This window comes from Euphorbia lathyris, chromosome 8, assembly GCF_963576675.1.
Source record: "Euphorbia lathyris chromosome 8, ddEupLath1.1, whole genome shotgun sequence".
NCBI classification, from domain to species: domain Eukaryota; kingdom Viridiplantae; phylum Streptophyta; class Magnoliopsida; order Malpighiales; family Euphorbiaceae; genus Euphorbia; species Euphorbia lathyris.
In genome coordinates, this window is record NC_088917.1 from 51,362,470 (window position 1) to 51,434,558 (window position 72,089).

Here is a 72,089-nt window from a genome sequence, read left to right on the forward strand (position 1 = left end):
TGATGCGGGTGGCGCCTGGCTGTCTGGGTTTACCCAGAACCTGGGGATGGGTTCTTCTTTTTCGATGGAACTTTGGGGTATTCTCTCGGGTATCAAGCTTGCCATTAGCCTGGGTGTTAAGAGGTTATCTGTGGAGTCTGATAACATGGAGGCAATCAACCGGATTTCTGATAACCAGGCTATTTGTCTTAATAGCCAAAATCTTATCAAAGCTATTTTAAGGCTTCGTCCTTCCTTTGAATTTTTAAAGTTCAGCCACATTTACAGGGAACAGAACCGGGTTGCGGATCGCTTGACGGCAGCTGGGTATGAAGGGATGTTAGGTGTTTCTACCCTTTCTGATCCTCCCATCTTTCTTTCGTTTCTTCTTTTAGAGGATAGGATTGGGGTTAGCCTTCCTAGACTGATCACGAGTTAGTTTTCTTTGTTTGTTTTATTTTCCTTTGCTGTTCCTAAAAAAATACACTTATTTAAAGTGAATCACATTTTAATTTAAGCGAGCAAACTTGTTATCAAGACCTAAGTTAGAGAAGATTCTAGAACGAAGAAAAATAAAGTACTAGAAAATAATGCCGTTGTAAACGTGTCGTCTCATGAGTTATGTTATCAGAAATAAGTAGGTCCCAAAAGTGCATAAATCATCTTTCTTCTGTCTTTCTTATTGGAATTCCGTAATTTATTGCGTTCAACATTCTCCCATTTCAACCCTACACGCGTTTCTTCCACGCTCCATTTTCTTTGGCTTCATAGATAAGCAGTTGTTCTCAAGCTTGCAATGATTTTCATTTTTGCTTTACAATTTGGTTGGTCAGTTCAAAAAATATATATTTTGCCGGCTTAACTTCAAAATATCTTACGGACTGTTTGTTAGAAGGGATATAGAAGGTGAGATAGGAATAAAAAAACACGAAATAAGTTATCACGTGTTTGTTAGGGAGATAGAAGAGTGAAACAGATGAGGGATAATCCTCTTATCCCTCAAATCCTATACCCAGGAGGGGTGCGATATAAGGAGGTGGAATAAGCTCATGCGATTTTAATAGGATGAAAAAATCCATCTTATCGCTCAAATTAATGTTATGTAATTTAAATAAGGTTAAAATAGTAAAATGTATTATTTTATCTTTATCCATATCCCACATACCAAACATTGAATAATAATTATCGACTATTATAATTTTATAATTATCTCAAACATTTATCTTTGTCCTATCTCAACTTTTATCCTTATCCCTATCCCAATAGAATACCAAACGCCCCGTTAGTAGTTTTCTTTAGAGGTGTAAGTACCAAAATAGGTATAACATTCATTTTTGTTAAGTATCAATTTAGACTCTACTTTTAAAATAATACTAATATAGGTTCAATATTTACAACATAACATCAATTTAGGCTTAACGTTTACAAAATAACATCAATTTAGAAATTACTAACAAAACGTGACACATCATCCGTTAAGTCTGCCAACTCAGTGTCACGTCAAATAAGGTACCAAAATAGACCTAAGGTTTATAGAAAGTATCAATTTAGGTATCACGTACAAAATAACATCAATATAGACTTAATGTTTACAAAATCATACAAATTTAAGTTTAACGTTTACGAAATATATATAATTTAAACTAAATGTTACAATTAATCATATTATATTCTTTCGCTATTAACTTTATATGTTATTTTTTTGGTTAGTTCTGTTTTCTTATTTATTATAATTCAATTAATTAGTATTTTTGCCCATTAAAACCTTATTTTCAGGAATAATTCATGACTCCTAAATTTCATAGCTCATGTAATATATGCAAATTAAAAGTAATTGAATATCCATAATATTTTTGAACACTAGTTAAAATGATATTGATATAGGTCATTAACACAATTCATAATAATAGTGGATTGCTATTCACCGTCCCCAAATTATTTATCACCGTCCCCTCTTAGACACTTTTGCCCTTTTCATGGGACTTAAACACGGTAGAGGAAAAAGACTAATGATTCCTCATATAAGTATTTTTATTTGAAAATTGAATTTGAAAACACGAGTTCCGTCTCCGGATTCGGAGACAAAACTCATTGAATATGTGTTAAACGGGTGATTCACACCACCTGGCCTAGGCAGAAACAGGTGGATCACCCGTTTCTACCTAGACCAAGTGGTGTGAATCATCCGTTTAGTACAATTTGGATGAATTTTTTATATATATATATACTGATGGGATCAGTTAGTTTTTGGAGACGAATTTCAATTAATGTAAATAGGAACCGTAGTTATTCGATTTCCTCGACGTTCTCGGGTCCATTTTACAGAAATCCAATTTTTGGCTCGGGAGAGAGGATATTAAATTTTTGAATGGAAAAATAAAAAGGACGAAAATGTCCAAGAGGAGACGGTGATAAGTAATTTGGAGGCGATGAATAGTAAAACCCTAATAATAGTCTCAACTCTACGAGTTAACATAAACTAATCCAATTCTTAAAATCATCCAAAATATACTATATTGACACACAAAATATCAATTGCTCATCTAAAATGTATCCAAATTGGCACACAAAATATCAGTTTATTGACACAATGAATACTAATTAATTGTATTATAATAAATAAGAAAATAGAACTAAATAAGAAGATAACATATAAAGTTAATAGGGAAAGAATATAATATGATTAATTATGACGTTTAGCTTAAATTGGATATATTTCATAAACGTTAACTTAAATTCATATTATTTTATAAATGTTAATGTTATTTTGTATGTGAGACCTAAATTGATACTTTATATAAACCTTATACCTATTTTGGTGCTTATGTGACGTGCCGCTGAGTTGGTAAACTTAACGGATGATGTGTCACGTTCTGTTAGTAATTCCTAAATTGATGTTATGTTGTAAACGTTAAACCTATATTGATACTATTTTTTAATAGTTACAAAAAACCTTAGACATATTTTCATACATTATCCCGATTGGAAACTTCCACGAGACTTCCATAAATTAAAAAAAAAAAAAACACTCTTCACATAAGACGGCGGCGTATTATAAAAAGAGAGAGAATTCTTGCTCCGCTGTGTTTTCCCCCTCCGTTTCAAGCTGTCATTATACCATTCGCCAGGCTGTCAAATTGGGGCAGGTATTCTTCCTAATTTACTATTTTGCCCTAACCCTACTCTTTCTTAGTAGTATAAAAGCAACGCGCTTCCTATCACTCTTCCACTTCTAACTTAAGAGCTTCTCCGGCGCACTCTCTCTTTCAAAATTCTGAAAATCCCAAACTAAACCTTCCAAAAAAATAATAATGGCCTCTCTTACCAAGGTTTCTCTCATTGCTGTTATGGCTCTCCTATTGGCTGTTCTTTCTGCTGAAGCCGTCGCTCCTGTTTCTGCTCCGGCACCTGCTCCCGCCTCTGGAGCTGCTTCTATTTCGCCATCTTTTCTCCCGGCTTTCTTTACGGCCGTCGTCGCTCTTCTATTCGGCTATGGTTTGAAGATCTGAAGCGCCTTGCTTTGTTTCAGAAGCTCTTCTTGATTTTTATGATTTACTTATTATTTATATAAGATATGATTATTAGACTTAGGAGCTGTGGATCTAGGCTTTGATTTTTATTGTTAGTATATGGATTTCGGGATGGAGTTCTTACACATGTATTGAAATTTATGAACTATATATCTGGAGCTGCACAGAGCGTCTTGTTTATTATGTTTATTTATAAATAAAATTAGACTATTATTTTAAATTTTTGATGGTTTGCATAAATTGATTTCTACTTATTCATTTAATGTTACTTTGGATATTTTATTCGTGTTGTTTGATGAACTACGCATGGGAATTTTGATGCAAAGAAATAGCAAATGTAATTTGTCACTTTCTGTTTACAAACTCTAAAATTCTTAGGTTCTCTTGGATGGTGAAAGGGGAGAATTTCAAAGGAAGATGATGGATTTAAGGTTATTAATTAATTTGTTTGGATGAAAATTAATGGTGGATAAAAATCACATTTCATATGATCATTGAGAAAGATGGATATATAATAGTAGTAATATAATTATTGTGCACTAGTTATTTTATTTGGTTTGCTTAGGCATTAAGTTGTAGATTGATATGGTTTCCAAGTGGACCCAAAGATTGAATTCCTGTTTGTTTTAATTTATGACCAAAAAAAGAAAATTCATTAGCAAGTGGAAAAATGTGTATTTACAAGTTTTTGACGCAATAGAAACTAACCAAAGTGTATAAGAAAAGTTGTCAGTCTATTGAATTAATCAATTACTTAATGGGGCATTTTGAATATTGTTATGACTTGTGCTGGGTTTCCCTGTTTTGGTGTACAAAGTCCACTATTTTTTTAAATAAAAAACAGTAATAGCATCTCCAGGCATCATTTATAATATATAAAACCATATGAAACATATATGCACGCATTGAACAACCCATTTATATGAAACATATATAAAATAAAACGATTTTAACACGAAATTATCTTCTTTATTTTTAAAATAAGCACATTCGATTTTAAGACGAAATTATCATCTTTATTTTTAAAATAAACACATTTTAAAATTGTTAAAACTTAACACATTATCTCAAAATATATTATTTTATTACCATTTATAACATATAAAATTTGACACGAAATTGTCATCTTTATTTCTAACATAAACACATTTTAAAGTTGTTACATTATCTCAAAATATATTATTTTATTCTTTTTCATCCGATTCATCTTTGGCAATATTTTTTTAAAAACAAAATCTAATGTTTAGTAATTTAAAAGTTATCCACAAATTATTATTTTATATATAATTTATTTTAATTATAAATATTGTCATAAAATTTCACTAATAATCACTAATTAAAATTTTTATATTAAAAAGTAAAAAGTAAATGTATCAAAAATTGACAATGTTATAATAATTATTTAAGCAACATTTGTTACTTCAATAAAAAAAAAAACTTTTTCATATACCATTCACCTCATCAAACATCATTCTAAACACCCTATATTGGAAATGCTCTAAGATTCATGTTTATCGGCCTTTTGTAAAGTAAGTTATGCCAATTTGCAATATTTTTTTAAATACATACAATACCTATAATATTTAATAAATATTTAATTTTTAATTTTATCCACTTATCACAATCAAAATCATAGCAGTGGATTTTTTTTTGTGCTGTTTCTTTATAAATAAAATAAAATAAAAAGGTAAATTAAAGATTTATTTGTTTAAGGGATAAAAAAATAAAAATATTCCAGTTGGAATACAGCAGTTTATGCTGAGTTGTGAGTGATATTATTTTTGATTGTCCATTCCATCCACTCATAATAATATGTTATGTAGACTCCAATCCAATTGATTAATGTTTGTTCAGTTCCAACATTATTACTACCAAGCTTTCCTTTTCAAATAATTTGTGGGTTACTAAATCCAGCCACTAATTTATACTTCTAGTTCCGTTAATAGACCGAACTACTATTTGCATTAAATTTGAAAAAATCCAAAACCTCTCAAGAACCTTATACGATTTTTGCTCAAATCTGGACAAATTAGTGAACCGAATCATGGATGGTGACAGAAACCGTAAAGGAAAAGCTAAAGTGGTAAGATTTACCGTTTTATTTCGTTGATTTTTACATCGAACTGAAATCTGTGGGTTTTTTTTTGTTTTCGACGGAATCTCAGTCGAGCGTATGAGAATCACGTCCGACCAACGGTTCGGGCGTATGAGCATCACGCCCGAACAGTGGTGCAGGCGTGATAGCCACATGCCTGCACCACTGGCCGGGCGTGATACGCATACACCCGAACCGCACGTCGGGCGTGATTCTCATACGCCCGCACCACTGGTCGGGCGTGATGTTCATACGCTCGACCAGTGGTCTGGGCGTGATTCCCTTACGCCCACGGTTTTTTTTTTATAAAAATTTACATTATTTAAAATTTTTAGTAATTTAGTGTAATTTTATAATTTTAGTTTAATTTTAGTATAAATTTAGTATAGTATTAGCATAATTTTTACAATTTTATTAATTTAGGGTACTTTTATAAATTTAGTATAATTTAGTATAACTTTAGTATAAATTTAGTATAATTTTAGCATAATTTTATAACTTTAGTATAATTTATTATAATTTTATAATTATAGTATAATTACAATTATTTATAATTTTATTAATTTAGTAGTATTTTAGCATAATTTTATAAATTTAGTATAATTTACATTATTTACAATTTTATTAATTTAGTGTAATTTTTTTTATAGACGGAGCGGCCTACTAGGGGTGGGAAATCCATCCCGTCATCTGCTCGTCGTCTAGATATGGACGACGAGGATGATACACCACGCCATACGAGATTGCGTGGTATTGATATATCCGGTCGTAGGCGTAGAGGGGTTGAGACGGACCAGTTGAGGAGGGGACCGATTGTGGAGCAGCCCGATATTGATGGATCGGAGGGGGCAATAGATTTTGATGACAGAGAACCTGATAGCGATACTTTTGAGGACTACCTGGATGTGGCAGCCCGGACAGTGCGACAATCTGTAGTTGCACATGATCGCGAGGTTGAGGATAGCGATGAGCAGCCGACCCTGGGGAGACAGCCGACCCAGCGCGTAGGATGTCGTTTTGCGAGTACAGTTATTTTTTATAATTTTAGTATATTTTAGTATAATTTTAGTATTTTAGTATATTTTAGTATAATTTTAGTATTTTAGTATAATTTTAGTATATTTTAGTATAATTTTAGTATTTTAGTATAATTTTAGTATAATTTTAGTATATTTTAGTATAATTTTAGTATAATTTTAGTATATTTTAGTATTTTAGTATAATTTTAGTATAATTTTATAACTTTTAGGGATAAGCAAACGTCCCAAAGCTAGTGAGGATGAGAGCTGGCTAGTTACTGCACCGGTGGATGGTGGCCCCGTTGATGGTTCCGTGATTCCTAGTTTTCTAGGACATGTTGCCTCACGGATGTTGGGAGGGGAGATTCGGTCGTTTCTGACATGCTACAACAGATCATCAGCATGCCGAGATTTGTGTCAGTGGTTTTCTGGTGCGTCACCCGAGGTAAGAATAATATAGTGTGTCAACATTTATTGTAATTTGTAATTCAGTAATTGTATAATTGTATATGTGTCATTTTACAGCTGCAGGAGATGATCGAGAAGACTGGTTTGTCTCACCTTCCACATGCCATGTTTAAGAACCTCGACACTCCGCTGTTGACTGCGTTCGTGGAGCGGTGGCAGCCCGATACGAACTCCTTCCACATGCCGTTCGGGGAGATGACTATCCAGCTCCATGATGTGTGGCAGATTCTTCGGATCCCGATCGACGGTCCGATGGTGTCCGAGTCTCCCACTACTGACGGGCTTCATGCCATGTGCATGATGTTGTTTGGGGTGAATCAGGATCAGCTTCTGTTGCCGGGCCGATATTTATGGGGTGGTGGAGGTGTATTTGTTCAGGCTGTACACGGACTTGTTATCGAGGGTAGGGATGACGCGACTCGGGCCACTACGTGGATGTGGCTTATGCTTGGATCCATTCTATTTGTTGACAAGAGTGGAGATAGGATTAGGCCGGCCCATCTTGCTGAGGTTTACAGCGATGTCAACGGGGCAGCTAGACTATCATGGGGGTCTGCTACACTTGCCATGTTGTACCGGCAGCTGGGGATAGCGAGCAGAGGAGACTGTTCAGGTATATGCGGATGTTTGACCCTACTGCAGGCATGGATATACGAGTATTTTTCGGTGTTCCGACCGCATAGAGGAGATCACTTGATCCCAGCTGACCATGCCCGTGCAAGACGACCACCCGACTAGATACCATACGCGGGCAGCTGGACCGTATGACGGTGGCAGAGGTATTTTATAAAATTTTAGAATTAATTTAAGTATTATTTATAGTATATTATTATTTTTTATTGAGTATTATTTTTTTTCAGGTGACGTGGTTGCCTTATGGTTCTGTCCCCGATGATGATCGGCTTCGAGTGTTCTACGCTGGTTGGATACGGTGTAGAGACATCGTCGAGTCGTATATGCCCGATCGAGCGCTGCGACAGGTCAGATATACTCAGCCTATCCCAGCTGAGCGTATTAGACCTGATAAAGCAGTACGACCATGGAGATCTATAGTGTATAAGCTCACACATTCCTTAGTCACAGTTGAGGATACCTGGCGGAGATTTCCATCGGCTCGGGGCATTGATCGGAGGAGATGCCGACCAGTTGGATACGATCCCACAGCCTGTGATCCTGCTTATATGGACTGGTATAGGCGATATTCGCATCCTCATCTCCTTCATGCACCACAGGCTGGACCGGTACAGCATGCTCGTGCCAACAACGAATTTGTAAGTTTATTATTATTTAATATTATTATTATTTCATATTAGTTTATATGTGTTTAATTTTTAATATTTATTTATTAATTTTTTTTGCAGTGGATTAGCTGGTTGTGGCGTATCACCCAACTATCGGCTACCCACCGATCTGACGAGGATGCTCCACGTATTAAGAGGGAGATGGATGAGTTTATGGATACGTGGCGTCGGGCGAGCTGAATTATTGTTGTAGAACTTCATACATTTTAACACTTTTGATATTATATTTACTCTTTTACGTTTATAAATGTTTATGTTTATTAATGTTTATTTTAATTTTTATGTTTTTAAATTTTATTTGTTAAAGGGTAATACGAGTTAAAATGCCATAATTTTATTTGTAAACGGATAATTCGAGTTACCACAATTATGAACTATTTTTTGTGTTGCGGACGTGATACCTTCACGCCCCACCATGTGGTGAGGCGTGATTACCTCATGCCTCACCACATAGTGAGGCGTGATTACCTTATGCCCGCGTGTCGGGAGAGGTTTTTTCCCCCAATTTCCCACCTCAAAGCCTGAAAGGGTACTTTCGTCCTTTCACGGGGCTAGAGGTGGGAAATTGGGGCTGGGTTTAACAACACCCAATAATTTTCTAATGAAATATATTTATCCTACTTTCTTTCCTTTAGAGGGGAAAAAAACATTATAAAAAAATAAAAATGAGAAATAAATCGACACTAAACATATACTAATCGACTCAACTTTTATCTTTATTATTTGTTGTTGTAATTATTTACCGTTTGTTTTTCCGAAAAGTAACTTCATTAATGAATCATGGCCCAATAAAAGTTTAATACAAAAAAAGAACAAAATTCCGAATAACATCAAAAGTAGTTAGATTAGTATATTGTGAAACCACTCTTGCTAGTGCATGAGTTAAGCCATTTACTTGCCTTTTGATAAAACAAACCGAGAATCCATTGTTTCCTGCCAACAAGGATTAACACTGCTCGATGATGTGTCCAAATTTAGAGACGTTTGGGTTTACTGAGTAGATTGTCTGATAAGTCAGTTTTGAATCTGTTTCGAAGACGACATTTGACTCCCCTAAATCGATTACCCATGGCACTGCTTGCAAAAGCGCCAATGCTTCGCCTTCACGAACCTCCATCAAGCCTTTTGTTGTTGCTGTCCATGCAGCAATAAAGGATCTGTCTGAGTTTCGAAGTGCAAGGCTGCAACCGGATTTCCCGAGAAGAGTGAAAAGGCTCAGATCCGTACAACAAGAGAGAGTATTCGGCGGGGGACAGTGCCACACCTTATCACACGAAGTCGTCGTCGGTACATTCGCAGGAAAACATCATTTGCGTTGAGCTTGCTGCCATTCTGAGAGGCTTCGCAACCTGTCGGCAACTATATCAGCCGCTGAACTGATCGACTGCTGCCACAACAGCTCATTCCGAGCTTGCCACTAGCTCTAGAGCAAGATCATAAACTTCTCCATTCTCCCGTTGTCACCCGACCTGCACAAATTGAAGAATAATTCTGCAAAGTTAGCTGCATCAGCAACCAGCTGATTAATAAACCCAAACAACCCTACCTCCCGCCACACTGCTTGCGCCTTGGAACACAACCAAAACAGATGCCACACATCCTATATGTCCAATGAACACATCACACACGCATCACTAATATTCACCCACCGTCTCCTTAATCGGACCCGAGTAGGGACACAATCCTGAGCAAGTCGCCAATAGAAATAACGAACCTTATATGGGACAAAAGCTGACCAAATCGCTTGCCAAGCCCCATCAAGCCGAAGCTCATGGTCATCTACCAACACATCCATATAGCCAACCTATAGGAACTTTTAACAAAATAGATACCGTTTTTCGAGCTGTTCAAAATAATCTTATCCTTTCTACCCGGAATTCGAACAATTGACCGGTTAATATCAGTATATCTTGCTCAGAAAAGAGTTCCTCTAAAAGCTCAAAGTCCCACTCAAACGAGTTAGGGATGAAAAGATCACTAACCTTCAACTGCTCAAGACCTTCCACCATGGGTGTGGTATTATTTGAAATTATTTGTTCCTTAGCCACCAGTCGTTCCACATGTTTATCCATTGACCGTCCTTGATCTTCCATCTGATCCCCTGTTGAAGAAAAATTTGAGAACCCCAGATACTCCGCCAAATGAAGCTAGGTGAGTGCCCTAGACAGGCTTTAAAAAATCCCCATCCGGATAATACTTTGCTTTGAATACTTTACTAACAAGAGAATCTTGAGATGACTGAAGCCGCCACCCCTATTTTTCCAACAATGCTAAATTAAGGTAGTGAAGTCTTGAAACCAATCCACCCCATCTTTGGTAACACAATTTATCTCATGCCAACCAATTGATCCCACGGGCACCATCTTTCTTATTGCCCCACCAGAATGAGTTTAACGTTCGCTGAAGTTCATTAACCGTCAAAATTGGAATCAGAAAGAAGCTCACATAGTAAATATGGATCACCGGACCCACAAACCATATCAAGGTAGCCCGACCCGCCTTAGAGAGAGGTTTATCCTTCCAGGTTTGTAATTTTCTCCATAGTCTATCCTTCAATTGAGCAAAGATTACTTTCTTCTTTCGACTAACCAAAGATAGCAATCCCAAGTAACGCCCAATATCAAATGGCTGACTAACTCCCAAGATACAAGAAATACCTTCACATAGCATGGCATCAACATTACTACTACACAGAATGCCATGAACAACCTGTCAGAAAGACATCGTCACTAATCAGCAACCAGAATCTTTAGAAGAAACCCGGGCTAAACCTGTCAGGTCTTGGGGATTTGTTAGGGTGCATCTCAAACAAAGCAGTCTAGAATTCCTCAATAGAGAAATGTTGAAGAAGTTGCTCATTTTATCTACTAGAAACCTTAGAAGCAATCAAATCAATGACATGTCTAAAAACCCCGGAACTGCCAACAAATAGAGAAGAAAAATAGGACTGCGCGGCTTGACATAAAACCAACGTGTTCGACACCCACTCCTCGCCATCCCTGCATAATCCATTGATTTTGTTTCGTTTCCTTCTGTCATTAGCCACTAAATGAAAGAGTTTGGTATTAGTGTCCCCATACATTAACCACTAAACCTGCGCCCTTTATCGCCAATGATCCTCCTGAAGGAAAATAGACAAGCCTAGGCACAACGGAATAATAACATTTTATCTACTTTATCTATTTCCCTTTCCCAAGATCCATTAATCGTTATTTCATAGAAAGAGGGATCGAACGAAATACATTTTTTCACGAACTATCTATAGTTGCAAACGAAGTGCCCACAACTCTTAATCCGTGTATCACGAACAATGAACACAACAGAAAAGAAAAGAGATTAGTAATCAACCAATGAATAGCAATCTAAATTGATTGCCTCTGAAGGAATCGACACGAGATCAAAGAGAGAGTAACGAAGACAGTAATTTAGACGGGATGATTTTGGAACAATTCCTAGCCTCTTGAACTTGTGTTGGCCGAATTTCTTAGGGTGAGGGGTCTATTTATAAACATCTCAAATCCTAACCCTAGTTGTATTATTTAATTAATCAATTAGAATTCAATTCGGAATATAATTACTAATTAGATAATTAAATAAATACTTATGACTCTTGGGAAAAGGGAAAGACGATCCAGGTGAAACCCAATTTGAAAATTAGGTCTCTCCTCTGCTATCACCTCTTCGGCGACATGTGAGAGTGTGGCTTACCGTCTCTCCTTGACGATTCCATCGGTCTGTGAGAGTTCTGTCTCACTTCTCCATTGACGTGAGAGATTAGTAGCCCTGCATCATCGATTGTGTCGTTCGGTTCTGTTTGGTGGTTTCTCTGTGTTTCCCTAAGGTGGCCGATGTGAGTCGACTCTGGTGGTTGGGCGGTGCGATTAGGCTCCTATCTGGTTACCTCGGTACTGTAAGGGGTTGTATGCGATTGTGTGGCTGCTTCTATACCTATCGATTTTTTGTAATAGACAGAGGCATGCCACAAGAAATAGAAGAACTATGCTCTCCATCATCAGACAGACAAGCAGATATGAACCATAAAATAAAATATCTTTTCCGATACTAATTTGTTTGATGGATTTGGTTTTTTTGTTTAATTTTTGATTGATAGACTTGTTATTCAAACGAAAAAATTGATTTTGGAATTGAAAAACAATAGCCTATACAGAATAAAACAAGGTTTTGAAATTTATTTTTTGAATAACCTGGTGAGCGAAAATCTCATGGTTGGGACCGACGGCAGCGCCTCCTCTCCGGCGACGATGACGATCCGAGCCATGGTTATCGTTTGCTGCTAGATTCACCGGTGGTTGTCCCTGCTACGATTCTATTTGTCTCACCCAATCATCTCCACCATGGATTATCTAGATAACTTCCTCGATATCGGGGTTCTCTTTAATCAAAATGATCCTTTTCATAATTCACAATCGCGTATCCCGCAACCACAGATTGCTTCGAATTAACAGGACCCTTCGAGAAAGCCTAATTTGGAGGTGCAGGGCAGGTCATTTGCGAAGGTACTTGCTGGGAATCTGGATCCGACTCCTTGCTCGTCTACTGTGATTTGTGATATTGGCGGTCTTCGATCGGTTCGGATTTCTCAATCTGCCTATGATAGGCGTGCGACCCTTTTCTCCTCATCTTTGATTGGCAGGTTAATCTTAAACAAAGGAGATGCCCCCATAGAAGGTTCTTTCTCTTAAGGAAACTTTAACAAATATTTGGGGTTTGGGCGTCTCCTTTTCCAGCTTGTGTTCCCTGCAGCCCCTAGGCTACTCTATCTAATAAAAAAGAGTAAAGAATAATGAAATATAAAAATCCATGTACTTCCATTTAACTCTCGGAGACAATAAACAGACTAGAGTCCCACTGAATAATCTCAAATCTTTGGATTTTTTAAGTCTTGAGCCCCCTTTACGCGTGATTGACAACCACATTTTTCTCAACAACATCCACAATACTCGAGTCCATTCTACATCCTTTGTCGTGCGTTCCACTTACACTGTGCATATTTCCTCTATGAGACTCGCTGTTTTGAGCAAGTCTCTCAACTTTGGCGAGAGTTATTTCAGCAACTTTAGTGATTGAGAGTGTCTATCAAATCATACCACTGGAGTTGGTCTTAGAAGTAGAAAAGCATCCCCTTATCTAAAAAAAATCATACTAATACACCAGGTGTGCCATCTCCCACAAACTCAAATCTATTTCAAATTAATTATCGTTTTAACATAGATTTTTAGTTTTAAAATGGTTGACATTTTGTAGCATTCTAGACATATAAATATTTCAAATGAATTGTGGTTTTAACATAGATGTTTAGTTTAAAAAATGGTTGACATTTTGTCAATGTTATCAAGCCCAGATCGTACCGGTCCGATCGGGAACCGGCAGGCAGTCAACCCGGTTCACACCGAGCTGCTATTTAAAAGGAAAAAAACTGTAATAAAAAAATTTAAGAAAAATAAAAAAAGATAAAGTTTCTATATAAATTTAGCAAAAGGAGACCGGACTAAGAGAGCTCATTTCGGTGTGGTATTCGCATCGCTTACGTCGTGCGGGTGCACCCCTAACCCGATGGTGGATCGACTGCACCCCCCTTGCACGTGAGAGAGCCTTTCCCCTAGTAATTACTTAAAGGCTTGTGAAAGCAATTTACTTATAAACTAGTTAATATTCTCATTTCTTTCCTATGTGGGATAAGAATGCTTAGTTTATTTTTAGTTTCTTCTAAAGCATTTCAAGTGGTTCACTTTAAGCGTCAATTTCTCATTCATCACTTATTCGTTTTAAGTTTATAATATACCGTTAAAAAGATCTCATGTCATAGAATACGTTTACATATTTCAAGTTATTCTAAATTCTATTTATCCGTTATATATTTAAGTCTCAAGTTGACAAAAAAATAACAAACCAAAAGTTGTTTATAATTTGTTTTGGATATATATAATTTATAAAAATAATTTTAAATTAATTATATATATTTAATATATATAAATATTATTTATTTATTTATTACGTCATCTGGTTCGTCCAATCCGAGCCATCCGGTCCGATCAAGTGACCCGTGACCCAGTCACCAATCCGGTTTGATGTCCGATCCTCATAACATTGCATTTTGTAGCATTCTAGGCATATTAATTGTTTTATATGTGTAGATTATCTGTTATGCCCTTGACATTTTGTAGCATTCTAGACATATTAATTGCTTTATAGGCGGGGAATTTGATCTTCTGATGCAAGGTGGAAGGAATGTATTTTCATAACCCCTGCGGATTTTACCCTATCTACACCCGGAGCCAATCTCCTATCGGTCCTGCCATCACGCCGCAGAACGAGAACTCGTGTGGAACCTTTTTTTTAAGAAATCGACATCTTTCATTTTACCGGGATTTTTGAATGAGACAAAGTCAATAACTCGACTGTAAGGAGAGGAGCGACTCGAACGAGGAAAAGGATCCAATGACTTCGAAAGAATTGCAATCCCATCCCTCTGCTCGAGTTACATTGAGCCTCTGGTCGAGCTAGTCCTATCTCTCCCAGTTCCTCTGGTCGAGTAAATCCCTTTCCTCTCGCTTTGCTCGAGCATCTTCAACCCTCCGGTCAAGTGAAGCTTCTAGCCCTTTCATTCTTATTCACGAATGAAAGTTAGCTTTTCCGGGCAGGTAATGTCAATTGAATAGAAAGACCACCCTTAGCAGATCCTCCGGATACCTGATTGAGTGATTGATGATATGACATTGATTTTATCAAATGTTCTGTTTGGTAAATAGCTGATAGCCGATTACATTAGCTATTAACTGACTAGCTAATTTGACTAGTAAATTGTATTTGTTTGGTAAAATTTAGCTGATTGCTAATAGCTATTTGGGTAAATGACAAATAAGGACATGATAAAACATTTATTTGGGGTTAAAGGTAAGGATGCAAACGGGGTGGAGCGGGGCGAGGAATGCATTTCCCCATCCCCGTCCCCGTGGGAATCACTATTTATATTTAAAAAAATCAGTAAATGTTTCTTCTCTCTTCTCCTTTCTAATTCTAGGTTTTGTTCGAAAGAATGACACATATACTATGCTTTTATTTTAGTTTAGGTTAGAAAAGTTCAGGTTAGAAAAATATTCATTTAGTCGTTGGCTAATATTTTATTTACGCATTTAATTTTTTATTTGAAAATAACTCTATTTAATTTAAGTTAAATGTTACAAATTATAATATTTAAAGTATAATTTTAATTATAGTGGTCGACGATTTCGTATTGGAGTCCTCTTTTTCTGTGGTCCATACTAAGAAGTTCCTCAACGATCTCTTATGAGCCACAACTCGGAAGGATATGATGAATCAACAAGGAAAATATCTATTTAGTGAAAGCAGATGAGATCCTCAGGGAAATGCTCTAAGTCAAGGAAAGCTTCTATGCCTAGGAATGAATTGAAAATGGAGTCTTACGGGGCAGGATCGGGGATGCCATTCTCCATCCATTCTCGTCACGAGAGATCCATGGAGATTCTTATCGGTGATTTCCTATCCACATTGGGGCGGGTCACCGATGGGAATGGGGAATTTCCGTCCCACTTGCATCCCTAGTTAAATGTGTAATAATTAGGAATAAAAATGTCTTTCAAAAGAAACGGAGCAATAAGCTAATTGAAAAGATCTTAAAATGAATTTTTTCAAAATTAACCTTTTGAATTCAATAAACTCTTTCAAACTTCTCTTCACCAAGTGACTCAAACTTCTAATTTTATCCCAAAAAAACTATTAACCAAGGAGCCAAAAAAAAGTCTCATGAGTCTCAAAATTTTCAAGTAAAATGGTGACTTTTCAACCTTTTAACAAAGCTGCTTTAACTTTTTTCAATAGTATAAAAAATAATTTAATGGTTTACTATTAGTTTAAAACAAATTATTATTTTAAATTATATATAATATAATAGTTTATAATTAAGTAAATTACATCCATCACCACTGAACCTTACTCATTAGGTGATCATTATAGTTTTATTTGATCATTATAATAAATATCATTATGAACAACTTTAATTATTGAATATTTTAATTTTAAGATCGTTAATGATCATTTTGAGAAACAGTTAAAGTTGAACAGCCACTAGATTTATACCAGACCAGACAGTTGAATATGGGAAAAAAGCTTGTTAGAAAATTGGGAATTGAAGGTTTTAAGTTACTAGTTTTTAAGCACAGAAATAAACATGGGCGAAAATTCATCATTTGATTCATCCTTTCATTTGTTCGTTGATTCATTCAGATGGATTTAGACAATATCAACATTCGATGGCATCATCTTTCTCAAAACTAAACAATTGCCATCTCTATGCTCAAACTTTATCATCATCATCATCATTGTCTGTCTTCACTCAGAATCAGACTCCATGTTACCCATTGCTTTCAACCCTCTCGGTCTCTGCAACAAACAACTGCAATCAAATCCCTTTTACTTTTTAATTTGTTAAAAGAAAATAGACCTGAAATTACCTTCTTCGTTATCTTCTTCTCTCTCACTTCGTATCGTTCTAGTGTTAGATCGCATAACCATGCACCTGGGCTCACAAGCTGCACCAACATAACATCTCTAATTATAATCTATAAAACCCACCAATGTCCATACACGTGTATCTCTACAATTTCATCTCACAACACTTTTTTTTAATGTCATACGTCATTTTACCAGTCAAGGTGCCAGCACTACTCACCCGACCCGACCCAGCCCAACCCAACTGACTTTTTAAAACAAACCGAATCCATGCAATTTCACCCCCTCACTACACCCAATCATATTTAATTAATTTTTTTCCTGGTTTCGTGGTTCAACCAAGCCAGCCAGTTTTAAAGATAATAAACAGGTGGTTCCCATTACAATTGCTTAATAATATTCTAATAATTAATTAACCACATTTCACAGGGGTAATTACGACAATATAATACAAAACATAGGCACTTCCAACAGAAAGAGGTTGCAATATCCCCACCTTAACTGCCACCTGTACGTTTATCTCTAACTTTAGTGTTGCCAAAAACGCTTTTCCAAACCGAATAAATTAAAACCCGGATCTAAAAATACGTAGCTTACATTAGACATTTGGAATTATATTGTGAGAAAATCCACCTACAAAGAGTTCGAATGCTATTCCTGAAATCGAGTTATCTGTTATATATAATCCAATTGCTGCTACCGTAAGCAACCCAGAGCTTCTACCCCCATTTTCAATTAAATTAAATTAATAAAAACTTGAAGCAATTTTCAAAAATCATCTAACTGAATTGAAAAAATAAAATAATTGACAAGGGTAGAGAAGTGTTGCGTACATTGAGAGTTCGTTGAATGAACTTTGCTCTCTTTTTAGGTCTCTGAGGAAGCTTGGATCCCTTAAAGGCAATGAAATCTTCCTCTTTTTCTTTGTTGGTTAAAGCAATCATAAACTTAGGTGGCCACACGATTGGTGGCGTGGCCTCTCCGCTACCGCCAGAGGATGACCCTCCTTTCTTGCTATCATGCGCTGTCTCCGAAGATGCCCCTGATTTGTTGTTATTCTCGTGGTTCGTAGCTCTTTTATCGTGCGCACCCCTGTCTGGTGAGGAAAGTCCTCTTACGCCACCGTTGCTCTGCCCGCCTCCTCTCATGGCACTATAATTTTCAGAATTCCTATCCAACAAAAATGAAACCAACAATCAGCGTCTACTTAATACCAAATATACCTCTGACATGAGTAACATCATCAAGTGTTTTTTCGGAAAAATAAGATTTAAAATAGCTAATTACAAGAATAACCTTTTATCTAAGATCGCTTTGGTGGGTAGGGACTGATTGGAATTTTGGGAATCTTCGACTGATTTTATTTTCCGTAGAAAATGGGTTTTGCGGGTTTGGTTTTTCTTTTTTCTTTTTCTCGTTTAAGAAGGTGGGGAGGAGTTTATTATATCGCTTTCTTTATTATTATTATTATTATTGCTTTTTGAAAAGGTGGGATATTTTAAGAGGGGTAAATCCCAACGTCCACAGTTGTATTTTAGATGGTATTGACGCCGTTGGATTGAGTTGAAACTCCTTTTCCGGAATACGTGTTGAAATTTGGAACGATTAGCAAAGATAAAACTTTTGGATCCAACGGTGAACAATAGCGTTCTCATAGAATGCTTTTTTTGTTGGACACGTCGAATGGGACCCACCCTTACCATGTTAAAACATGTCTGTGCCCATTCCCTGCTGTTAGGAGTCATCTAGTAATAATAAAGGATCAGAACAAAGCTGAAAGGCAAAATAAAATATATACTTGATTTTTTTTTTAAATCGTAGCTGCGGTAATTTCAATTTCCATGATCAAAGAGAGTCTGTCTAGAAAGGAAGAAATGAACGATATGTAGAAATATCATACATACGTCATTGAAAATTCAACACTTCACCACAAGAAATCATTAGACCAATTGTACTTATGAGCCACATAAATTAAATTACCACAAGAAGCAAAATCTTTCAGAATTATTTTCTGATCGTTTAAAATAAATATTTGTAATCATCATCAACCCGATGATATTAGATCTGAATTTTTTTCAAACTGTCATTATCCAAGAAAATTTCATCAAAATAGACACTTTAAAGAAAAATTCCAAATCTTTCAAACATCCAACTTTTGCCTAATACCTAACGCCATCATTATATTAAGTATTCCAAGTCTGGACTTATCTTCTCCTGATCTGATCCCAAAAAAGACTCAACCATTGAATTCCCAGAATTCAAATTAATACAACATTGGATCTAAACAGTTGTTAGAAAAAGCAATCAAATCTAATGAAAAAACTAAGTACTCCAGTCTATAAACTTTAACCATAATTAGAAATTCAAAAATAATCACCAATATTAAGGATATATATAAATATAAATACCACAGACTGGATAAATAATTATATTATTGATAATAAAAAATGCAGTAGAAAAGTATTAGGAGCTAAATGAAGAAGAAAATTCAGCAAAACACTCAAATATTGATATTTGGGGGAACCAAAAATCCAGAAATGGGTTAGCTAAATAATAGATCTACAAAGTATGAAAAACCAGGAATATTCTAGTAACTAGAAAACCTAAACTGAACGCTTAAATTGATCACGCAAATACTAATAATATGAAATTCAGATTAATAAATTGAAATACGTATTTAAGGGAAAAGGATCGGAAGAAATACCTAAGAATACGGTGTGATGGCGGTGGTTGAGGAGAGGAAGGGCGGTGACGGAGATTCAGATAACCGTTGTTTTGATTAGTATTATTATTATTGGTTGTACAAGTGGATGGATGAGCATCTTTATCAGCTCTAACGACCCGGCGATCAACCCGAACCGTGGTTCTATGAACCGCAGGGCTAGACTCGTCTTTCACCTGTACCTTCATACACCTAAGCCTTTTCCGATTACCCCACTGTAATACAAAATCCGACGTCGTTTGCTTTGTACTCTCCGATAGACTTCTTAATAACCCATCGCCTCCTCCTCCTGCGGTTTTATGGTTATTATTTATGCTTGCAATATTATTATTATTGTTGGTTCTCATCACTGATTCCTTTTCCATCTTCTTTTGTGTACACCTGTCCCATTCCATTCCATTCCCACCCAACCCAAAATAAATAAATAAATTATCAATTATTAATTATAAAACGACATAACTAAAGTGCCCGTCTCTGCAACTTCCACAAAATTCAAACAAAAAGAAGAATAAATAAATAAATAAACCAAACAATAAAGAGGAAGAAGATGAAGGTTGAGGTAGATGTGAATCGGACGGCTTATCTTTTTCTATTAACAAAAATTGGGATCGCATTATGAGCATCTAATCAAGGGGAATTATGACCATAAACAAGAAACAAATCAATCTACGGCGATTCCGGTGGATTTAACCAGAGAATGCAAGAAATTCTTCTGAGAACTGCTTCAGTTTACCAGAAAGCTCAAATCTTAAATTCTTACGGATTCGTTTCCAGAAGGATTTAAAAGTTAGACTGAACCGCTCACCACTATCCAGCCTCCTTTTCAAGCTACGAAATCTGTTCTAGGCTAAATTAGTCATTTAGTTTACCGGGAAACGAACAGGTTTCATTGGCTATTGACGAAACAAATATAGAGAAAAGACGAAGCTGAGCGGTGACTAATAAAACCATTGATGGTTGAATCTTAAATCCGGAAACTAATTAATCGAAAATGCTCAACTGATTCCTGAGACTGAAATCTGTCAGTAAGAAATCAAAAACAGAAGAGGAGACGGAGACGGAGAGAAAAACAAAGAGATGAGGGGAATTTGAGCTATTAAGAAGAAAATTAAGGCATTACCTGAAACTTCAACTCGTGGAAAAATCAGCGATTATCAATTTAACGCCAATGAAAATCGATTCTCCTCTGTGCTCTGCAGATTGGTAAGGAAAAATCGCAGGAAAGTTAGAGCTTCTTTCATAGCTTGCTAAACACAGCGAAGAATCCACACAGATTTTTCGTAATCCGTGAAGGAAAAACTAATCTAGAGCCAAATTACAAAATCACAACTCGAAATTCGTTGATTTTGATGCCAAACGACGACTTACATGAGTATATTGTACAGATTTTGCAATATATACGCGATGAATCGCATCAAACTTTGGTTCTCTAAGTCCTCAGAGAACGCAATATCACGATTTTTTTTATCAAACTTTCAAAGGAATGTTGACATTTCAGAGCTCAAATACTCGACTACGGTGTCAGATTCCGATCTCTGTTTCCCCAGAAACCGATCCTTATATCCTACAATCTGCAAAGGTAGAAGCCCAAATTTCTCCAAAGTTGCTCAAATCGCTTCGAAATGCATCTGTAAAACAGGAAAACATACCAAAATAACCATTTTTTAAAAGGACAAGCAAAATCAAAATCTGCAGAAGAAAGAACTATGTTTCAAATAACAAACCTGCCTCGTTCCAATTCGATTGACCTCAAGAAAATGAAGCCAATTTTCACGAGTCTTAATCGTCTATAAAATTTCAGAACAACACCCAGTATAAAATTCCTTGCGGGACATCTTCAAAATCCCAGAAATGTACCTGTAAAACTAAAAATAACGAAGCAAATTACAATTCATGTCCCAAAAATTTCATTTAACGACATTAAGCTATCGAATTCGATTGTAAATTACACACCTAAAAGTATTTATCGGTGTACTAACAGCAGATCCTCAGCATTTATTTATCTAATTCTCGAAAAGTATGATAAAAAAAATCCCCTGTTTGGTAACCGGGAGAGTGGAAGAAGAAAGAGCAAGAAAATTCGCAGAGAAAATCAGAAAGAGAAGATGAAGAAGAAGAAGAAGAAAGAGCCACCAATACTGCAAACAGCTTCTTTTTAATATATAGAACGAAATGCCCTCCCCTTCTTCGAACCCGAACTTTATACCCCATCTAGCCCTCCGTTACATCCAACCGTTCAACATTACCCATATCTGATCATTGATCTATTAATCTGACCGTCCATATTGCTCCGTCAATTTCGTCCGTTCTGTACCGCTCCGTTACTGGGTTTTATGCATCACTTTTGTCTTTCTACAGTGTCACGCCTCACGTCTATTTAACAAGTCTAACGGAATCTTCAAGAACGTTTAGGGGAAAAAATAAAAAAAGAAAAAATAAACGTTTGATATTTTATTTAAATTTGCCTTTGTGAATTGTGAACGAGTGTGGTGGCGATCAACACATCAACGGTTAAATTGACTACGGTTAGTTAACCACTCATAGGTTTGTTTGAATGAATTTGGGTAATGGCGTGTTCTGTAAATTAATTTAAAATACATCATCAACCCCCGATTAGCATTATCACAAAATTAGTTAAAGATAATAATTTTAAGCTAATCAATTTTAGTTTATTTAATGTTTGAATTATTTTGAAACTGCTCATATTAGATTATCTGAACCTACAAAGTAAAATTTTACTTTGTTTTTGAGAAAAAAAACTAATTTTCACGTATAAAAAAATAATAATAGTTTATTAATTAAACACTCAAAACTCTCGTTTTTAATATAAAAAGAAAAATAGAATAAACATACCTGAACTGAAATTTCATGAATAGAAATAAAAGGAAAAAACAACTTTGCTATGCCGATGATGAATCAACACGGGCTTCAACATCATTAATCGTTGTTGAATATGTGAAAATGAAATTTTAACTTTTGAAATATCTTGATACAAATGCTTATATTAAGATGTCACATATTTAGATGCGCTCCAACGGATACCACACTTTTGTAGAATGATGAGAACCTACATGATGTTTGACGGGCATTACATGATGAGAACCTACATAATGTCACCGTATTTCGTGTTCTAGGAATAGGTCTTCCATTCAACTCTCGAAGCTTATAAGTATGGATGTCTACACATTACGTGATTTGGAATGGTCTTTCCTAATTTCTGCCCAGTTTGTCTCTATCTTACCTAGATTGTGAAGCTTCAGCATTTCTCAAAACCAAGTCATGAGTTTGCTTTAATTTTTTGCTTGTAAGCAGCTGTTTTAATGGCCGCTTGCTCAGAACAATATCAAAATAATCAACAGTAAGAATATATTGAATAAATAAGTATATCATTAATGAAATGTGAATTTTCACAAGTTAACAGAAAAGTAGAAACTTGGATAGCATTGTAACGAAAACTTTGAGATCCGGGTTGACAATCTTTCTCTCAAACTCCGTAGGTGCGTCAAACCTCATGCGCTTCAGCCGTCAATTCTTCTCGCTGGATCTTCGGAATAGAGACTGCTAGGTCCACTACCAGAATGAAAACTTATCTCTGATCAACCTTAGAAACTAAACTAATACTGTGTTTATAACTAATCTAATAACAACTTGTGTATAGCAAGTTTGTTTACAGAAATGTAATCTAACTTTCTGATTCTTTTCTGAATCAGAAACTCAACATAATAACTTTCTTCTCTAATTTCTCTAACTTTTTCCAACCTTTTCAATTCTGAAATGGATCACTTATTTATAGTTGTTGAATGGTTGTAAATGATGGGTCGTGTCCGCTGGTGAAGGGTCGCTTTTATCCGAACGAACAGACGCGTTTTTCCGATTTAAAACGTGTGTTTTGTGTGCAAAACAGTTCGCTGTCGTGACTAAGATTTTGAAAATCTCAGTCGCGACAGGGGATACAGGGGCGAGTTGAAGACTTCGTCTTTCTCCCAAGCTGGCTTCCGTAAGTCGCGACTGGGATTATGAAAATCTCAGTCGCGACAGAGAGAATTTTCCCTGTCTCTTGACTGCTTTTCGTCCTCCTTGAGCGTTCTTCTGACTGATATGCATTCTCGGTACATTTTTTAGGGTTTTCCTCCATTTTAGCTCCGTTTTTGCTCCGTTTTCGCTCCTATTTGGATTTAACCAAATAATTAAGTACCTTGCATCAAAGAAGTAAATAAAGACGTAAAAGTATTCTAAATGAATATAATTAGCACGATTTCAATGTAAATTTAACGTATTTATGTATGATATTTTAGGTATATTTTGGGCTTAACAAACTCCCACACTTAAGCTTTTGCTAGTCCCGAGCAAAATTTCACTGAATTTATCCTTTAATCAATCTCTTTATAAATAGAACATATATCCATATATTCCTCTTTAAATTAGTTAAACTGAAAGATAAACTCTTCATGGTAAATTTATACGCAAAGTATCAAACTAGCTAGTGTAAAAGAGATATATCATTCGTATTGTATTTCAATTTTTATATTGAAGTATTCGGGACGGTGTAAGCACGCATGTTTTTGAATCTTTCGTCTCAAGGCATTTCTAAGCACAAAATTTCCTTTCCCAAACCTAAACTATTACAAATATGGATTTATTAAGGACTTAGGTTTAATATATTTGCTTAGTTACGCCCGTGATAAGGGTGGTCTCGATCGTAACTTTATACGCATTTTATTTGTTTTCGTGTTCGTTTAAGAGGTACCAACCATGCCATGGGTGGACGCAATCGTTACTTAAAACTTTAAACACGTTTAATTTTGCTTTAATTTTTAACGTTCCTTTCATACCTCGACCGTGATAAGGGTGGTCGCAATCGTGGCCAAAAGTAAACGGTACTTAATGTTCTTCCCTTTCATACCTCGATTGTGATAAGGTTGGTCTCAATCGTGGCCAAAAGTTAAGAATACGACTACTTGATTAAATTAACATGAGTTATAAAAATGAAAATTATAAATTGGGAAAAGAAAAATAGCACATTCATCCTATATTGACTTGAAATTCAACATGTATTATGGCTAAAGTTTCCTTAAAAACTTCAATTGGTTTTTAATGTAAGACGAAAAATCATATCGAGCTAAAAAGCTAAAGTTGTTAGTTTGATTTATGCATATAAACCTAATTGAAAATTGAAAATAAGATTTATATTTATCATGAATTCATGATATAAAATAGAGATTTGAAACTAAAGAAATTTTACTTATATACATTTACTCGAGACGTTTTTTATAAAATCGTATCGGAGATTTGTAAAAATATAGCCCGTATAGAAATATTATTTCTATCAATAAAGATAACCTTAAAATATGCTTAACATTATTTTTAAAAGTTAAAGTGTTTGAAAACATATGCAAAATATATTTTGCAAAAATTTACGTTTATGAAAAATAGCTATTATTTATGAAAAGTGTTGCACTTTATAAAAAAAAAAAAATTGTTGCATTTGTTTTTGAAAAATGTTGCATATTATACTTGACTTAAACTTGAATAACAATTGAATAACAATATGCATTTATACTTTAAATAAATAGCATTCATTCTCATTCGTGGCATTCATTCGTACTTAAAATTAAAATGAATATGAAATATCTCCTCCCACACTTAACTTGGACCATGTCCTCATTGGTGCAAAAATTGATAAAACACGAAAAATAGTATGAAATAAACCATACGAATTAGAATTGAAAATAATAATACGATAACAGTCAAACATAATAATAAAGAGAATTGTACCAAACATAATTGTAAATATTGTACTAAATTTAACAAGACATAATAATAATAACGAAAATGAGTTAAAGATAGAAAGGATAAAACCTATCAAGGTGAAGGTGGTGGAGAAGGCGTAGTCTCAACTCCTTGGCGTCGGAAAAAAGATAGCAACCGGCGACGTGTAGATTTGTACTCACATCTCAATGTAGTGATATTGGCATCCACCGTGGTTATCCTTGAACTCATTTCGGAATTGGTAGCAACAACTTCATCTAACCGCAAATTCATGTGACGGTTATGCTCGTTCATTTGTGTCAAAACATGTTGCCATCCAACTTGGTCATCAACATTCGGTTCTACATTTGCTTGCTCGTTGGCATTAACATAACATGCTCCTCCTCCGCTTCCTCGTCATCAAACTCCTCTTCATCGTCCTCATCATCATCTTGGGCACCTAAATCTTGAGAACCCGAGGCTTCACTACCCATGGTAGCAAAAACACGTCTTGTGCGATCCGCATAAGAGATAAAGGCGGGTGGTCCCATTTTCTTCAATAAATTGGCCCTTTGAAGTGCCGTGAGATCCAAGAAAGGTAAACCAACATGAGGCATATTTTGATAATCCGCTAATTCATCTTGAGCGCCCAAAACAATGCCGGTAATTAAATTACCCATAGGCACTTGCTTATTGCGGGACTTGGAAGCTCGAACTAAATTAGTAAATATCATCTCAATACTATCAATGGTCAAACCCTTAAAAATAGCATCTAACACAACCAAATCACGAACTTGCACTTTGGAACTTTCAACCCGACCAAATAAGGAGAATGATAAAAACTTGTGAAAGAAGAAGATACAATCATCCTTAAGTAGCTTACTAGATGTATTCTTTGGACTAAAAACATGTAAACCGGTTAAAGATTGCCAAACCGTGTGTGAATTAAAAGGCTTTGGCTTGGAATAAAAATTCCGAGTAGGAAAACCAAACCAACGGTTCATGGCCGCATACCCAACATCATAACGAACTCCATCACTCCGAAAAGAGATAACTCATTTCTTCTTGTCATAGGTTAGAGTAACCAAAAACTCAATAATATGTGATTTAAGACTTGGAAAACGCATATTAGCAAATCGTTTCCAACCAAGAACGGAAAGAAATTCATCAATACGCTCGGTAAAAGAAAGTGTATTTACCGTGTCGGTGTCAAGAAAAAGCATGTCGACGAACTCTATTTGGCTATCGTCCTTCGGCTTCCGTCGTAATATCGAACGGTGCTCCATATTGAACCCGTAATCGATTGACTTCGGTGGCCTTAGCTTTGTTAGCAACGGTCTGTTGTCTAGGCATTTTTTGAAGTGAAAGTTGGTGAATGGGATGAAGAAAATATGAAAGGATAAAAGTAAGAGTAAAAGATAATGGTGGTGAATTGGGGAAGAATAAGATGAATAGGGTAAAGATTTATGGGGAAGATGAGTGAATCTTGGTATTGGGAAGAGAAAAGATGATTGATTGGTGTAAAAAGAGGTGATTTAAATAGGTGTAAGTAATAGGTATTGATTAGGATAGTTGAATAGGTAAGTAAATAGAGTAGGAATAGGAAAAGAACCAAAATTCACCCCCAATCCCGTCCCTGTAGGTCGCAAGTCGCGACTGAGATTTTCAAAATCTCAGTCGTGACAGCAAGTAGGTAGGGGGATGAATTTTTGCTGAATTTTGTCCTCTGCTGTCTCAACTGAGAATTCGTAATCTCAACTGAGATTTTGGAAAATCTGGGTAAAATTGGGACTGTTTTTTATGATTTTAACACTTCTAAACCAATTCCTCTTATAATTAAGTGACATTAATGTGAATATTAATCCCTGAAACTGAGATAAACAAAACTGAAACATTAAATTAAAGGAAAACCAAAGGTTGTTCCTTAAATAAAAGAAATAAACTAATGAATTGATGTACTTTTATTAATTATAAACAAAATATAAACAATACCATATTATATATTACATAAGAACATCTTACTCATAAAAACAAAACACTCATATAATAAAACAACAAACAGAAACGCATAATATATCCCTAAGTAGATGACAGACGACGTGTAGTGGCCCGGTTAATCTTCGTTTGAATGAAGACTTGCCTCTCTGGTGCAGAAAGGAATGTTGGACCAGAACGGAAAACTCATTTGACAAGCCCCTCGTTCTCCAAGAACTCGTAGTCTAGAATAGGGAATGGTTCTGTATCAGTCCAAGGGATAGAAATGGTTCCCTTGGCTCCTAAAATTATTCCACAAATGATGTTGGCGAACCCAATCTTCCGTTTCTTCGAACGAGAAGCAGCAACTAACCCCTCCATTAGAATCTTCGAGGAGTTCACTGAGTTGTCTTGGAAAATGTCGTTCAACACATAAAGATCAGTATCTTTCATAATATTGCTACTGACTCGACCAAAAAGGCTGTGACAGAGAAATTTATGCAGATACAACATGGAATTAGAATTAATGGATTTGTTGAAGGCAAGACGTGGATTGAATCGCCAAAATCCTGTTAACATCCTCCATATATCCCTAGAAGTCATATCCCTTCTAGGATGGTGCTGAGTTGTGTCTCGGGGTGGAAATCCAAACCAATTATGTAGTTTTGGATATCCAAAAGTGAATACCTCCCCCTCACAACGAAAACTGAGATGAACACGTCTCTTGTTGACGAACCTAACGGTGGAGAAAAATTCCAGAACCCAATTTCCAATAATAGGAAATTTCATAGAAACAAATTTTGTCCAACCCAAATTAGTCAGATAGCGATCAATGTCTTCGCTTATCCCGAGTTCCTCGTTCAGAAACTCGTCCAGATACATCATGCCAAAGAATTGAGCATATCTGAATTGCAGAAAGCGTTTCCCCTCGTCATGGTTATAAATGGGAAACCATGCACCATAACGATCGGAGATATCAACTTTCCCGCTTTGAGCAGAAGTGTGCTTTTGAACATTTTTCAAAGACTTAGTCATGTCTGTGAGAGAAAAGAAAATGAAGTCTGTAGGATTTGAGAATTTTAGAAAGAAAGTCAGAAAGATAAAATGAAATGATTGAAGTCTGATCCTACAGGAATATATAAGACCTATAAGTGAAAGGTTGTGTTTGTTAAAAAGAAAAAGGTGCCAAAGTGATACCTCTTTGATTCAACTGACAGAAATTGCAAGAAAGAAGACTGTAATCCCTTACAGTTATTTCAAATGCAAAAAAAAAACAGAAAATCTCAACTGAGATTTTCGGAATCTCAACTGAGATTTCCAAATCCTGAAACATTGAAAATCTCAACTGAGATTTCTGCATATTTAATTTCTCAATAACACTTAAAACTTAATGAAACTTTCAAAACATGACTAAATTAAAATTTTAATGTTAACAAAACTCATTTGTACACAAAAATAAATATAAAAATAAAAATAAAAATAAAAATTAAAATTAAAGTAAATAAATTAAAAATAAAAATAAAAAAATTAAAAAGAAAAAGAATAAGAATGATGAACATAAAACAAGAAAAAACTATAAATTAAAAACATGAAAACCAAATAAATTAATTTTCGTAGAATTTATCCACGGATTCAATTGCTTGAATTGGAGCTCCGTCGAAATAAATCTTGCAACGATTACCATTAACCTTAAATCGATCGACATTAGACTTTTCTAGCTCCAAAGTTCCGTAATCAAATGTTTTAACAACCAAAAATGGTCCAACCCATCTAGATTTTAGCTTACCTGGAAATAACTTTAATCTCGAATTAAAAAGTAAGACTTTATCCCCAACATTAAAGTTTTTAATTTTGATTTTGGCATCATGCCACTTTTTAATTTTTTCCTTATAAATTCTTGCATTTTCGTAAGACAAATAGCGTAATTCATCCAACTCGTTTAAGTCGAACAAACGCTTTTTCCCTGCGCTTTGCAAATCATAATTAAGGGTTCTTATAGCCCAATATGCTTTATGTTCTAATTCAACTGGCAAATGACAAGCTTTACCATAGACTAATCTATAAGGTGTCATTCCGATAGGTGTTTTAAATGCAGTACGATATGCCCATAATGCATCGTTAAGTTTATGTGCCCAGTCTCTTCTAGAAGACGAAACTGTTTTCTCAAGTATCCATTTGAGTTCTCTATTTGAAATTTCTGCCTGACCATTCGTTTGAGGATGGTACGGTGTAGAGATACGGTGGTGTACTCCGTATTTTTTCATAAGTGACTCAAAAGCTCTATTTACGAAATGAGTACCACCGTCACTTACCATAACTCTAGGAACTCCAAATCGACAGAATATTGAATTTAAAAACTTAACAACTACTTTAGAATCATTTGTCGGGGTTGCAATTGCTTCAACCCACTTTGAAACATAATCTACGGCTACTAATATATAATTTTTGCCAAAAGAAGGAGGAAAAGGACCCATGAAATCAATTCCCCATACGTCGAAGATTTCAACTTCCAATATGTTCATAAGAGGCATCTCATATTTCCTTCCTATATTCCCTGTTCTTTGACATTTATCACAGCGGGTAATAAATGAACGGACATCTTTAAACAGAGTAGGCCAAAAGAATCTGCATTCAAGTATTCTAGCTGCTGTTTTGCTTACGCTATTATGACCTCCGTAAGCGCTAGCATGACATTCTAACATTATAGAGTCATATTCAAACTCACTAACACATCTCCTAAGTATTCCATCGCCGCATGTTTTGAACAAGAATGGATCTTCCCAAAAATATTTCTTAGCTTCTGAAAAGAATTTCTTCTTTTGCTGAGAAGTCAATCCATCTGGCACAACATATGCAGCTAAGTAATTGGCAATGTCCGCGTACCATGGAGCTATGACACTGTGTACTTGCATGAGATGTTCATCGGGGAAATCATCTCGAATGCCTGATGTTTCACCGATGGGACCGTTTTCATCCTCAAGTCTTGATAGATGATCGGCGACCAGGTTTTCTACTCCTTTTTTATCTTTAATCTCAATGTCAAATTCTTGCAATAGTAAAACCCATCTAATAAGACGTGGTTTTGCATCTTTCTTAGCAAATAAATATCGTAAAGCTGCATGATCTGTATAAATGATGACTTTAGAACCTAACAAATAAGATCGGAACTTATCACATGCAAAAACTACTGCTAACATTTCTTTTTCAGTTGTGGTGTAATTTAACTGTGCACCGGACAATGTGTGACTCGCATAATATATAACATGAATTTTCTTATCCTTCCTTTGACCTAATACACATCCTACAGCTAAGTCACTCGCATCACACATAATTTCGAAAGGTAGATTCCAATCGGGTTTCGATATTATAGGTGTACTGACTAAAGCTGTTTTCAGAGTATTGAAAGCTTGTAAACAGTCTTTATTAAAATCAAAAGTTGAATCTTTCATAAGCAAATTACTAAGTGGTTTGGAGATTACAGAAAAGTTCTTTATAAACCTTCTGTAAAAACCTGCATGACCTAAAAATGATCTTACTCCCTTAAGAGTGGTTGGTGGGGGTAATTTTTCTATAACTGAAGTCTTTGCTCTGTCCACTTCTAAACCTTTTTCAGATATCTTATGACCTAGAACAATTCCTTCGTCTACCATGAAATGACATTTTTCCCAATTTAATACTAAATTCGTTTCCTCACATCTAGACAATACTTTATCTAAGTTCTGTAAACATGCATCGAAAGAATCTCCATAAACTGAAAAATCATCCATGAAAACTTCCGTTATGTCTTCAATGAAGTCATTAAATATTGCTGTCATACATCGTTGAAATGTTGCTGGTGCATTACATAGACCAAAAGGCATTCTCCTATATGCAAATGTTCCGTAAGGACACGTGAAGGTTGTTTTGTCTTGGTCATCCGGATAAATGTAAATTTGAAAGAATCCGGAATAACCGTCTAGGAAACAATAAAATGCATGACCGGTTATCCTTTCGATCATTTGATCAATGAAAGGTAGAGGAAAATGATCTTTCCTAGTTGCTTTGTTTAGGTTCCTATAGTCTATACAAACCCTCCAACCGGTGGTGGTTCGTGTAGGTATCAGTTCACCTTCATCATTTCTTACAACAGTTATGCCTCCTTTTTTGGGTACACAATGGATTGGACTAACCCATTCACTATCCGAGATCGGATAAATGATTCCATTGTCTAAAAGTTTAGTAATCTCATTTTTTACTACTTCTTTCATGTTCGGATTTAAGCGTCTTTGCCTATCCGCTTTAGGTGGCTTATCCTCTTCTAAGTGAATTCTATGCATTACTATACTAGGATTTATTCCTTTTAAGTCTGAAATTTGCCATCCCATACTTCCTATCCTATTTCTAACAACTTCTTTCAATTTTTCTTCTTGATCGTTTGTTAACTTGTTAGAAATAATTATAGGTAGAGAATCGGCTTCGCCTAAGAAAGCGTACCTCAAATGACTGGGTAACTCTTTAAGTTCTAATTTAGGGGGTGTTACAATTGAAGGCGGAACTGGTCCATCTTCTCGAATCAAAGGCTCTGGGTCCTTATCTTCTAATTCCTCACCTATTATAGGTTCAATTATTTCTTCACTCTGAATAACATCATTGACACATTCCTCGACTAAATCAAGTTTCATACAAGCGAATTCCTCCATAGGGTATTTCATCGCTTTGTTCATATTAAACTCGACCTTATCTTCTCCTATCCTTAAAACTACCTTCCCTTCCGACACATCTACTAGAACGCGTCCCGTGTTCATAAACGGTCTACCAAAAATTAAAGGGCAATTTATATCATATGCAAAGTCTAATATAACAAAATCGGTAGGAAAAATAAATTTATCGACTTTGACTAAAACATCTTCAATTATACCATATGGCCTCTTAGTGGTTTGATCCGCTAATTGCAAAACCATATTGGTACGTTTGATATCTTCTTCTAAACCTAACTTGTTAAAAATAGACAATGGCATTAAGTTTATACTTGCTCCTAAATCACAAAGACAACTTGGGAATTCAATATCTCCCAATTTACACGGAATAGTAAAACATCCGGGATCTTTGAGTTTAGTGGGCAAATTACTTGATACTATTGAACTACAGTCTTCAGTTAACGAAATGGATGAAATTCCTTCCCAACTGATTTTCTTCGAAATCAAATCCTTTAAAAACTTACCATAGTTAGGAATTTGTGTGATTGCATCCATAAATGTCAAATTGATGTGCAAATTTTTAAGTTTATCCAAAAACGTTAGAAGTTGTTTATCATAGTCCTTATTTCCGACTTTGTGCGGAAAAGGTGGCTTGGGTACAAAAGTTTTGGTACTTGTGTCAAATGGTGAACTATTTGTGTTTAAGATATCTTCTTTGGACTTTGGTAAATCAGTTCCTGGTAATGTTGCATCTTTGGGCATTTCAGGCCCTTGATAATTTTTTCCTGAACGAAGAGTAATAGCTTTCACCTGCTCTTTCGGATTTTCTTCCGTATGGCTGGGAAGACTTCCCTCTTTTCGGGATGGAATTGATTTAGCAAGTTGACCAATTTGAACCTCCAAATTATGGATGCTAGATGAGTGGTTTTTAATAAGCTGATCGAATTTACTTTCGATCCGTTTAAAACCATCATCGTGATTACTTATTTTTCCACTGATAGCATCTATAAACTTGTCGATTTTAGAAGATAAAGTGCTAATCATATCTCTTGACTGATTTTGATAATTAGTAGTACGATTTTGATTAGCACTTGTATTATTATTATTGTTATCTTTCCAGTTAAAGTTAGGATGATTCCTCCATCCAGCATTATAGGTATTAGAATAAGGATTATTAGTTTGGTTTTGCCCTTGGACAAAATTTACCTGTTCGATCTCACTCATATTTTCGTAATCAACATCCGTTTGGATTGGATTACCATTGGTATCACGTGGTGCCATAAATTTGTCAATTTTGTGCGATAACGCAGAAAATTGGGCTTGTAGCATCGCGACTAGATCAAGTTCAACTATACCTTTAACTGATGATGTGGTTGAGGATGATGGTTTTGCCCCCGGTATATGTCCACGTTCCGCGGGCCACATACTGCTGTTGATTGCCATTTCCTCCAAAAGTTCTCTCGCTTGGGCTGATGTTTTCTTCATAAATAGCCCTCCCGACATAGCATCTAATGAACCCCTATTTGTAGGATTTAGTCCATTGTAAAATGTTTGCATTAAAAGTTCAGTGGGTAATTGGTGGTGTGGGCATAAACGTTGAAGTTCTTTAAAACGTTCCCAAGTTTTATAAAGAGTCTCATTATCATTTTGAGAAAAAGATGTTAACTCTTTTATGACTCTTGCGGTTTTTGCTAAAGGGAAATATTTAGATAAAAACGCTTGGGCTAATTGTTCCCAAGTGGCAAAAGTTGCGGCTGGCATAGAAGTTAACCATTCTTTGGCTCGATCCTTCAAAGTGAAAGGAAAGAGGCGAAGTTTGATTGCTTCTGCAGTCACATCTGGGATTTTAAAAGTATCACAAATTTCAAGGAAATTTGTTAAGTGGGTGTTAGGATTTTCGTTAGGTAACCCGTAAAATGTTACATTATTTTGCAACATATTAAGCACAGTTGGCTTAATTTCAAATTGATTTGCGGTGATTCTGGGTCTAACGATACTATTGGTCACACCGGCCACACCTGGCCCAGCGTAATCCATAAGTGTTGGTGGGTCTGCCATTTTTTCTGGCTCGGTATATGTTTTTACTGGGGTCTTATTTTTGTTTTTCTTGTTTTTCTTGTTCTTCCTAATGGTTTTCTCAATTTCTGGGTCTATAGGGTCTGGTACAATGCCTGAACTTCGAGAACTGCGCATGAACCTGAAATCTTGCACGAACCGAAACTACCTACAAAACAGAATTTGAAAAATAGATAATTTAGTAAATGAAAATTATTAAATTATAAAAGTTAAAATAAGTATGTTTAAACCTAGATTCGAAATAAAACACGAAAAATTTAAAATTTTGTCAAAAATTTTGGCGTTCCCCGGCAACGGCGCCAAAAACTTGTTGAGCGATTTCCGCAAGTGCACGGTATACGCTTGTAGTAATAAAAGATATCGAACCCACAGGGAACGCTTTTTAACTAAAACTTTATTTAACTCGGTTTTAATCACATGTTTAGGTTTAATAAAAGAAATACGTTTAATTGATGGAATTGGTTTTGGTAAATTAGGATTAGATAGAAGTATTATATCGAGTTTAGAGAACAGTTCTGTCTTGGGATTTTGATTACAAGACAGATACTTCCGTAATTGGAATAAATAGAAGGTGTAAAACTTATTTTCATAAAGCAAAGAAAACAACTTTAACTTTGTAAAGATTATGGACATGTAACAATATAGCGATTTATTCAATTAAATGGCTTTGAACCGTAGAAATCCCCCTGATGTTGAGGTGATTCCTACCTTAATCAAACTAGTATTTTATGTCTGATAAGCCGCGATCAGCGATCATGTCATCCATAAAAACTAAATCTGTCAAGTGTTCAACAAAGTTCTTATATGAATAAGATGGAATAGAACGTTTTAATAAAAACACCAATTTATCATTTTGAAAATCATTTTGTCAGAACAATATCAAAATAATCAACAGTAAGAATATATTGAATAAATAAGTATATCATTAATGAAATGTGAATTTTCACAAGTTAACAGAGAAGTAGAAACTTGGATAGCATTGTAACGAAAACTTTGAGATCCGGGTTGACGATATTTCTCTCAAACTCCGTAGGTGCGTCAAACCTCATGCGCTTCAGCCGTCAATTCTTCTCGCTGGATCTTCGGAATAGAGACTGCTAGGTCCACTACCAGAATGAAAACTTGTCTCTGATCAACCTTAGAAACTAAACTAATACTGTGTTTATAACTAATCTAATAACAACTTGTGTATAGCAAGTTTGTTTACAGAAATGTAATCTAACTTTCTGATTCTTTTCTGAATCAGAAACTCAACATAATAACTTTCTTCTCTAATTTCTCTAACTTTTCCAACCTTTTCAATTCTGAAATGGATCACTTATTTATAGTTGTTGAATGGTTGTAAATGATGGGTCGTGTCCGCTGGTGTAGGGTCTCTTTTATCCGAACGAACAGATGCGTTTTTCCGATTTAAAACGTGTGTTTTGTGTGCAGAACAGTTCGCTGTCGCGACTGAGATTTTGAAAATCTCAGTCGTGACAGGGGATACAGGGGCGAGTTGAAGACTTCGTCTTTCTCCCGAGCTGGCTTCTGTAAGTCGCGACTGAGATTATGAAAATCTCAGTCGCGACAGAGAGAATTTTCCCTGTCTCTTGACTGCTTTTCGTCCTCCTTAAGCGTTCTTCTGACTGATATGCATTCTCGGTACATTTTTTAGGTTTTTCCTCCATTTTAGCTCCGTTTTTGCTCCGTTTTTGCTCCTATTTGGATTTAACCAAATAATTAAGTACCTTGCATCAAAGAAGTAAATAAAGACGTAAAATTATTCTAAATGAATATAATTAGCACGATTTCAATGTAAATTTAACGTATTTATGTATGATATTTTAGGTATATTTTGGGCTTAACAGCTTCCAATCTCAACCGGAACAAAAGCTTCGGCTCCATATGGAAAAGAGAAAGGAGTTTCTCCATTGAACAATGGTTCGATTCGATTCGATTCGTCAAACCCTGAATAATGGTTTGATTCGTCACTTCGATCATTCGTTACTTTGAGGATGAGCAATCGAAGTAAACCAAAGCTTGATCTGCAAAGCCTCACTATAAGTCTGAAAAGCATTACAGTCAAACTGCTTTCCATTGTATGTGATGATGGTATGAGGAACACCAAATCTATAAAGGATAATTTTCTCAATGAAGGTTATGATATGAGCTGAAGTGATAGAGGCCACTACTTCGTTTTCAACCCATTTAGTAAAATGATCCACATCTACGATTAAGAACTTCTTCTGGCCTCTAGTCGTTGGAAATGCCCCATAATATCAATACCCACTTAGCGAAGGGCCAAGTTGGTTGAATAACCCTCATGACCGTAGCTGGTGATTGTGTAATCGGTGCAAACTGTTGGCACTCCAAACACTTTCTTACTAGCTCAGCTGCATCTGTAGCCATTTTAGACCAGTAGAAACCTAGTAGTTGTGCTTTTCCTGTCAAAACGTCTCTACCTTCGTGAGCCCTACAAATTCCTTCATGGAATTCTTGTAGGATCAACTTGCATTTGCCGAAGCCAACACACTTCAACCAAGGGCGATCAAATGACCTTTTGTATAAAACATTATCAATCATCGAATATCTCTCCACCTTCCTCTGAATTTTGACTTGCTTAGCCTTGTCCTCAGGTAAGACACATGTAGTAAGAAAGGTGAAGATGGCATAAAACCATTTGTTAGAATCATCAATCGCCATGATTTCTGCCTGATTTATGCTTCAAATAGGTATTTGTTTGATTAGGCAAGTGCAACATTTAAACCCATCTGGATTCAAAACAGGATTGGCTAAATAATCAGCTTTATCATTTTCCTCCCTTGGAACTCTTTGAATTTTCAAGCTTTGACCTTCGGCCTTACTCTACTGAAACACTACTTTAACAAGAACCAAGTATTTTCTCATAGTGTCTGTGCGAGTCTCAAAATTCTCTGTAAGTTGACAGACCATTAATTGGGAATCACTCTTTAAGATTGCTCTGTCTAGTTTGATGATGTTTAAAATTCAAGCCTTTGTAATAAAGCTTCATACTTAGCCACATTATTAGAAGCTATGAAGCCTAATGCTGCAGCGTACCGAAACTTGATCCTATGGGGAGCTTACACGAAAACTCCAATCCTAGCTCCTTCTTTATTAGAACTCCCATCAACATAATTTCCCAAACATCTGAAAGATTCAGGATGAGGATCTTATCTTCCAGAATTTCAACTAAATAATCTGCCAAAGCTTGCGCTTTAAATGCTTTCCTTGGTTCGTACTTAACATCAAAATTAGTCAACTTCAAAGCCCATTCTACAATTCTGACAAAAGCTTCTGGTCTTTGCAAAACCTTTCAAAGAGATATGTCAGTGATGCTTGCAAAATATATGGTAGTTAATAGGACAAGTGTATCCTATCGCAACAAGTAGTAATGTGCTAAGCACGAGATCGAACCATAAAGACTATTTGTTATAATTAGTAAATCTACTTAGGCTGATCTAATTATTTAGAGAGTTGAATAATAGTTTGGGTTTTGAATAATTAACTAAATGAATTAAAACTATAACATAACAAAATAAAGTGAACAATTAACAGGATAGAAGATGAATTAATGAAAGACACAATCTAGGATGAGGAATCCTTTGATTAAATCCTATGTATGGGTTTAGGGAGTTCGGATTTATGTTTTATCAGTGATTGACGGTAATTACCCTAATAAGAAAGACAAATGTGATCAAGATTCATCTAACCTATTCATATGCATTCAGCTAACGGCTTGATTAGGCATATAACTTAGGGCATGCAAAGCAGTAGGTTCCTTGGTAATTAAGACTAAAGCCGTAGCCCAATCACGAAGCCGCACTCCTAGTGGTCTCTAGCGAGGTGGGATTATACAAATTCAGCATAGATAATTTCCATGGTCAGGTTCCTTATCTATCTATAATCCTATATTTGTCAGGTTATAGGCATTAGGCACAAACATATATACAAAACAGGCTAGTTGATCGTCATCGAGTCTCACTCTAGCAATAATCCTATTCCTGGTAATATCAAGGCATTAAGCATGCATAATTTGATCAATCAAAGGTAATCACATAAGCCATAGGTCCCTAATCATACATATTCATACAATCAATTTCATCCCCATCCCAGATTGAATGGGGATTAGTTCATAGACAAACCAATCATAGCAATAGGGAGTAAGGGAATAATGAGAAACATCTTCAATAAATTATAAAAGTAAAAGATAAGAGGGAGAGATAGAAATCTAAAACCCGCTTTTTCGATTCCGATTTATAAAATAGAAGATCAAGCGCTTCTCCCATTAATTATTCTTCAATAAAAGAAATAAAAACTGAAATAAATCTAATCTAGAAAGCTGAAAAATAAAGCTAAACTAAAAGCTAAATTTAATTGTCTACATTGTGAAAGAAGAAAAGAATTAACAAAAGGGAATTGGCATGAAAAGAATTAAGATTAGCTCCCTATTTATAGAGTTAGGGAGAAACCCTAATGCAACAATAGTGTTCGAGGCAATTACAAAGTGTAAAAGTGGGTCCCGAGGCATAAATTCACGGATTTCAGCAAAGGGGAAGGCGTTGGTGCGCCTTCCCTCGCCTCGTCTCGTCGAGACAGGGCATGTCTCAACGAGACGAGGGCCTGCCTCAACGAGACAACCTTTGTCTCGCCGAGACAGGTCCCATTTGGGGAATTGTGGCTCTGATTTTTATCATTTTGAGTCATTGGGCTTCCGAAAGATGCTCTAATGGTCCCTGACGAATCCCAAATGTGCTTTGATAGTCCCTGAATAGTCTGGTAATGGTCCAATGGGCTTTGGTATGGTTCGAAAATGCTCGAACAATCCCTAGAAATCCCTGAAAACACAAAAAATGCCATAAATAAAGGAAAATACTGAATTTAACTAAAAATTAACAAAATGATACTAGAATTAAGTAAAAACGAAGTAAAAACAATCTAAATTAATCCTAAAAACTCTATAAAATAGGGAGTTATCAGTTAGTTCGGACTACAATTGAGTGGCTCTAAAATTAATGCCTAAGCTTTTGAACCGTTATCACCACCTCATAAGCAAGTTTCTAAAGTTTTGGGTACTGAATCTCAGCAACCCTTAAAAATCTACTTACATAATGCACAAGAAATTGCTCTATGTCTTCTTCTTGAACCAGCACTGTATCGATAGAGTCTTCAGAAACACTAATGTATAAATACAATGTTTCCCCTAGTAAGGGTCTATTCAACAATGGTGGGGAAGCCAAAAAGGCCTTTAACTGCTCAAAAGATGACTAACATTCGGTAGTCCATGCAAAGTTCTTCACCCTCTTTAGACTTTTATAAAATGGATACATCTTTTGGGGGAACAAGAGATAAATCGACCCAAGGCATTTATCTTCCCATTCAACTTCTGGACGTCATTGATTTTCTTTGGTGGCTCCATATTAACAATGGCTTGAATTTTTTCTAGATTCACTTTGATTCCTCTCTAAGATATTATGATTCTAAGGAATTTGCCCGAAGAAACACCAAAACTACACTTCTCATGGTTTAACTTTAAATTGTGCTCATGTAAGGTAGCAAATACTGTGGCCAAATTTGCTGCATTCTCTTCCACCGATCAGCTCTTAATAATCATATCATCAATATACACCTCCACTTTATCCCCAATAACATCACCAAATATTTTATTTACCTATCTCTAGTAAGTTGCTCCGACATTCTTCAGACTGAAGGGCATTACCTTATACCCATACGTTCCTTCGTCAGTCCGAAAACAAATATTGGTAATGTCATCTGGAGTATTAGGATCTTGTGATATCCAGGTGTTGCATCTAATAATGAGTAAATGGCACATCCAGCAGTGGAATCAATCAAAATATCAATACATGTAAAAGGATAGGAATCCTTTGGACACGCCTTGTTAAGATCGATGAAGTCAGCATAACATTTGAAATCCATTTTGCATAGATTACTTCTTCAATATGCTGACAATCCAACAGCTTCTTTACTTCGGCTCTGATAACTTGTTATTTATCCAATCCGTGATTCCTTAATTTTTGTTTGATATGAGTGGCATCCTTTTGGATATTCAACGAATGCATCATAAGATTCGGAGACACTCTAGTTATATCAGCTGGAGACCATGTAAAGGCCTGGATGTTCGTCTTCAAAGTGGAAATTATATCTACATTCGATTGCTCTGGAATCTCCGAAGCAATCTGAACAGACTTTCCTTCGGCTACCACATTGCTTCCGAACTCTTTCACACTCTTCTTCTACAGAATCATGTGTTGGCTTCATTTTTAACGGAGCCAAACAGGTTTCCTGGGCACCACCTGATTACTATGTGCTACTATGCATGCTTTAGTTGGAATTTGACAGGCCAAATGATGGATAGATAAAGCACCAACAAACTTTAATAAGAGCGGATGCCCTATGATGACATTGTATGGTAACACCGAATCAATTACCAAAAAATCAGCCTTAGAATTCCATTTTACTGGCCCGTCACCAATAGATATTTGCAAATATGCGCTGCCTAGTAAAGGTACAGTGCGACCAGAAAATAGAGTAGGAACCAATCGATCGTGGTCTAACTTTAATGCTTCGTATGCTTTTATGGTGATGATATTCGCAGCACTGCCTATATCAATGAATACTCTATGAACCTGATGCGCGCCTCTAGTAGAGCTATAAGTTATGTGTGTGTGTGTTATGGTTATGATCACTCTACGTGCTTTAACTCTACTAGATGCTACATAGGGGCAAGTGTACCCCATCGTATCAAGTAATAAATCTGGTTTAAGTCCAGGTATCGAATCCACGGGATTTATATCTACAAGTATTAAACTACTCGGTTCTATTTGTTATCTAAGCGATGGATACTTTAGTTTGGTTTGGGTGACAACTACAAACTACTCCTAAACTATGGTGAGACAGATTTGTATAGTTCAAACTCCAAGGAAGGGATACAAGTGGCGATAATTTATAATATATAACAAATAATACTTCAAAATATAGACGAGTGACAGTTTACTCTTACAAAGATGACTACATGTTGACCGATCGACCCGTGAAGTGCTTAGATTACGTGGTTCCTCCTAAAGGCGAGTCTAATTCGTTAGATCATAAATTAGGGCCCATAAGTTCCGTGGCTTGTCAATTTCTACGGTTTCTAGATTGTCAACTCCGGTAAGGCAACTCCTATATGATACCAAAAAGGTTTCGGAGTTCGTATCCCCCTACACAATAGTCAATTATGAATATCAAAACTGTTGGGGTTTAGTGTCCTATAGTTAATTGTTCTAGGATATAAACTAGCTGTAAATGAATTGTTCTTTATATCATTTGTTTTAATAAGATATGGTTTTCAAAACTATATAAAGGCAATTACTTTTAAGAACTAAATAAGTCTAAAAAAACGAAATCCCTAAGTTTATTTAAAGTGATTATAAAGTGTTCATACAAGCATGAAGTGAGACAAAATATTATAATAAACTAATAAACTTAAAACCACTGTAGACACCGAGTCGGAGGACCTGTGACAAAAACCCACGATAAACGGCTAAATCGGTCGATTCCATTAGTTTGAAAATTTAAAAATTAAGAAAAAACTATGAGAGCCGGCACTGGAAAGCCCCGCTAGCAAGTCCGGTACCTCCTGAGTGGTGTCGGGCATGTTCACCGTTTATCGGTAAACGAGAAGGCCCCGGAGGTCGGACGTCGATCAGCGAACGACGAACATTGTTCCCGGTGAATGAGCATCGTCCCACGGGCACCGGGCGCAGCGCTCGGCACGTCAAGCGCTCGTCTGGCGGGCGCTTGACGGGCGCCCGACGCCCATTGGGTGATCGCCCAAGTCGCGTGGGGCGTCGCCCAACTTTCGTCGGACGTCGCCCAGTCGTTTGAGCGAACGCTCAACGATCGTTGGGCATCGTCCGACTCGTTAGGCGGACGCCCAACAATTGTTGGGCATCTGCCCAATAGAGGTTGGGCTACGCCCAACCCATGTTGGGCGTGCGTCCAACAGAGGTTGGGCGTAGCCCAACCCATGTTGGGCTTACGTGCCCGACGCTTTCGGGCATGTACGCCCAACCTTAGGATCCGTGCCTATAAAAGGCACAGATCCCCATGCATTTGGAGGGAGGATTTTAGAGGGGAGCTTCTCTTTCTAGGAAAAATATTTTTAGAGAGAGAAAGTAAATTTTTGGGAAAAACATTTTTTTTCCTAAAAATTGAAATTTCCAAAAAGTTAAATATTTGACAAAAACACAAAAAACACCAAAAAAATCATAACCCGTGGAATCAACCGACACCAGCTGTCAATACCGATCTTGAGGTATTATCCGAGGACTAGACTCGTTTTTATTTATTTCATTTATTTATTTTATTTATTTATTTTAGTATATAGTTTTATTTATTTATTGCTTTGGGTATTTATTTATCACATTTATTGATTCATCCGCATTTATTTAAATTCCATTTTATATTACATAAACGTTTTGGTTTTGATTTGAAATAAAAAACCCCGCTTTAAGTCCCAATACGAGCCGTGACCCGGTTTAAGGGTAGTTCGGGACTAAAACATTGTAAATATAGAATTTAAAAGGCTTTTTAAATTAATGTTTTGAAATAAAACATCGTTTTGGGAGACTCCGCTATAAACTATGACCCGCTTTGGGTAGTTCGGGGACCAAAATGATAGAATAGAGTAGATCTAAAGTTTTTTAATAAATTTGGAAAGTTTGGAGACTGATTCTGTAATTCTGCCATTTCTGTCACTAATAGTTGTTTAGCGACGGATTTTCCGTCGCTAAAGCTGCTGGAACTTTAAAAAGTCTTTTTTTTTTAACCTTTTTGACATTTAATCTTATATATATGTATATGTAATTATGTAGTATATTTACTAAAATTATTTTGGAAGTATATAACTAATAAATATTCATTATACATCTATTTATTTCCTATTTATATTATGTTAGCTTTTGTAAAATTATTCGTGTGTATATATATATATATATATATATATATATATATATATATAGGTTTTGCTTATTTGGGCTTTTGAGATAACTAATTGATAAATGATGTTGGGGTTATTAAATATTAGTTTGGTATTTATTATGTAAAAAACTATTTTGAGTTAAATGTTATTTTCTTGTTTATGAATCTTATTCATTTTTACACATTTTCTTTATTAAGATAAAAAGTATATTATACCTAGTATTATTTTCATTATCATGAACAATTATACTGTATGTTATTCCTTTACTTCCTTATTTTTTTAATCTATAGATATAACCATTATTTTTTATCAAAATGTATATGTATATGTATACTTATCCTTCTTTTTTGACATCTATATGTATATATTTCAAATTTGTTCTATTGGGTGAATTTTGGGTTTTAAATTGATCATTATTGTAATTATGTTCAAGTGAGGAATAGTTTAGGTACAAATAGAAAAATAAACCACAAAAAGATTTCAACTTGCTTATTTAAACTAAAGGTTTCTATAGGTTCCTAATGTAAATAAAAGGTTTTTAGTTCTTTATCATTTTCAAACGACTTTCTAAAATATCACGTTTTGAAACCTTAATCCGTTCCAATGATGGATTAAGCGAACCTTATAATTAAAATCGTTTTCTTGTAAATAATAAAGTTTTGAATCGTTTTGTGTTTAAACGGTTTTCGTACAAAAATAAATGGACTTGTATGCTTAATCACGTTTTCGGTTGAATGTGCATTTCTCATGTTTTCAAGCACTCGAGTCATTCCAACAGCGATTCGAGTGAAAAGCAAGTAAATCAACGGGGTTTTGAAACGCGCCTAAATCGTTCCAACGGCGATTAAGACACGAACTGTGTAAATAAGGTGTTCTTTATGGAGTGAAGATTAGTTTAAACTTAATGTATAAAGTATATCTCATGTTGTAATTAATCAATTCTCCTATCTCCCTCCTTCCTCTACATATTCTAAATTCATGCAAATGAGTGATTCTTTACTAAAGTGGCTTTCAATAATATATGCTTAAAACGGTTTTCAAAACGAGAAAGAAAAGGTTTCAAATGAATTTTAAACTTAAAGAAATATGCGATTAGTCCGTTAACACCTAACATGCTAAGTAGTAGGCCGGTGGTTCAGAACCGGGCGATGTCGGGGTGCCTAGTAGGCTTTCTCTGGAAAGGAGCTAGCCTTCGCGGCTCATACCCAAATTTTCCAAACCCTCACAGGTCTCCCGCAAGGGATCAGTGTTCATTTCCCATTCGTGGGTGACGACTCTTCCATACTCTGAGCTCCGGCCCTGCCGAGCAGATTGATTCCACGATTGGTTGCTTTCGGCGCCAATCACAGCATCTGTCGTCAAACGGTGTCCACCCCGCGGGTCTTCCAGGCGAGGCCGCGGCACCTACAAGTGGAGACTCTGCTGGGGAAGTAGAGAAATTTGATTCCGGAAGGCGTGTATTAAGCCCATAACGGTGACGGATCATATTATTTCTTTTCGTATGCATTCATGTGCATTATTGCAAACCTTTTGGGTAATTTCCGTGAAACCTCTAGCGAGAGTCCATTCGTCGCTCGAAAGAGGCTAGTGTAAGTTCCCCCTTACATTAAGGCACCGAAGGGTCCCCATCCATTCGATAGGGGCGAATTCGTGCGGTCCTGTGAGGTCCCGCGATCAGCCGTGTTAGCATATAGTAGCCTTAGAAGTTGCCATAGGATTACCCGTTACTGTTTTTGATGTGATGAATGAATCAATTCGTGTTTTCAAATTGCCATGATACATGTCTAGTCCTAAAGTACGTAAAGAAAATGAAACGAGACGTTAATATATACTCTTAAACCGATATATAAACTACCCCAAAATATCGAAACGATTTGAACTAAAGACGACTTAATCATCTTGGATGAATGAACTTGTGCGGCCCGCCTGGTCCCTTTTCGTATCCCGAAGAAGGCACATGTTCAAGAAATACATTATGACATAAGCGCGTATTAGTTCAAGTCGGTTTGGTATTAAGGATAGTTATATCTCGATTCAAAGGACTATATTAACGGTAGCCGTTATTCACATTCTTTAAATGCGTTGGGATAAAACGAGATTATGACAAAACGAAAACGAAGAACATTTCTGTTTTGAATGACCCTGTTGTAACGTAAAGAGTTTTATGAACGTGACTTGTCCCTTCCGAATAAAAAATGAGCTCTTACGTTACACCTTGCGTTATTCTAAGGAGAAATGGACGTTTCTGCAAAAGTGATTAAGAAAAGAAAATAAAAATTACCAAAATCATTCTGTATCTACGATATATGTCGATCCTGAGGGTAGTTAAAGAAATGAACAAATGCCATTAAATACGTGCCTCAAACTGGTATATACGTCGCTTAAAATCACGAAGCCGAATTAAGATAAACCGCGTAATCGCACCATATGGACGAGACTGTGGGTTTGATTAATGGCTCGATCATTTCGACCGTTACCAAAACTATAAGAAATATGGCCCGATTTCCGTGTTTGTTTGACTCGTGCCTAAATGAGGAGAACGGTAATAGCCCTGCTTCGAATAAGCATGCGATTAAACGAAACGTTGATTTTTCTATAACCACTATGAGATGATATATCCCATGAGTTGGAAGAAATAAAGAGTTGTCGCTAGCCGAAAGATTGTCGTGCGCTCGAATAAGACTCACCGTATTTTCACGTAGCCAAAACGAGCCAACGGATTTTGACGCTAGAAACAAACACGTTACGCGATTAGTCCGTTCCCTAAAATAAAATCCAAAAGTGATATCATCACTAAACAAACACGTGGTTACGTCTCTCGATAGATCCAAAAGATCCCATCGTAATCGAGACACGAACCTACGCGAATAAAAGGGAACGAATCATTGTCAAAGACGAACGATTGAGCCAAAAGAATAACTCGTACCACGTCTAAATTCGAGATACGCTTAAAAGGGAGTCAAGACCCGGACTAACGCATCTCGCGAAATAGCAAAAGACGAGTTATTCGAAAGGACAATCCAATTTGGTCGATATCTTAGTCACTAAACGTCGATACGTCAGAACGAATGGTATTGTTTGATGAATGATTTATTTTTCCGCAATAATCGACGACGTCACGCGTCTTATGGACCGCAATGTGAGCCCATTCCAAAATCCTAGGAAAGAGACTTGGACCATCGAGTGTGTGGAGGAATAAGGGTGGAAGAGAGATGTTGTGATACGTGTACTTAGACTAACGTTTCTTCTTCTTATCTTATATATCCGTAAATAATAAACGCACACACCACAACTCATGCATATAAAATCATGGATACATAATAACGGGTATCGCTCGAGCAGACGTCACCATTAAGAGGTCGTGGTTCCGTGAGAGTAGTTACAGATTATCAGTTCCGAACCATCACAGTCAGCAGTTGTGGCTTCTGAATCATCTTCGTCTGAGTCATCTCAGTCATCGATCAGTATGTCTATGACAGAGGAGAAAATAACATGTCTAGAGATATTGGTGGACAACATCAAGGGTCAACTAGCCACAATTTCGGTCCAGCTGGTTGAGATTACAATGAAGGGTAACAAAAGTGGTAGTAAACCAGCTGGGAACATTGTGAACACCGGTCCTCATTTTGGAGGTAACTATCAGGACTGCATAACAAGCAGTTTGGGGAAGAGAAAGCAAAGGGAGGGGAATGGAAGCCACACATCACACAAGAAGTATGAGACCCACGTGGAGTTCAGACTCCCTGACATGAAGAAGTTTGATGGAACTGGGGATCCTACCGCCCATGTGAACCAATACGTGGCAGTGATGAAGCACATAATTCCGACTGAGGAACATATCCTAGGGCTGTTCAGTGCCTATCTGGAAGGAGATGCCCTCGTGTGGTTTCATGCGTTGCCTCTAGGAATGAAGAAAGATTGGAAAGAACTGGCGAAGGCATTCATCACCCAGCATAGCTTCAACACTATGTTTGAGGTTACTTTTAGGGAGCTAGAGAGACCAAGCAGCAGGCTGGGGAGTCCTTGTCCGACTTTTTGAGTAGGTGGAGAGCTAATGGGGTATTTATGAAACAAAAGCCGTCGGAGCAGGATCAGATCCAGGTGGTAATCGGCAATACTTTGCCGTATGTTAAGAATGAGTTATGGTGTATGCCTTTTACCGATTTTAATTAGATGTATAGCTACGCTTTGACAGTTGAGGGGGATGGAGAGCCGAAAAGAGCTTATACTAAATGGACGAAGTCGGGGTATAGTGCCGGAGGGCCAAGTGTTAATGTAGAACCTGCCGCGGTAAAGGTGCTTGAACTCAATGCTATCGAGAAAAGGCAGTTCGCCCAATTTGATCTGACCTATGCAAAAGTTTTCGAACGATTGCAGAAAAAGGAGTTGCTGAAATCTCTTACTCCCAAAAACAAGACAGGACCCACACTGTTGGTCCCGTGTGATTAGTTCCAAGGGGGGGTTAGGAACTAATATACTTTTTCTCATTTTAATTATGCTGACTTAAAAGAATGCTTTGAGTTTCTTAACTCAGTTTTGGTCAGCACGGCCGAGTAAGACGTAAGATAGCTTTAGTCAAGGCTGACTAGAACTGTTTTACTTGTGAGTTGGGAATTGACACTTTGTGGTCAGCTTCCAACTCAGCACTTTGATTTACTTAGTGTCAGCTTAAACAATTTATGTACTGAGTAAATATAGAAAACAACATATACAGATATATAATGAGAGAAAGGGTTAGAAATAACTCAGCAGACTTATCCTGGTCCGGCCTCTCCGCCTACGTCCAGTCCCCAGAATCTTTCCGAGCTTTTTCAATCCACTACTGAGCTCGTTAAAGGTAGAGCACAAACCGTTTACAAGGCAGTTGAATATGCAAGAGTACCATCCTCTATTCTCTACTCAACTCCACTAAGCGCTACAACCCAGCACTTAGATTTTCTCTACCACTGAGTACTTAAAAACTGAGTACTCAACACCACTCTCTCAATTTTACAGTTGATAAAAATTTTGTTCTTTTTTCAGACAAAGAACACTTTAGATGATTACAAAATCAATCCAGCTTTTACATAGAAATGGAAATTTGGTGTAAGATCTCTTTCTTGTTTTGATGTGCTTTGTATGTATGTTGTTTTTCTCTTGCAATTCGGCAAAGGATCCAAGAATGTACTTGTCCTTTTATAGTTGAAATCTGAAGACTAAATCATTTGAATCTGGATCTATCCGTTAGATTCAAATGGCTCTTCATGCGACATTGTTCTGGTCAGCTTCAGATTTGCAGGCCAATCCTATCGTCTGAATTTGGCAGGCGTCAGGCTTGTCTTCTTCTCGCAGGTTCGTCTTCTAGCGCCAATTTCGTCTTTTAGCTAGAGGACAGTTGACCCGTGTGTCTTGAAACTATATCCTTGCATGATTCCAAAGCTTCTGAATTGGCGCAGATCACTGTCGGATCTTGTCTTTTAGCAAACGGATCATTGGTGCTGTCCTGAAGAGCACTCAACTTTACTTTGATAGCCGTTGTCTTTGATCATTGCTATTTACGATACTAAGTCGCTTTTTACTCAGCTTCCATGGTCAACTTCGTTGTGCAAGATATTATTTCAAAGAAGACTTTTCTGAGTTAAGTTCTCCTCAGCTTCTGTGGTCAGCTTTATCTGCAAGTTTCAGCTCTGAAGAAGACTTTCCTTCTTTCATACTGAGTTATACTTTACTCAGCTCGTGCTATGTTATCATGCTGACTACGTTATGTCTTACTTTGATTCCTGTTCTTATATATATATTTTTTTATTGTCAATATTGAACAAACGCATTAGTACAATTAAATCAAAGCACATAAATTTAATTGTCTTAATCATGGATTAACTTAAATAATTTTGTCAAATCAAAATCATGTGGAAAGGTGTTTCAACAAACTCCCCCATTTTGATGTTGGCAAAATATTTAATTATGGAACTTAGTTTTGAAATTCCCCACGATTGAGTTATCTTTCATTCTTCTGAAGTTACTCTCCCGTAAGGGTTGCATTCATTGACTTAACTTAACTCTAAACCTTCTAAGATTTAATCGAGTAAAAGTTAAGATATGCATGTACTGACTTAGTTCAATTCTAGACCTTCCAAGATCTAATTCAGATGAACCTAGGTCAGCTTTCAGAAGAGTTCAAAATTTGGAACATATTTTTACTCAGTTTGATACACGGTCAGTTTAGGTATCAGAGTTATGAAGGATTATTTCAGAGCTTATTGAATCATGTATCAGAGCAAATGAAAGGATGTATCAAAGCTAATGTGTACTGAGTATATTTTACTTGTATGTCCCTTTTTAGTTTTGTTTGTTTGTTCGTTTAAGACAGATCAACATATAGCACAACAAGTAAGCATCGCATATAGATAAGTTAATATGAATAGAAAGATGCTTAAAGTAGATAAATGGTCAGCATACAAAATATGATAGAACACGCCAGATGAGCTACAAGTCAAGTACTAAAACTAGCCAGTCTATTTCTTCCTGTTGACTTGAGCTTGGTGAGCAGAATTAACTTTGCCTTTCCCTTTGGCGGTTCTTTATTGCTGACTGTCGGATGCTTCCCCCATTTGCTGAGTTCCATCAGCTTGTTCTTTCTCCCCCGTTTTGCCAGCATCGGGTTGAGGAGGAGAGAAGGTGTCGTTAATAATAGCACGAGTTAGTTTTGCTGAATATGCTTGGAGTTGACTCGTACTCAGCTGAAGATCGTCAAAAACTGCCATGCCATCGTCCAGAGTGGAAGCAGGGATTCGAATAGAGGCACTGAGCATACTTAGAAGATACTCTTGTGATTTCCCGATCCATGTGATGGTGTCAGTCATCTTAGCATAAGCTTGATGATACATTTTGAGCAGAGCCGAATCGTAGAACTGACGTTGGGCATTTGTATAGCGGACATGTTTCAATGTGGCTTGGGAGTATTGCAGAATTTCATTAGTCTTCACCAGGTCAAGTTGAGTAGGCGAACAACTTCACTAATTTGCTCGATGGAACACTGGGAGGAGGAGGAAATTAATTCACGAGCTCCGGTCAGCTCAGAGTGTAGCTGGGTGAAATGTTGATTAACCTCAACAGAGGTTGCATAGGTTGAGTTTACAGCTGAAAGGTTGTTAATTTGTCCTTGTAGGGAATTCATGTGGTTCACCATCATCAGCTGGAGTTCAGCCAGCGTCGTTATTGAGTCTTGCTTGGGTTGTTGAGATTGAAAGGTTGTCATGACACTCAGCAAGTCTTTGAGACTCTTGATTTCAGATAGAAGCTGAGTGACAGAAGATATATGTTGAGGCTCAACATGAGTAGACCCAGACTCAGTTGCATTCAGGTAAGCATAAGTTGCATCAGGAGTTTGCTCAGTGGCTGGAATTTGAGTAGCACCAGATGGTGGAGGAGTATGGTGCTTTCCAGAACCAGATGGGCCAGCTTGGTCAGCAGCTGGACTTTTGTTCAGGTCAGCATCAGGAACTGACTGTTCATCATTCTGCGAAACAGGATTAGGAAGAGGTGGATCAGCAGAGATATTGGCTTGCTCAACATTGGTCTGAAGTTGAGTTGGTGCAGGAGGAGAAGGCACTTCAGAGCCAACTTGGGTAGGATTTTCCTTTCCTTGCTCATTGTCTTGAGCAGCTTAGACTTCGAGCTCTTGCTCGACATGAATTGGATCTTCAGGAGTCTTGGCTTGTTCCTCATCTTGAGAAACAATGGCTTGCTTTTCCTTAAATTTGTCCGGAGTGGGCTCAGTGATGGTGGAGAAGAATTCAAATTGGAGCCCTATCAGATTAGTTATTGGTTCTCTGAGTGGTGAATCATCCAGCAGGTCTAGAGAGTTGGACTTTTGAGCCTTACGTTTGAAACACTTCTCAGAACTAACCTTGTTGGTTGGAGGTGAGGGGTCAGTAGCAATAGAGTCAAAAGACTCAGACGAAGAGTTTAACCCTAGGGCAGCATTAAGATCCTTGACTGCTTGAGCTTTCACTGTTAGATCAGCTTGCTGTTTAGTTGGCTCAGCATCAACCGACTTTGTTTGCACAGCAGCAACATCGTCATCTTGCTCATCATCAATATTAGTTGTTCTCTCGGCATCGAACTGACCTCCAAAATCTCCCAGTTCATCTTCCTGGTCAGTAGGGATTTTCTCAAGATCAATCTCTTGACTTCTCACGAAGTGGGAATCGTGGGAGACGGCGAAGTCAAGAGGTGCAGCATCAATCGGGTTCAGATCAGATGTTTTCTTCTTCTTCCTCAGTGGTGTCTTCGGAGCATCCTCACTTTCTTCTTCCTCAGTGGTGTCTCCGGAGCATCCTCACTTTCTTCTTCCTCAGGCTCAGCAGCCCTTTTTCCTGCTGACTTAGCTTCCTCAGCAGCAGCTTTTTGGGCACTTGAGATAACCCGAATTTTCTTTGGAGCCGTGTTGATATCCTTAGCGGCTTGGTCAGCTTTTCTCTTTTTATCCTGTCTTGTGCGGTCAGCAGGAGGTTTCACCACAACTTTCTTTCCCTTCTTGGTTGGCACATCCTGTGCTTCTTCAACTGCAGCCCCTTTTCCTTTCTTTGGTACGATAGGTTGGTCATAGGCCAGTCCGAATAGAATGCCGGCAGTAATCTCTATACCCCGGACTTGAATCTCCTCTGCCAAGCTTACTCGGTGGTCTTGGGGAATCTTTGTGATAAGGGATCCCAACCTGAGTGTCCTAGTGCTCCGTTGAAATGCACCGATAAGAAAGACGGGCATATTGAGTGGTTGGTAGGTCAGCATGTGCCATATGAAGCACTGCTCGAAGTTGGATACGGAGGATTGGGAGTTCACCTTAGGGAATAAGAAATTGATTAGGATATAGTGGGCCATTTTCTGATTTTGACCCATACAGGTGCTAGCAATTTCTCCTTTGTGATCCTTCGGTTTACAGAACTTAACGGGGTAGTCAATTTTACCGGAATCGTTTGTGGTTCAAAGTTCGGTTCCCTCATTCTTCAGTTTGAGCAGTGTAGCGAGATAGGGAGGATTGACAAAGATTTTCTTTCCCTTGACCTTGGTCACCATGTAGTCACTATCATCATCAACAACTTTTAGGTTAGCGTAGAATTTCCTTACCAACTCAGGATAGGTGGCTTCACTGATAGAAAATAGCTCGGTCCATCCATTTTTGGAGATCCATTCGCAAAAGGGTTGTTCAGCTTCTACAAACCCCTTAGAAAACCAGCGAGAACGATCGATCTTCCAACCCCTTACGCTATTAAAGACTGGAGAATAGGTTCTTTCCCTTTGTTTCTTTTCCTTCGCCTGTTTGGACGGTGTCGCTTGGTTAGCTTGGGTATGTTGGCCGGAGGTGCTGACCTTAGCATGGTCATCCTGACCATGACCTTGAGACTTGGTGGGAGTCTCGATGTATTCCTGCTGAGCAGGAGATGGAGGGTTTTCGTCGGAGCGATTTTGGTCGTAATCGGCACCGGAGATGTTCTGAGAGTCCGACATGATTTTCCCCGGGATTTTTGAGAGAATTTGAAGCTTTAGGGATTTAGAGAGAGAGAGATGGAAATCAATTTCCAGAGATTTCAGATGTAAAGAGATGTGAGTGGGAATTCGTCCACTATTTATAGGGGTGTCAAGTTGATCTGAACGTTGGAGTAGCCGTTTTACCTCGAGATGATCAAACGACAATAGTCTGGCATTTATGACATGTTCGGCCACTAATTATTGTGCCTACTATTTATAGGGGTGTCAAGTTGTTTTCTAATTATTGTGCCTACGTCATCCTAGGTGGCTATTTAATGCGTGTGTGATAGCATTTATTGTGCAATAAGATTTTACTCAGCATTTGGAATTTCGAACATTTGAGATGCTGAGGACTTAGTTTTACGTAGAAGAAATTTTCATACATAGTAACTTAACCTATAGTAATCACACAGCAAGTATGTCAAGTCAGCATAAGGTGATTCTATGTTTATTCGATTTGGCTCAGTTTAAATAAGTTACTTAGCATGCAATAACTACTCAGCATATAGTATAATCACTCAATATTGATTTAGCAAACATTATTGAAGAGGATTACACATACCGATAGCTTCCCTTAGTATGCTAAATTGCTCACGAGCCAAAGGCTTAGTGAAGATATCCGCAAGATGTTCATCTGTTGGTACATAGGTCAGCTTGATCTCACCCTTGAGTACATGATCTCTGATGAAGTGATGCCTTATGCTGACATGCTTCATCCTGCTGTGTTGGATTGGATTTTTGGATAGGTCAATAGCGCTTTTGTTATCGCATTTGACTTCAATTGTTTCTATTTTGACCCCGTAATCCTCAAGCTGTTGCTTAATCCATAGGACCTGGGCCACACAGCTTCCAGCAGCAATGTACTCAGCTTCAGTTGTAGACAGGGCAACTGATGACTGCTTCTTGCTGAACCAAGATACTAGACAACTTCCAAGGAAGTGACACCCTCCAGAAGTACTCTTACATTCTAGCTTATCCCGTCCATAGTCAGCATCAGTGTATCCAATGAGTGTGAAGTCATTTGAGGTTGGATACCACAATCCTGCATTAACTGAGCTCTGCAAATATCTAAAAATTCTTTTCACAACTATAAGGTGTGATTCTCTGGGGTCAGCTTGATATCTAGCGCAATAGCATACTGAGTACTGAATATCAGGTCTACTAGCAGTAAGATAAAGTAGAGAGCCAATCATACCTCGATATAACTTGCTATCTACTGACTTACCTTTCTCATTCATGCACAGGACAGTGTCAGTACCCATTGGGGTTGATATGGGCTTACAATCTTCCATATCGAATTTCTTTAACATTTCTTTGGCGTACTTAGACTGACTAATGAAGATGTCGTTCTTCCCTTGCTTGATTTGAAGTCTAAGGAAGAAGTTGAGTTCGCCCATCATAGACATCTCAAACTCAGTTTGCATCTGTTTACTAAAGTCTTTGCACATAGATTCATCAGTGGCACCAAAGATTATATCATCTACGTAAATTTGTGCCAGCAGGGTATTTTTACCCCTTTTCTTAATGAACAAGGTTGTGTCAGCTTTACCTCTGACATAGTTCCTGGTCAGCAGGAAATTGGTCAACCTCTCATACCAAGCACGTGGTGCTTGTTTCAGGTCGTATAGGGCCTTCTTGAGTTTATAAACGTAGTTTGGAAGTTTTGGATCTTCAAACACAGGAGCTGACTAACATATACCTCTTCGTTTATAAAGCCATTAAGAAATGCACTTTTAACATCCATTTGATATAGCTTGAAATTCATGAAACTAGCATATGCACATAATATACGTATAGCCTCTAACCTAGCTACGGGTGCAAAGGTCTCACCATAGTCAATGCCCTCTTGCTGACTATAACCTTGGGCTACAAGTCGGGCTTTGTTCCTGACTACATTGCATTGCTCATCTAGTTTATTTCTAAAGACCCACTTAGTTCCTATGGTCTTTTGATTCCTAGGTTTTGGTACTAAATCCCATACCTCGTTTCTTTTGAACTGATCAAGCTCCTCTTATATAGCATTGATCCAATGTTCGTCGTGCTCAGCTTCTGAGAATTTCTTTGGTTCATGTACTAAGACGAATGCAACATTGATGAGATATTTTCTAAGTTGATCTCTCGTCATCAGCTTGTTTTCAGCAGCATCAAGAATGGACTTCTCCGAATGTCCTCTTGGAATTTTTATTTCTTTGGGCAATGTTGAGTTGTCTGGAATAGGTGTTTCTACAATATCTGCAGGAGTAGATTGGTCAGCAAAGGTAATTTCGGTTTCGTGTTTACCTTTGGTTAGTCCTTGTACTGATGACTCAGTGGCTCTATTTTGGTCAGCGGAAGCTGAGCTTGGGCCATCTTCGGTGGACTGAGTTGTCTTTCCTGCAGGGTCAGTTTCGTCGAACTCAATATGTACAGACTCTTCTACAACCCGAGTTCGCTTATTGTACACCCTATATATTTTACTGTTAGTTGAGTACCCGGGAAAGATCGCTTCGTCAGCTTTAGCATCGAATTTAGCAAGATTTTCTTTTGTATTGAGTATAAAGCATTTACACCCAAAGGCACGAAAGTAGCCAATGTTGGGCTTTCGTCCTTTCCAAAGTTCATAGGGGGTTTTCTTAAGTATATAGCATGCTGTGTGGATAGCTTCACCCCAAAAATACTTTGGAAGCCTATTTTCGCTCAGTATTGTCCTAGCAATTTCAACTATTGTTCTGTTCTTCCTTTCAACAACCCCATTTTGTTGAGGCGTTCTAGGTGCAGAAAAATTATGGTCAATGCCACTGACTTCATAGAATTCGTCAAACTGTTGGTTTTTGAATTCTCTGCCATTATCACTCCTTATATGAGCTACTCTTAGGTCTTTGTCATTTTCAAGGTTTTTAATCAATGTTGTGAACATCTCAAATGTTTCATCCTTGCTGCTCAGCAAGATGATCCAAGTATACCGAGAGAAATCGTCTACAATGACTAAGGAAAATTTCTTACCTCCCAAGCTGAGTGGCTGGACAGGTCCGAAAAGATCCAAATGTAGTAATTCCAATGGTCGCTTGGTTGAGACAATGTTTTTACTTTGAAAAGACTTTTTCATTTGTTTACCTTGCTGACAAGCATTACATAATTGATCTTTTTCAAATTTAAGTTTGGACAATCCCTCAACTAATTGCTTTCTTGCTAATTTGGCAAGGAGGTCTATGCTTACATGACCAAGTCTCCTATGCCATAGCCAGGAGTTATCATCCTTTGACACTAAGCATATATTTTTAGAAAACTGTTTTTCTAAACTCAACATGTATACATTGTCAACACGAGGGGCAGTTAGAATTAAATCGTTTGTTTTTCCCTCGAGTATCCGACACTGAGTGGCATCAAATACAACCTTCCTACCACTGTCACACAACTGAGCTACGCTCAATAGGTTATATTTGAGACCTTTAACTAAGGAGACTGACTCAATAGTAGGGTTACCTCCGATAGTACCTGATCCAACTATCTTACCATTTTTATTGTCTCCAAAGCTTACGTTACCACCTCGTTTAAGCTCAAGTGTGATGAACTGAGTTTCATCACCAGTCATATGCCTCGAGCATGCGCTGTCAATATACCAAAGCTTTGACTTCTCCACGCACCTCAGGCTCACCTGCATTTTGAATCATTCATCTTTAGGTACCCAATTCTTTTTGGGTCCTCGTTGGTTAGCATAGACAGGTGCTACATCATGTTTTAATTTGTGTCGGCATATATTTATGGTGTGGCCTTGTTTACCACAGAAGTCACAATGAGTTACCCTTTTAGTTTGACTTTATCTTTGGTCAGCACCATTATGCTGAGCATGCCAACATACCTTAGTGGTATGACCTTTCTTTCCGCAGAAGTCACATTGGACAATCCGCCGATTATACCAACACACATCTATTGTGTGTCCTCTTTTCCCACAACAGTCACACTGAGTGAACTCTCTATGCTGATCAGTACCTTGAAACTCAGCATTGGGATAGAACCTTTTCTTAGCTGACTAGCTCAGCTGGTTCTGTATGGTTGTGATGTCCTTTCTAAGCTTCTTTGACTCAGTTTGGACTTCCAAGACAAAACCATGCATGACTTTTAGATTTTCATCTTGCCTGGTGTTGTCTTGGAGAAGATATCGGAGGTCACTAAGTTTGACCTCTTCAATCTCATCACATCGCCTGCTGAGTGCCTTTATTTTCTTGTTACACTTTTTAGTCAGTGTATATAGATCACTCAGGGCGTTCACCATTTCATTTCTTTGCAAGAGTAGAGATGTTACCTCATTGGAATGTTCCTCTTGGTCAGAACCGTTAGAGAGGTCAGCTTGCTCAGATTGACTTTGGTAAGCAGCGTCGTCGGCCATGAAGCATATATTTGCTGTCTCATTTGCATCAGCTTCTGATGAGGTTGACTCATCACTGTCACTCCATGTGTCCACCATTGCCTTTTTGCTTCCCCTCTTTTCTTTCTTTAAGTTAGGGCAGTGTTGAGCAATTCCCGCAAGTGCACGGTATACGCTTGTAGTAATAAAAGATATCAATCCCACAGGAAACGTTTTTTAACAAAAACTTATTTTGAATTGGTTAAATATACTTTTAAGATTTATAATAAGGAAAATCGTTAAATCGGATTTGGTTTTGAAATTGCTAGAATGAGAATTAGATTAGAGTATAAAGATGTTAGAAAATACTTCTGATTTAGGAATGAATTTACAAACCAGGATTGTTTAGTTCTTTAGAAAAGTAAACAAGTGTATTCGTTTGCATTAAGCAAAGAAAACAACTTTAAACTTTGTATAAATTATAACGATGAAATAAATGACGGAACCTCTAATTTTTAGGCTTTGAACTGTAGTCAATCCTCCTACGGTCGGGTTAGATCGCTACCTTAACCAAATTAAAACTCTTTCGAGATAATAATTTGTCTAAGTGTTCAACAAAGTTTCCTTGTAAAGATTTTGAATTAAACTACGTTTTAATGAAAACACCGGCAATCCACTTCGGATCCTTTCCCAAAGTGCTGCATGAAAATCTATCGAATAGAACGGACTTTATTAGATGAAATATAAATTGATACAAGTTTACAGAGAACAAGGAGCATGAAAACATTCGACGACGTGCAAGTGAACTAGTTGTCAATCCTTTCCTTGGGTTTCGTTAGAGTTTGTCAGACTCAGGGGCAGATTCTCTACCCAATCTTCTCGTTGAATCTTCGGAATAGAGACTGGTCTATCTATTACCAAAATGTAAACTAATATGAACAAATCTAAACGCTACTGTGTTTGTAATTATTGAATAAACAATGTGTGTACACCATAATGCTTTTTACAGAATCGTACTTCTAATCTCTGACTCATTTCTGAGTCAGAGTTTCTGCATAATTCATGTACTAATCTTAAAATCTAACTCTCTCAATATATTTTTCAACTCTCCATCAACTCTTTATTTATAGATGTTGAAGAGTCGTGATTGAAGTGTCGTGTCCGTTGTGGAGAGTCGTGTCCGCTGTGAAGGATCGTGTCTGTTGTGAAGGGACGTTCTTATCCACCCGAACGAACGCGTTTCTTGGAATTTAAACATGTGTTTGTTGTGCTTGTAGAATTTCTGATCTTACCGAGAATAATTAATTCTCGGTCGAGAATGAGGGAGCATTTATTTGGTCTTCAAACGAAGGGAAGGAGCTGCTGAAAAACGCGTGTCGCGACCGAGATTTTCAGATTCTCAGTCGCGGCCCACAAATTCTCTACCGAGAATTTGGATTCTCAACCGAGAATTGGGATTTTTCTTCCATTTCTGACTTCGTTCTTGTCTTCCTTGTATCAGTGTGCTGATTTCTTCATCTTTTCGCTCCTAACTTAGGGTTTTTCCTTCGTTTTTTACCTCTTTTAGTTCCTATTTGGGTTTTACCAAATATTTAGGTACCTTGCAAGAAAGAAACATATTCGAACGTAAAAGTTTTCTAAATAGATATAATCAGCACAAATTCATAGCAAAACTAATGTAAATATTAATAATATTTTAGATATATTTTGGGCTTAACAGGAAGCTTGACTTAATGTGCCCAGTTTGATGGCATTCAAAGCACGTGACAGGCTTGGAGCTGTCCTTTTTGTATTTGTCACTGGACTCAGCTTTGTACCTATCGCCTCTTTTATATGGCCTCTTGCTGTTCTTATCATTCTTTCTGAAGAGCTTCTTCATCTTTCTTGTGAACATGGCCATCTCCTCATCATCTGATGAGTCAGCTTCGGTTGAGTCAGCTTTCATGACAAGTGATTTTTGCTTCTTGTCTTCTGACCTTTCTTTAGCTTCAAAGTTTTTCATAGAGATCTCATGGGTCAGCAGAGATCCGATCAGCTCGTCGTATTTGTACGTGGTCAAGTCCTGAGCTTCCTCCACAGCTGCCTTCTTAGCTTGCCAGCTCTTAGGGAGACTTCTTAGGATTTTCTTCACCTGCTTCTCTTCTGTGAAGTTCTTTCCAAGTCTCTTAAGCTCATTTATAATATTGGTGAACCTTGAGTTCATCTCCGAGATGTCTTCGTTTTCATTCATCTCGAACAGTTCATATAATCTCATATGTTGGTTCACTTTGGACTCCTTGACCTTGCTTGTGCCTTCATAGGTCACTTCGAGCTTCTTCCATATTTCCTGTGCTGACTCGCAACCTGAAATCTTATTGTATTCTGCAGCATCTAGCGCACAGTGAAGCATATTGATAGCCGAAGCATTGTTTTGTAATTTTTTAAGGTCATCTTCTGACCACTCAATTTCGCTATTGACAACCTTTTCGTTGTCAATAGTTTTGTAAGGCACATATGGGCCTTGACCTATTGCAAGCCACGCACTCATGTTTGTAGCTTGAATAAAGTTCTTCATCCTGTTTTTCCAAAATGTATAATTTGATCCGAAAAACAAGGGAGGCCGACTAATTAATAATCCCTCAGGGAGTATCTGTGTTGTTTGATTCCCTAGAAGGAAACGAGTGCTGTTCTCAGCCATTTATCGGGATCAGCTCAAGATAGTTATATCTTTGAGTAGTGAGCTACTTAGCTCTGATACCACTTGTTGGTCCCGTGTGATTAGTTCCAATGGGGGGGGGGGGGGTTAGGAACTAATATACCTTTTCTCGTTTTAATTATGCTGACTTAAAAGAATGCTTTGAGTTTCTTAACTCAGTTTTGGTCAGCACGACTGAGTAAGACGTAAGACAGCTTTAGTCAAGGCTGACTAGAACTGTTTTACTTGTGAGTTGGGAATTGACACTTTGTGGTCAGCTTCCAACTCAGCACTTTGATTTACTCAGTGTCAGCTTAAACAATTTATGTACTGAGTAAATATAGCAAACAACACATACAGATATATAATGAGAGAAAGGGTTAGAAATAACTTAGCAGACTTATCCTGGTTCGGCCTCTCCGCCTACGTCCAGTCCCCAGAATCTTTCCGGGCTTTTTCAATCCACTACTGAGCTCGTTAAAGGTAGAGCACAAACCGTTTACAAGGCAGTTGAATATGCAAGAGTACCATCCTCTATTCGTCTACTCAACTCCACTAAGCGCTACAACCCAACACTTAGATTTTCTCTACCACTGAGTACTTAAAAACCGAGTACTCAGCACCACTCTCTCAATTTTACAATTGATAAAAATTTGTTCTTTTTTCAGACAAAGAACATTTTAGATGATTACAAAATCAATCCAGCTTTTACACAGAAATGGAAATTTGGTGTATGATCTCTTTCTTGTTTTGATGTGCTTTGTATGTATGTTGTTTTTCTCTTGCAATTCGGCAAAGGATCCAAGAATGAACTTGTCCTTTTATAGTTGAAATCTGAAGACTAAATCATTTGAATCTGGATCTATCCGTTAGATTCAAACGGCTCTTCATGTGACATTGTTCTGGTCAGCTTCAGATTTGCAGGCCAATCCTGTCGTCTGAATTTGGCATGCGTCAGGCTTGTCTTCTCCTCGCAGGTTCGTCTTCTAACGCCAGTTTCATCTTTTAGCTAGAGGACAGTTGACCCATGCGTCTCGAAACTATATCCTTACATGATTCCAAAGCTTCTGAATTGGCGCAGATCACTGTCGGATCTTGTCTTTTAGCAAACGGATCATTGGTGCTGTCCTGAAGAGCACTCAGCTTTACTTTGATAGCCGTTGTCTTTGATCGTTGCTATTTACGATACTGAGTTGCTTTTTACTCAGCTTCCATGGTCAGCTTTGTTGTGCAAGATATTATTTCAAAGAAGACTTTTCTGAGTTAAGTTCTCCTCAGCTTATGTGGTCAGCTTTATCTGTAAGTTTTGAAGGAAAATAGGCAAACGTTTGGCAGTGGAAATATAAAAATTTTAACCTTTTTCCATTAACCCAAGATCCGTTAATCGTTATTTCATATAAAGAGGGATAGAAGGAAATACCTTTTGATGTTCTATCTACCGTTGCAATCGAAGTGCCCACAACTCTTACTTCGAGTTCCCGAGCACAAGACAAAAACACAATTCAAAACCAAGTTAGAATTCAACCGTATGAAAGCAATCAAGAATAGATTGCCTCTAATTAATCAACACAAGATCAAGGAATAGAGAAAGAGATTGATAATCAATTGAAACGGAAGGAATCAGTGAATAATCTTGTCCTCAATAAGGGGGTCGAAATTCTTCTCTTCGATAGACACTGTGTTGGCCGAAATTTACACATAGGGGGGTATATATACTCTCTTGTATCTATACCCTAGTTAGATAGAATTAGGTTACTGAATAAGAATTTAATTCGGAATATAATTCTTATTTATTATCTATAATTATATCTAAATATAAAGATAATAATAATAACCTTTTAGGATAATAATAGGAGCAATTTAATCTCATTAAACCTCCTAACTTATTTATCCTTTAATTAATTTAATTCACAATCATAGTCTAATTAGGATTGCTTAAAATCAAATTAATTTCTTTATGTAAATTATACATAAAAACCGCCCCCTATTTACTGGGCCTTAGTGGACTCAGTTGGGCTTCCATCAATTAATTAACATCTGTTTCTATTTTGGGCTCTAAGTCTTATGTGTGACCCATTAGGTTCTTATTGCTTCTAGCTATATGCAACTATTAAATTAATTTTCTCAGAATTATATTTAATCTTTGCATAACGGAATGAGTACGCGAAATGTGATTAGCAAATCCGAAACATTCCCCCAGAGCTATAAGAAGACAGGTTGATTCTGTCGTTGACCTTTCCGTCGTAGTTGCAATATAATTCGATCCTTTGGCAACTACATCCTTGAACTGAATCTTATGACTATGGATAATGTCAAGTCACATATAGCGAGACGTTCGTTTTACTTGTACAGACCGAGTTAACTCCAATTAGATAGGTTAAGTGAAATATGTATTTCAAGTCTTAAGCTATCACCTTGCAAGGATTTAGAGTCAAGTCTTCCACAAGCGATCCTTGAACGTATCTCTCATTTATCGGGAGTGACAAATGCTCAATCCAATGTATAACTTTCCTGCAATTACTTCCTGTGATACCCAACATCTGCCGTTCACACCCCAGAGTCATCTCTGTTATGGATCGTGTTACAACAGGATCAAAGCATCACATTCCATAATCCAGAATCACTAATTAACATTCCTTTGAGTATGAGGATTACTTATACCTATTAATACCAATGAGATGAACAAGTGACAAGGATAAATCTACCCATCCTGTTATCTCAAGTCGGGTCCCCAATCCTAATGAACTCCCTTTCATTGGATCCATGTAACTGTCCAGATATCTGCATATCTGAAGCTTGTGAGATCAGCTTTCTGTCTCGACAGAAGACATTGTTACGTGCAAGTCTCAACAGTGATATGTCAATCCTATTTCTAAACATATTACTTGACTTGGGGTAGTTTTAAGTTTATTATGAAGTTTCGTCTCACTTCATGCTTGTATGAACACTTTATAATCACTTTAAACAAACTTAGGGATTTCCTTTTATTAGACTTATTTAGTTCTTAAAAGAGGTTGCCTTTATATATAGTTATGAAACCATATCTTATTAAAACAAATTATGCAAAGAACACTTTATTTACATTAAGTTTATATCCTAGAACAATTGTCTATAGGACACTAAACCCCAACAAGTTTTAACTTTGAAGAAGACTTTCCTTCTTTCATATTGAGTTATACTTTACTCAGCTCGTGCTATGTTATCATGCTGACTACGTTCTGTCTTACTTTGATTCTTGTTCTTATATATATATATATATATATATATTTATTCTCAACATTGAACAAACGCATTAGTACAATTAAATCAAAGCACATAAATTTAATTGTCTTAATCATGGATTAACTTAAATAATTTTGTCAAATCAAAATCATGTGGAAAGGTGTTTCAACACACGCCACAGATGATAACTAAGGGGTATTGCGAGTTCCATAGTAACTACGGACACACCATTGAAAACTGTGAGAGGTTGAAGCATAAGATCCAGGATTTGGTCGAGGAGAAGAAGATAGTTGATCCATCGTCAGCAAACCCTTCCACTAGGCGTAATCCATTGCCTAACCATAGGGTAAGCATGATCAGATCTGGATTTGGAGAAGGCATGGTAGTGGAGTCTTTCTGTGGAGAAGAGGAGTTGTTGGAATCCGATGAGAAGATGAATGTGGGAAATGGGTTGTATGTATCCGCCTTAGGAGAAGGCCTAACAGAGGAAGTGATAAATGACAAAGAGGAAAACAATGAGGTATCATCTCGGAGGGTCAGATTCGTGCTAAGTTTGTTCAGTGGGGTAGAAGACCCCGAAGCCCATTTGTACGGGTATGTGTGCGCTATGTTTAGGGAGCCATACAAGGTGGAAGAGGTCGCCCCGTGGTTCTATCTTTCGCTCGTGGGGGAGCCTTTGAGGTGGTTTCAGTCGCTACCTGACTCCACTAAACATGATTGGTCCCTGATGTCTAGCTTATTTTTGATGAAGTATAGAAAGGGCGAAGTACGGGTGGTGAAACATAACACAATGCACATTGGTCCCTTCATGCGCCCATTGCCAACTGTCAGCAAGTATAATGAAGGCAAGGACCCCATGGAGCATCTACATTTTTATCTGTCCACTACGGGTCCCCTAGGCTTCAAAGAGGAGGAAATTACGAGTTTGTTTTGCAATTCGTTGGCAGGAGAATCACTGGTGTGGTATATGTCTCTTCCGATGAATGTTAAGGTGAATTGGGCTGAAATGACTAAGAGATTCATCAAGAAATACACCACATGGGGACATCTAGAGGAAATGTCTGAGTCACCCGATGAGGAGACGCCTGAGGCAGTATTAACCATGGCTAAGTACAAGGGAGATGAGAACCCCATCAATCACATAAACTGTTTCCGCGCCCACATGTATGACGCAGGACTCTATCGCAGTGAGTTGATTCAGTATTTTCCGAAGACACTCACAGGGGAAGCTTTGATGTGGTACCGAATGCTCTCAGGGAAGACAAAGGGGGACTAGGGATCCCTCATGGAGGCCTTTGTACGGAGATATGAGACATACATTCAGTGGACAGGGTTGTTAGAGGATTTAGAAAGGATCAAAAAGTTTCCCGAGGAAGCATTCGTGGATTACGCAATAAGATGGAGGTTCAAGTATGCCTCGTGTCAGGTCACCTTGAGCGATTAGGAGCAACTCATGTGCATCCAAAAGGGTGCTACTCCACTTGTGGCAAAGAGGTTGAGCAGGGTGTTCTTGAAGGATTATGATGAACTGATAGGCTGGGCTCGGTATGGATCGTTGGACCCCTTCCTACGTAAATCCGAACGTCCCTCACGTGATGGATCTGATGGTCGTAGATCTTTGGGGAAGTTCCTTGGATGAGGAAGGTATCAATCAGAGAGCTCCAATCAATATTTGGGATGAGTTTGATGATGAGCTGGAAATTACTGTAATGACAGGAGCGGGCCGGATCACCGAAGGAAAGATCCTGCCAGGCTTTGAGATCTTCAATGATGTTACCGACTGGGGCAAAGGAAAGGCAAGCTGCTTCATAGATGAAATCATGATGCTTGACCTGAATGCTGAGGAGCAGGTTATCACTGCAGAGGCAACCGGGGGAGCGGTAGATGAACCAAGCACCTCCAAGGCCGATGAGAACCCTGAGAACCCTGATGATGACAACTATATTACCGCTTTGTTTGAATCTGATGATGTACTCGCCAAAACTATCAATGAAATGAATTTTAATTTTGCTTACTTGCTTGATGTTGATCCTGATCATTCCATGCATTCTCATTCATCTAACATGCCTACATTTGAAATCAATGCAATAGAAATGTCCACTTTCAATCTTGGCACGGATGAAAATCCTAAACTTATACAAATTGCTCAAGAATTAACTATTGAAGAGAGAAGAATTTGAGAGAATAATAAAAAAATATGAAATAGTGTTTGCTTGGACGTACGAGGACATGCCAGGAATTGATAAATCCATCGTAGCTCACCGTATTCCAACATACCCCGATGCTAAACCCGTAAAGCAAAAGCTCCGACGTATGAGGCCAGAATGGGCAGATAAGATCAGAGAGGAAGTAAAAAAACAGTTTGAGGTAGGTTTCATCGAAGTAATCGACTATCCTCCGTGTGTGGCAAATGTAGTGCCAATCGCGAAGAAAGACGGTAAAGTTTGAATGTGTGTCGATTATAGAGATCTCAACAAGGCTTGCCCCAAAGATGAGTTTGCGTTACCTCACATCGACGTATTGATTGACAGCGCGGCATCAAGTGTCTTACACACCAACGTGGATGGCTTTATGGGCTACATGCAGGTTCAGATGACCGAGAAGCACAAAGCAAAAACCTCGTTCACTACTGAATGGGAAACATACTGCTCTAGAGTTATGCCGTTTGGTTTGAAAAACGTCAGGGAAACTTACCAACGAATGGCTACGGCACTGTTCCACGACATGATACATAAAGAGGTGGAGGTCTATGTGGCTGACATGATGGTCAAGTCGGATACAAGAGAGGGGCATTTTGCGGCACTTGAGAAGTTTTTGGCCCGAATTTAGGAATTCAAGCTAAGGTTGAACCCGAAGAAGTGCTTCTTTAGCGTTTCGTCGGGGAAAATCCTAGGCTATGTGATTAGTAACAATGGGATTGAGGTGGATCCCGACTAAGTAAAAGCCATACAGGAAATGCCGACACCGAAGAATGAGAAAGAAGTGAGGGGATTCCTGGGGCAGGTTCAGTATATCAGTCGGTTCATAGCACGACTCACCACGATCTGCGATCCAATCTTTAAACTATTGCGAAAAGATCAACCGACAGTCTGGAACGACAAATGCCAGCAAGCACTAGAGAGTATCCGGACTTATCCACCGGTTTTGAGACCACCCAAGCCCGGGAAACCGCTTCTCCTATATGTAGCGATCGAGGAGCGATCAATTGGGGCAATATTGGCCCAAGAAGGGGACACAGGGGTCAAGCATGTATTGTATTATTTGAGTAAAAAGTTCCTGGAATACGAGCTCAAGTATAATATGATCAAAAAGACGTACGTAGCAGTAGTGTGGCTAATAAAAAAGTTACGACACTATTTTCAATCTTACAAAGTGATCATCATCTCCCGGATGGACCCCGTGAAGTATTTGTACCGAACTCTATCCTTAACCGGAAAGCTGGCCCGATGGTTGTTGCTTCTGTCAGAATTCGACATCGAATATGTAACAAAGAAGGTTGTCAAGGGGAGAGCCATAGCAGAATTTCTGGCTAATCAGCCCCTAAGTGCGGAAGAAGAGGAGATAAATTATAACTTCCCCGATGAGCATCTGAATGCAATAGAAGTAATACTGTGGAAAATGTTCTTTGACGGAGCGGTTAACTCGAGTGGAACAGGGGTAGGAGTGTTTCTTATCTCCCCGAAGGGGGAAAGGATCCCTATGGCAAAGAAGTTGTCGTTCCCTCTCACCTATAATATGGCTGAGTATGAAGTAAGAATATATAGGTTAGAATCGTTAGCAACACTCGGACCATCATATGTCGAAATCTGGGGCGATTCAAAGTTGATCATCGAACAAGCCCAGGGAAATTGGGAAGTAAGAGCAGAAAGGTTGCGCCCGTACTTAGACCAGCTAGGAGGGTTGGCACAGATGTTCAAGGAATGCCGTTTTTATCATATTCCTCGAGCGCAGAACCAAGTGGCAGATGCTTTGGCCACTTTGGTGTCGGTATGGGATAATCCTCGGAACCTTGCCTCAAAGCCTCTGGTGTTGAGGAGGTCTCACAAACCGTGCTACGAAGATGTGATGTTGTTAGGAGTGGGTGAGGAGCCCTGGTACTTCGATATTGTGAATTTCATGAAGAATGGAACTTATCCGGCAGGATCAGAGCTTAGGGATCAAGCCGTGATCGGAAGGTTAGCCCAGCAGTTCTTTATCCACAACGACTTACTCTACAAAAGGCACGCCGATGGATTACAATTGAGATGTTTAAACGAGGGTGAAGCCCTTGAAGCGATGGAGTTCGTGCACTCAGGAATTTATGGAGCCCACGTGGGAGGAGCAGTGTTAGCAAAGAAAATCGTCAGGCAAGGATTCTATTGGCTCACCATAGAAAGAGATTGCAACGAATATGCGAAGAAATGCCATGATTGTCAAATCCACGGGGATTATAATCACCTGCCAGTTATGCAACTACATGTGTTGACACCCATTTAGCCGTTTGCAGCTTGGGGCATTGATATCATCGGCGAGGTGAGGCCTAATGCGTCAAATGGACACAAGTTCATCGCAGTTGCCATTGATTACTTCACCCAGTGGGTAGAGGCAGAATCATTTAGTAAGCTGGGATCGAAGCAGATGAGGAAGTTTATTGAAAAGCATCTAATCACCAGGTTCGGGGTGCCTCACCACATGATCACGGAGAATGGGGTTCAGTTTCAGGGAGAAGTGAAAAGTCTCTTCCAGGAATACGGTATTGAGCATCGCAGATCTTCCCCATATTGTCCGCAAGCTAATGGGGCAGTGGAGGCGGCTAATAAGAACCTTAAGAGGATTCTCGTAAAGACAGTGGAGTCGCACCGGAATTGGCACGAGCAGTTTCCACTTGCTTTGTGGGCCTATCGCACGACCATTAGAGCATCTACTGGGGCAACGCCGTTCTCCTCGGTATATGGCGCAGAAGCAGTTCTGCCAGTTGAGATTGAGAAGCGATCATTGAGAATCGCGGTAGAAGCAGAGATTTCTGAAGCGGAATGGGTGAAGAAGCGATATGATCAGTTGCCATTGGTGGACGAGAAAAGGATGGCGGCCCTTTACCACATGCAGCTATATCAAAGGAGGATGGCCCGAGCCTTCAACAAAAAGGTTAAGACTAGCCCTATTAAAGAGGGGGACATGGTGCTGAAGCAGATCCAAATGACGCACACTGACCCTAGGGCCAAGTTTAGGCCAAATTGGGAAGGACCGTTTCTTGTGAAGAAGATGCTAAGCAAAGGGGCGGTGAAACGGACCACGATGGATGACATTGAGTTCTCCGAACCTACCAATCTGGATAGGCTTAAGAAATATTTTTTCATTAAAAAAAAAGAGGAAAGAAGAAATAAAAATTCCCGATCGGTTGAAAACCCGTAAAGGGCGATCTATGCAACAATAAGGGACATCCCAATGAGTGAAAACCCAAGGGGGCGCTCATTTGAAAATTCCGGGATAATAAAAGGAGAGTTGAAAAATCGCTGGGATCTGAAAACCGAAAAAAGGGGGGTCCTGGTAACGGTAGTTATGTCTTGAGCAATTACAAAAATAATGTATAATTGGCTAAGTATTTCTGTTGTTTGTGAATAAATAAAGGCATGAATATATTTGAAGAGAATGATTGGAATAGTTATAATCGACTGAATGCATTGTATTATAAATCATGAGTTATACATTCCCTTTCTCTAACTACGAGATAAAAAGCCTACACCGATATCCACTCCTTTCCATATATACAAGTTATACATCGGAATGATACAAGGCAAAACAATGACAGTCATATAAATACGGAGGAAATCCGAGATACCAAAAGTGCCATAGCGGATCAAAATCTCTAAAGTAAGTAGCCCGCTCCTCAGCTAAGGCCTCCTAGGCAACTCGACGGGCATCCATAGTCGCCCGCCAACCCTCATCCGAAACTCGGCGGCTCTCCACCACAATTCGCAAACTCTCCTCAGCAGCTCGCCGGGCCTCTATATCCACACGGTTCCTCTCCTCAGCTGCTCGACCTCGCTCCTCCCAGCTGGAACGCTCATCCTCTATATCCCGATAATGACGTCCGATCTGAGCATCATCATCCCGTAGTGAATCCTCTCGCCCGACCGCCATGCTCTCCTGTACTCTCCGGTCAATAGAATGGAGGTCTCCCTGTAAAGAAAAATAGGAGGGAAACAATGAAAAAAAAGAGAGAAAATATATATACATTCATTCATAATAATGTGCATACATATCACTACACTAGGTTATAAAATAAAAATACTCACCAGGTGATGGGCGTGACTCAAGTCAAGCCGCACACGGAAGTACTCGGATAGCTCCACAAAATCCGTGCAAGTCTAGGCAGGCTTCGATAGGCAAATTAAAATTCGATCTATGGGCACAAGCTCCGCTATAGACTGCGGTCTACAACATTATCAATGGGCACAGGCCCCGCTACGGACTTCGGTCTGCGGCATCATCGACTCCGGTCAAACTCAGACGATCCTGATAAAAAGAAACGACTGCGGTCAAAAACTCTCGGACAAGTGATAAAGCCCAAAAATCAAGGTGACTACGGTCAAAAACTCTCGGACGAGTGATAAAGCCCAGCTATCATCAACAATGAACACCTGCGATCGATGTAGAGATTAGGGTTGAACGGTTGATTTGGAGATATGCAAAATGAAAAAAAAACGCCTGCGATCGATGTATAGGTTAGGGTCGAACGGTTGATTTGGAGATATGCAAAACGAAAGAACGCCCGCGGTCGAGGTAGAGATTAGGGTCGCTAGAAAGAGCTATATACCTGCGGTCGATTTAGACTAGGGTCGCTAGAAAGAGCTATATACATACGGTCGATTTAGACTAGGGTCGCTAGAAAGAGCTATATACCTGCAGTCGATTTAGACTAGGGTCGCTAGAAAGAGCTATATACATTCGGTCGATTTAGACTAGGGTCGCTAGAAAGAGCTATATACCTACGGTCGATTTAGACTAGGGTCACTAGGAAGAGCTATATACCTGAGGTCGATAGAGACTAGGGTCGCTAGAAAGAGCTATATACCTGCGGTCAATTTAGACTAGGGTCGCTAGAAAGAGCTATATACCTGCGGTCGAGGTAAAGACTAGGGTCGCTAGAAAGAGCTATATACATACGGTCGACGTAAAGACTAGGGTCGCTAGAGAGAGCTATATACATGCGGTTGGTGTAGAGACTAGGGTTGGATGGTCGGCTTAGAGACCTGGGACAAGGAATCATGCAGAGAGATCAACGCTCGCGGCTGATGCAAGGACGGGGGACAAGTTGAAGACCCACGACATGGAGGTCAGGTATTTCTCCTCCCACTCTATATGTGTCTTTTACTTTAATATGTTTCACATTGCATGTGTTGTATTTATGAAAATGGTTTTCGAAAAAGCACACACATCACTCTCAAAATAGAAAAGTAGGGGTAACTGTAGACACCGAGTCGGAGGACCTTTGATGAAAACCCACGATAAACGGCTAAATAGGTTGATTCCATTAGTTTGAAAATTTAAAAATTAAGAAAAAACTCGGAGAGCCGGCACTGGAAAGCCCCGCTAGCAAGTTCGGTACCTCCTGAGTGGTGTCAGGCATGTTCACTGTTTATCGGTAAACAAGAAGGCTCCAGAGGTCGGGCGTCGGTCAGCGAACGACGAACATCGTTCCCGGTGAACGAGCGTCGTCCCGTGGGGAATAGTTTAGGTACAAATGGGAAAAATAAACCACAAAAAGATTTCAACTTCCTTATTTAAACTAAATGTTTCTAGAGGTTCCTAATGTAAATAAAAGGTTTTTAGTTCTTTATCATTTTCAAACGACTTCCTAAAATATCACGTTTTGAAACCTTAATCTGTTCCAACGATGGATTAAGCGAACCTTGTAATTAAAATCGTTTTTTTGTAAATAATAAAGTTTTGAATCGTTTTGTGTTTAAACGGTTTTCGTACAAAAATAAATGGACTTGTATGCTTAATCACGTTTTCGGTTGAATGTGCATTTCTCATGTTTTCAAGCACTCGAGTCGTTCCAACGGCGATTCGAGTGAAAAGTAAGTAAATCAATGGGGTTTTGAAACGCGTCTAAATCGTTCCAACAACGATTAAGGCACGAACCGTGTAAATAAGGTGTTCTTTGGGGAGTGAAGATTAGTTTATACTTAATGTATAAAGTATATCTCATGTTATAATTAATCAATTCTCCTATCTCCCTCCTTCCTTTACATATTCTAAATTCATGCAAATGGGTGATTCTTTACTAAAGTGGCTTTCAATAATATATGCTTAAAACGGTTTTCAAAACGAGAAAGAAAAGGTTTCAAATGAATTTTAAACTTAAAAAAAATATGCGATTAGTCCGTTAGCGCCTAACATGCTAAGTAGGAGGCCGGTGGTTCAGAATCGGGCGATGTCGGGGTGCCTAGTAGCCTTTCTCCGGAAAGGAGCTAGCCTTCTCGGCTCGTACCCAAATTTCCCGAACCCTCACCGGTCTCCCGCAAGGGATCGGTGTTCATTTTCCATTTGTGGGTGGCGACTCTTCCATACTCCAAGCTCTGGCCCTGCCGAGCAGCTTGATTTCACGATTGGTTGCTTTCGGCGCCAATCCCAGCATCTGTCGTCAAACGGTGTCCACCCCCCGGGTCTTCCGGGCGAGGTCGCGACACCTACAACCACCCCAAGTCAAGTAATATGTTTTGAATAGGGATTGACATAATACTGTAGAAACTTGCATGTAACAATGTTTTCTGTCGAGACAGAGAGCTTATCTCACAAGCTTCAGATATGCAGATATCTAGACAGTTACATGGATCCAGTGAAGGAGTTCATTAGGATTGGGGACCCAACTTGAGATAACAGGATGGGTGGATTTATCCTTTATCAACTATTCATCACATTGGTATTAATAGGTATAAGTAATCCCCAGACTCAAAGGAATGTTAATTAGTGATTCTGGATTATGAAATGTGATACTTTGACTCTGTTCAAACACGATCCCTAACAGAGATGACTCTGGGGTGTGTGCGGGCAAGTGTTGGGTATCACAGGAAGTAATTGCAGGATAACATTGGATTGAGCATTTGTCACTCCTGATAAATGGGAGATACGTCCAAGGATCGCTTGTGGAAGACTTGACTCTAAATCCTTATAAGGTGATAGCTTAAGACTTGAAATGGAGATTTCACTCAACCTATTTATTCGGAGTTAACTCGGCCTGTACAAGTAAAATGAACGTCTCAGTATATGTGACTTGACATAATCCATAGTCATAAGATTCTGTTCAAGGATG

The 72,089-nt window shown here is 37.9% G+C and overlaps 1 protein-coding gene and 1 non-coding gene across 4 annotated transcripts; one reads left to right on the forward strand and one right to left on the reverse strand.

Annotated features, from left to right (window-relative positions):
* Positions 1-16,517: 16,517 nt before the first annotated feature.
* Positions 16,518-21,772, reverse strand: LOC136202435 (uncharacterized). 3 transcript variants are annotated; one of them, XM_065993048.1, is made up of 8 exons: positions 21,558-21,772; positions 21,329-21,461; positions 20,973-21,232; positions 20,725-20,797; positions 19,587-19,985; positions 17,716-18,052; positions 16,885-16,962; positions 16,518-16,813 (listed from the first exon to the last, which is right to left on the reverse strand). In XM_065993048.1, the coding sequence occupies exons 5-8, from the start codon at positions 19,967-19,969 to the stop codon at positions 16,763-16,765; spliced, it is 849 nt and encodes a 282-aa protein (XP_065849120.1). In that variant the 5' UTR covers positions 19,970-19,985; positions 20,725-20,797; positions 20,973-21,232; positions 21,329-21,461; positions 21,558-21,772; the 3' UTR covers positions 16,518-16,762. The 3 variants fall into 3 exon arrangements, with proteins under 3 accessions (XP_065849120.1, XP_065849121.1, XP_065849119.1); XM_065993049.1 differs by having other exon boundaries at positions 21,333-21,469; XM_065993047.1 differs by having other exon boundaries at positions 21,329-21,469.
* Positions 21,773-33,575: 11,803 nt separating this feature from the next.
* Positions 33,576-33,682, forward strand: LOC136204383 (small nucleolar RNA R71). The gene has a single exon (XR_010675226.1). It is a non-coding gene; the product is annotated as a small nucleolar RNA R71 (small nucleolar RNA).
* The last annotated feature ends 38,407 nt before the right edge of the window (positions 33,683-72,089 follow it).

What these genes read in the sequence shown, in the direction of transcription:
- LOC136202435 (XM_065993048.1), bottom strand. Translation starts at nt 19,969, where the DNA reads ATGGAAAAGGAATCAGTGATGAGAACCAACAATAATAATAATATTGCA. An exon ending in CCATCACACCGTATTCTTAG is followed by an intron (nt 18,053 to 19,586) that starts GTATTTCTTCCG and finishes TTTGTTGGATAG; the next exon opens with GAATTCTGAAAATTATAGTG. An exon ending in AGAAGAAGATAACGAAGAAG is followed by an intron (nt 16,814 to 16,884) that starts GTAATTTCAGGT and finishes TGTTTGTTGCAG; the next exon opens with AGACCGAGAGGGTTGAAAGC.